This window comes from Bufo bufo, chromosome 6, assembly GCF_905171765.1.
Source record: "Bufo bufo chromosome 6, aBufBuf1.1, whole genome shotgun sequence".
Lineage (NCBI taxonomy): Eukaryota > Metazoa > Chordata > Amphibia > Anura > Bufonidae > Bufo > Bufo bufo.
In genome coordinates, this window is record NC_053394.1 from 296,895,761 (window position 1) to 296,967,849 (window position 72,089).

Genomic DNA, 72,089 nt, shown 5'->3' on the forward strand with positions numbered 1-72,089 from the left:
CCAGTTGCCCCCCAAAAAATCTGATTGAGGCAGGGGTGTGATATACCTAGAATATAATTTCTATATAGTGCATTTGTATTGTGCAGCATTTGTGTGCGGTTCTGCTGAGATACCGTAGCTATACAGAGGGACAAACGACATTGGAACATCTAATTTCAACTGGTGTGATATATCAGTTGCCCCCAAAAAATCTGATTGAGGCAGGGGTGTGACATACCTAGAATATAATTTCTATATAGTGCATTTGTATTGTGCAGCATTTGTGTGCGGTTCTGCTGAGATACCACAGCTATACAGAGGGACAAGCGCTATAGGAACAAATATTTGAAACTGGTGTGATATACCAGTTGCCCCCAAAAAAATCTGATTGAGGCAGGGGTGTGATATACCATAATATAATTTCTATATAGTGCATTTGTATTGTGCTGTATTTGTGTGCGGTTCTGCTGAGATACTGCAGCTATACAGAGGGACAAACGTCATTGGAACTAATTGCAACTGGTGTGATATAACAGTGTCCCCCCAAAAAATCTGATTGAGGCAGGGGTGTGATATACCTAGAATATAATTTCTATATAGTGCATTTGTATTGTGCAGCATTTGTGTGCAGTTCTGCTGAGATACCGCAGCTATACAGAGGGACAAATGCCATTGGAACAACTAATTGCAACTGGTGTGATATGCCAGTTGCCCCCCAAAAAAAACTAAATAAAAGGGTTCTAGACACCTTCTTCCACAAATACTGCTCTTCTATAGGGACTTAGGCACAGGGTCATTTTGAAAATGACAGGCAGAGGAAGAGGCAGGCCGTTCTGCAGGAGTAATAGGGGTCGGGCAGGTGCACCAAGCCGGAGACTAAGTGGGAAGTTGGAGTAGGTGCGTACGATTACATCGAAGGACGCACCAGAGTTGGTTTCCGCTTCTGCACCCTCCTCATCCTCTGTATCTGCACCCTCCTCACTCTCTGCTATGTGCACCCCCAAAGACACCACCTCCACCACCATAGCCCCTCAACTCGAGTCAGAGGAATTATTTTTCCATCAATTCCCAGACCTTACCGATGCGTAGCCGTTGTTGGCATCGGATGAGGAAGAGGAGGTAGCAACGGATGCCACCCAGCGGTCTGAGGACAGTACCTAGATCAACCCAAAGAGGGTGGTCCCCGCTGTTGCTGCCTACTCTGAGATCTCTAATGTCAGTGCTAGTGAAGGTGACGATGATGACGTGTTGATGGACGTTACGTGCGTGCCCACAAGAGAGGAAGAGGAGGGGAGTTCAGAGGGAGAGACGGAGCAGCAGATAAGGAGGAGAACCAGGTTCTGCTGTGTGGGCTTTTTTTAACTTGTCAGCTGCTGATAATAGTGTTGCTATCTGCAGCCTGTTCTGTCAACGCATATGTCACGGTAAGCCTAACACTCACCTAGGGACGACCGTCTTAAAAAGGCACCTGGCCTCCCATCAGTGAGACCAGTGGAAGCAATGCCGTCAGAACCCACAAAGTCACACTCCTAGTGCTCCACGTCCTGCCTTTTCTCCTTCTCCTGTCTCCTCCCATTTATCCTCCACTCCACCTTCCACCGTGCTGTCGTCGCATTCATCTGGAACAAGGCAGGCTTCCGTGGCCCAAATGTTCTAGCGTAAAAAATGATGACGCCGGATAATCCTCTTGCCCAACGGCTGACCGCTGGCTTGTCGGAACTGCTAGTTAGCCAACTACTGCCATATAAATTGGTGGACTCGGAGGCCTTTACAAAATTTGTGGCCATTGGCACACCGCAATAGAAGGTCCTCGGAAGGAAATATTTCTCTCAAAAGGGCATCACAGCGCGATATGGCCACGTTCAGCGGCAAGTGAATATATCTCTGGCACACAGTGTCGGTGCCAAGATACATATGACCACAGACACGTGGTCTAGCAAACGTGCAGGGAAGGTACATAACTTTTACTGCCCACTGGGTGAACCTTCTGATGGCCGTCAAGCATGTAACCCATGGCACCCTTGTGGCTTTAGTGTTACCGCCACGGATTGCATGCAGGCCTGCTTCTTCTCCTCCTCCTACTCCTAGGCAATAATTCTACTATAGAGTGAAAGAGCTGTCTCATTTTAAACCGTGTTTCTACTTAGACTGATAGCCTGTTCTGTTAGCCACAGATTCTACTAAGGTGGGAAAGAGCTGTCTAATTTCACTGTTTGTGGGGTGTCCACATTGATTGTTTGTTAACCTGTTCTGTTAGCCACTGATTCTACTAAAGTGCTTATTTTACACCATCTGGTGCTTCTACATAGATTGATAGTTAACCTAACCCATTCACAGAGTGGGGATGGTGTCAGCAGTAAGTTTGTGTTGACATCACTGTTCATTTTTCCCTTGTTCTAATCCATCAGAAGAACAACCCCCCAAAAAATTGATCCTGTCTTTTAAGCATCCACCTTCACACGGTCAGTATTTGGTCAGTAATTGATCAGTATTTGCAAGGCAAAAAAAGGAGAAGGTACAATACAGAGATGACATGTGAAGGAAGTATTTGCATGTCTATTGTGTTTTGGACCCACTCCTGCATTTGGTTTTGACCGTGTGATCAAGGCCTTATGGATGCACCAAAGAAAGGATCCATTGTGTTATTCATTTTTCAGTTCTTCTGATGGATCAGAAGAAAGGTAAAATAAACTGTGATTTCAAAAAGGCCAAACTGGGACACTAGCAGCCCCAGAACAGATTGGTGAGGGTGGCAACAGCATAAATAGTCAACATAGTATCTCATTCACAGAGTTTTGAGGGTGGCAACAGCATGAAGAGTCAACATAGTGGCCCAGTCACAGAGTAGGAAGGGTGGCAACAGTTTGAGGAGTCAACATAGTGACCCAGTCACAGAGTGGTGAGGGTGGCAAAAGAGCTAAGTCAACATAGTAACTAGTGTTGATCATGAATATTCGAATTGCGAATTTTTATCGCGAATATAGGTATTTAGAATATAGTGATATATATTCGTAAATTGTGAATATTCTATTTTTTTTATTGCAAATTTTCGTAATGCTAATTTTCGTAATGCAAATTTTTATCGCAAATTTTTCAATTGCCGAGAAAAACCATGATTCCTCCCTGCTTCTTGCTTGTGGGCCAATGACTCATTGGCCCACATGCAAGAAGCAGGGAGGAATCATGACTTTAATATATTAGTTTTTTCGAATATTCGTAATATTCTAAAACAAGAATATATAGCAATATAGCGAATATTCGAAAAAACAAAAAACAAATATAGAGCAATTTAGCTAATATAGTGCTATAATTTAATAATTTTCAATAGTTGAAATTTTTTTCCAATCTGGACTTCAGATGAGAAAAAAATTACAACTATTAGACAAAGAAGATTATAGCACTATATTAGCTAAATTGCTCTACATTAGTTTTTTTTTAAAATATTTGCTGTATTTCTATATATTCTTGTTTTAGAATATTATGAATATTTGAAAAAACTAATATATTCGATATAGTGCTATGGCTCATTGGCGCACAAGCAAGAAGCAGGGAGGAATCATGTTTTTGCTCGGCAATTGAAAAATTTGCGATAAAAATTTGCATTACGAAAATCTGCATTACAAAAATTTGCATATTACGCGATCATTACCTTGTCGATTTTTCGAGTAAAAAAATCGTATAATATAACGAATATTTAAATTTGCGAATATTCGCCGAATATTCTACAAAATATTTACGAAATATTGTGAATTTGAATATGACCCCTGCCGCTCATCACTAATAGTAACCCAGTCACAGAATGGGGAAGGAGTCAGCAGTGGCAGTAACAGCACAAGATGGTGGCAATAGGAGACGATGGTAGAAGGTGGGTGGCATCATCAGAATAGTGTCTGAAGCACATAGCTAGAAGTAACAGGCCATATTTCACAATGTTCTGGTGTGGCAGAACACTGCAGTCAGAACATTATTGCCAGAATGATCTAGTCTGTTGTATCAGGCACCGGTGTGTGGAAATCCTGACTGATCCACTCCAGATTTATCCTTATTAAGGTTAATCTCTCAACATTTTGTGTTGAAAGGCAAGTTCTCTTTGGGATAACTATGCCCCCCCACCGCATTAAACAACCGCTCTGATGCCACACTACAGGCCAGGCAGGAAAGCTTTTCTAGAGCAAACTTGGCCAGTTGCAGCCACAATTAAAGTTTGGCTGCCCAGTAGTCAAGAGGATCTTGGATCCACATGCCACCACATGCTGGTTCAGGTTCTGCTCCATGTCCAGCTTCTGCTGCTGGCTGGTTTCTTTAGTAGGCGGGTGAAGAAATATGCTCATCAGAAACTCAAGTTGCTGCTGATGAAGTTGGTGCTACTCCTCTGCCACACACACACTCCTCCTCCAGCAGCCATGGCGTTGGAGCTTGAGCACCAAGGGTACCCCCAGTCAGACCTTTGTGAGGATGGGCGATGTAGCACATAGGCAGCCACCAACTGACTACATAGGATGTCTCAATAGTAATTGAGTTTATCATACCTCTCAGAAGGTGGAAAAAAGGCCCACATTTTGGCCCAGTAGCAAGGGTCTATCATTGTATAGAGAAAGCAGTCATCCCTCTGCCGAATGTAGCAGCTGTCACTACACAACTCAGCATTCTTCTGGCTATTTGCGGAAGGGAATCAAAGGGATTCCCTGCCTCCATTTCCACTGCATACAGTCATAGTCTATCAGGGTCATCTGCCTGGCCTTCCTCATCAGCCTCCAGCTCCTCGTGCTCCTCCTGTTCCTCTCCTGTCGCTTAGGAGATAAACCACCTATTTCTGTATACAATTCCTGGGCGTTAAGATCCTTCTCCTTGTCCTCATCCTCCTTCGCCAGGTCACCCCCACAGGGCTCAGGTGGCTGGGAGATGTAGGCGCCACATCTCCTGTCCCCATGGCCTGCCAGATTTATAAACATCTGCTCCAGGATGTGAAGGACTGGAATGACATTATTCATCCCATAGTACTCCTGTCCACCTACATCATCAAGAAATTGTTCACGGACTTCCTTTACTCATATAGTTATTCCAACATGTGAATGGTGGAGTTCCAATTTTTAGAAATGAGGTGATGTTGGGGAGCACCATTCTGCCTTTGCATATCAAGGAGAGTGTGTTTTTTACAGTAAGAGTGGCTGAACCACTTTACAACCAGATTAAAGATGTGTATCATGCAGGGCACTTTGGTCAGCCCTCCTTGACGCAGCGCTGACAGAATGCTCTTCCCGTTATCAGTAACCATGGACGTGATCTCCATCTTGAAGGACGCAGAGCAGTTCCTCCCCAGTATGACTCCATTCGCCCAGGCTGGCCAGGTGCAGAATAGCGTGGTATGTTGGAGGAACACTCAGAACTGTGCCTACAAAGAAAGCTGAGGACAAGGTGGAGGATGAGGAGGCACAGGAGGACATTGGCTCTGGAATCACAGCATGAGAACAAGGAGGTGCAATTACCATCACCCGGCCAAGTTGCTGGTGTGCCTGGGCAGGAACCACATTTACCCAGTGGGCCGTAAAGGACATACAGTTGCAAGAAAAAGTATGTGAACCCTTTGGAATGATATGGATTTTTGCGCAAATTGGTCATAAAATGTGATCTGATCTTCATCTAAGTCACAACAATAGACAATCACAGTCTGCTTAAACTAATAACACACAAAGAATTAAATGTTACCATGTTTTTATTGAACACACCATGTAAACATTCACAGTGCAGGTGGAAAAAGTATGTGAACCCTTGGATTTAATAACTGGTTGAACCTCCTTTGTCAGCAATAACTTCAACCAAACGTTTCCTGTAGTTGCAGATCAGACGTGCACAACGGTCAGGAGTAATTCTTGACCATTCCTCTTTACAGAACTGTTTCAGTTCAGCAATATTCTTAGGATGTCTAGTGTGAATCGCTTTCTTGAGGTCATGCCACAGCATCTCAATCGGGTTGAGGTAAGGACTCTGACTGGGGCACTCCAGAAGGCGTATTTTCTTCTGTTTAAGCCATTCTGTTGTTGATTTACTTCTATGCTTTGGGTCTTTGTCCTGTTGCAGCACCCATCTTCTGTTGAGCTTCAGCTGGTGGACAGATGGCCTTAAGTTCTCCTGCAAAATGTCTTGATACACTTGGGAATTCATTTTTCCTTTGATGATAGCAATCCGTCCAGGCCCTGATGCAGCAAAGCAGCCCCAAACCATGATGCCACCACCACCATACTTCACAGTTGGGATGAGGTTTTGATGTTGGTGTGCTGTGCCTCTTTTTCTCCACACATAGTGTTGTGTGTTTCTTCCAAACAAATCAACTTTGGTTTCATCTGTCCACAGAATATTTTGCCAGTACTGCTGTGGAACATCCAGGTGCTCTTGTGCAAACTGTAAACATGCAGCAATGTTTTTTTGGACAGCAGTGGCTTCCTCTGTGGTATCCTCCCATAAAATCCATTCTTGTTTAGTGTTTTACGTATCGTAGATTCGCTAACAGGGATGTTAGCATATGCCAGATACTTTTGTAAGTCTTTAGCTGACACTCTAGGATTCTTCTTCACCTCATTGAGCAGTCTGCGCTGTGCTCTTGCAGTCATCTTTACAGGACGGCCACTCCTAGGGAGAGTAGCAGCAGTGCTGAACTTTCTCCATTTATAGACAATTTGTCTTATGGTGGACTGATGAACAACAAGGCTTTTAGAGAAACTTTTATAACCCTTTCCAGCTTTATGCAAGTCAACAATTCTTAATCGTAGGTCTTCTGAGAGCTCTTTTGTGCGAGGCATCATTCACATCAGGCAATGCTTCTTGTGAAAAGCAAACCCAGAACTGGTGTGTGTTTTTTATAGGGCAGGGCAGCTGTAACCAACACCTCCAATCTCATCTCATTGATTGGACTCCAGTTGGCTGACACCTCACTCCAATTAGCTCTTGGAGATGTCATTAGTCTAGGGGTTCACATACTTTTTCCACCTGCACTGTGAATGTTTACATGGTGTGTTCAATAAAAACATGGTAACATTTAATTCTTTGTGTGTTATTAGTTTAAGCAGACTGTGATTGTCTATTGTGACTTAGATGAAGATCAGATCACATTTTATGACCAATTTGCGCAGAAATCCATATCATTCCAAATGGTTCACATACTTTTTCTTGCAATTGTATGTTGTCCCTGACCATAGTTACACACATCGGCACTACCATGAACTGCACCAGATACCGAGAGGCTCAAGGACTGCCCCACCTTCTGCTGTATGTACGTATGCAGGGCTGATTCATATTTGGTACAGTGACTGCTTGGGACTCTCCCCCTTGGCTCTGCACAAGCCATCTATTCTCTGAAATGTGCAAAGTCAACCACATGGAAAGGAAAGGACTGTAGTATCAGCAACTTGGCGAGGAGCATGTTTATCTTCTGTGCCATTGGATGAGTGTGCATTTACTGTTGTTTCTTTGCAGTCGCCTCAGTGATCGATTGCTGGAGAAATGCGTAACAAGGAGCAGGAGAAGGAGGAGGAGCATCAGGACCAGTAGACAATGGGAAGGAAACACAGCACACTTCTGCTAAGGTGGTGGAGCCTTAGCAGAAGTGAGCTGGGAGATGAGTCGGGCTGTACCACTAGATTAGTGCCACAGTTTTCCCAGGCCACTTTATGGTTACGCTTCATTTGTTAACACAGGGCCATGATGCCAACATTGGTACCGTGGCTGCGCTTCACCTTCTGCCCACAGATCCTACATACAGCCACGCTGATGTCCTCAAGCGACTTGATGAGAAATTCCCACATCGGCAAATATAGCATTTTACCCACACTTCTCCATGCTGACTGCCTGCCGCTGCCTCTGTGAACCCGTGAACTACTAGTTGTTTCCGGACAGGTCGGCTCCTGAGTAGCAGACGGTCTACCACAGGCACGTTTGGCTGCAGATCTCACACTGCTGCCACCCTGCTGGCCTTAGCCATGTTCTGTCACCCTGCCCCTGTCTCACGGACAAGCTGCCACCCTCATCCCCTGATGATGATGATGATGATGATGAAGCCCACTCTTCACTTGGCTCCCCTGTGCCATCAGTTACATCATCCACTATGTAAAGGGGGAATATTAATCACCAATATTTATGCAAATATCAATAATTAGTATTCATAAATGGGAGGAGCCGTCTATTGGTGACTCCGCCCATTTATACCTTTATAAAATAATATTACAATACTTTCGCTATGATTTACACTAATCACTATGCTAGCTGCATGCGCCTTACTAACTCGCTACCGCTAACAAGTACACACTACACAAAGGGTATAAATATAACGGTATTTATTAAAACCTAATACACTAAGCACGCAATACACTAACAATACACAGCACTACAAATATACAATCCTAAACTACACTACACGTTCCCATTTCCACCCATAAACTAACTATACAGTTCACACATACAAGTATAAGCAGCCCACCCGCCTGGCTACTCACTGTCCCTACGGGGTACGACGAGGGTTAACGGTGGTCTTACAGGGGTGTAAGTAAACCACAAATACAATCAGGGGCACAGGATCAGGGAATCGGGGACAAGGGTACAGGATCAGGGGTACAAACAAGGATACCAATAAGGCCAGGGTTGATCAGGGCCCAGGGTGCACATCAGGGACACAAACAAGGGGCCCAAGGTGCACATCAGGGACACTAATCATACAAGGGGATTCAGCAATGCAGGGGGTTAATACCCTACAAGTGTACAGTGAGGCCCAGGGGTTATTCAGGGGAGTAGGGGTTTGGATAACCAGGGGGGGAAATAGGGGTTAACCAGGGGGGCGTCACTTACAACAATACAAGTCTAATTATACGCTATATCTATATATATTTATAGATCAATCGTTATAAATATATATATACATATAGACGCACACACCACAATACAAACCTCACTACACTAGACAATTCCCAATTCCACCCCACACTCTAGCTGTACAATACACATACATACATTCCTTAGCAGCACACACTCAGCTACTACTGGGGTATGCAGGCAGATTACAGGGCAGCTACAGGGGTATGAGTTGGTGGCAGGGAAGGGGTGAATCAGGGCAGGTGTATTAGGGGTCTGGAGGGAAAGGGTTACTCAGCCTTTCTCAGGGCCATGTGGCCTCTCTTCCTTCAGGGTGCAGCTCCCATGTGTCTCTCATTGCAGTCCAGGAATCCAAGAGAAAGCACCTCTGCCCTGCTTGGGGCTTTATAGCCCAAAACCAGCCCCACTCCTCCTTCCTCAGGGATGTGACATCATAGTGTCACTGTGACGTATGCCTGCCCTCAGAACAGCCAGTTGGCCCCCTGAGGCTAGCAGCACCACACGCCCAGCCATGTCCCAAACATAAGTAACTAGGCTGATAAAATCAACAAAAGGATCAATTGATTTCTTAGCCTTTGAAGTCACCAGCCATCTGGAGACATATCCACCCCACTGCAGGAACTGGCTAAACGCTGTCCCTATGGGGGGCATGTATATGTAAATAGATACTTGGGGCGCATCTATATACACATATATACTCATTATAAACCTGGGGCATACATGGGCAGTTATAGGCCCATATATATATATATATACCTGGGGGAGAGCCATGGCAGATAGACATATATAGATGTATGCACTGCATACACACATCCCTATATATATATATATATATATATATATATATCTACATGAGAGGGACAGGAAATATATACTAACTATAAGGGGACACATATAAGGGGGGCACAGATCAACCAGGGACCACACATTTCCCACAGGGCCCAACATGAGCCCCTGTGGGCCACTAAGGGCAGATGTGCGTAGATGCTGGACACATCCGCGCACATCATCCTATGAAGTGACCATTAATGCATGTATATATATCATACAGCATGCACGTGTTTGCATGCATATATGTATATATATGCATGCGTCTCAACCCTTCCTCAACACACTACTGTCTCCTCGTCACTTATGTTACCCTCACCAGTCTCATGGCCGCATCCCTGACCGCTGGCAACACCTGCTTCCATGCGATTGTCATTGTTGCTACTTGCATGTCTACAGGAGGAGGAGCAGACCTCTCCTCTAAATCTGGTCTGGCCAGTAGCTGCTGACTGTCCTCAATATTATCTTCCTTGCTGAAAAGCGGAGCAGAGCTGGCAGCATACATTACTTGCCTGGCAGAAGGAGCAGCAAAGTAAAGAGGCTGGTTTACAACAGGTGAGGGCACAGAGCTTGTTCCTGGGTCATACCAACTAAATGTGGTGTGAGAGAAATCCACAGACCCACAGTTGAGATGATGCTGAAGAACGAGTCAACCATTCCAGGACAGCTGGACTGGTCATCAAAACACAACCACTAGATGACACTGGCAGCTCTGGCCTGTTGCTGCGACTGCTGCTAACACTCCCTTCTTCTGCTGCTACTTCTGCCTGCTGCAGCAACATTTTTGCTACTAGCTGTTCCTTTGGAGAGCCCTGGCAACAGTATGCTGGACATACTGTACTGTAACACTTGAAGTACCGTATATGCCGGCGTATAAGACGACTTTCTAACACTAGAAATTATTTTCAAAAGTCGGGGGCCGTCTTATACGCCGGGTATACTGAGATCCGATGGTATATTCTAATCTAGACTATACAGGGCCCCGCCGCTCACAGTAGTACATTTATAAACTGTAATTCGTAACTTTAACTTTAATCATCGCTCATCTCTTTACTAGGGTACCTTACTCTCAGCTCCGGTAACAGCAGGCAGTGCGGGCGGCGCTCACTTACTGATGTCACGTGCCTGATCCTCCCACTAGGCGGCGCAGGCGCGTGACGTCAGTGAGTGAGCGCCGCCCACACTGCCTGTTACCGGAGCTGAGAGTAAGGTACCCTAGTAAAGAGATGAGCGATGATTAAAGTTACGGATTACAGTTTATAAATGTACTGTACTGTGAGCGTCGGGGAGGGGGTCTGTGGATGGCACTGTTTAAGGGGGGGGAATCTGTGGATGGCACTGTTTAAGGGGGGGGAATCTGTGGATGGCACTGTTTAGGGGGGGGATCTGTGGATGGCACTGTTTAGGGGAGGGGGATCTGTGGATGGCACTGTTTAGGGGGGGATATGTGGATGGCACTGTTTAGGGGGGGGATCTGTGGATGGCACATATAGCATAAGATGCTATATAGTGTCATCCACAGATCCCCCCCCCCCCTAAACAGTACCATCCACAGATCCCAGTCAGTTCCCTGGACTGGAGAAGATAGTCTTGAAGACAGGGAGGGCTGGGCATTTAGGGGTAGTCTTATACAGCGATTATAGCCCAAACCCTATATTTTAAATGGAAAAGTTGGGGGTCGTCTTATACGCCCAGTCGTCTTATACGCCGGCATATACGGTATATGTAAAATAAGTTATTCAATGTCAATGTGGTCTCCCCACTAATACTAGAACAAGACAAGTTATTCACCTTAATTTAAGAATCAAGGCCAAATTGAATTGCTTATCTATTAAACATGGTGGACACCCCAATAACAGTAAAATTAGAAAGCTTATTCAACGTTATTTGAAATTCAAGGCCAAATAGAATTGCTTATCTGTTTCACTTTCCCAGGCTTCTTACTTTCACTTTGTAACACATGTAGTTGCCATTTTAGGAAAATAAATATTTGTTACTACGAAGCGCAACGAAATTCAGATTCGTTTTTAATAGAGTTTTTCCTAAACTTCAGATTGAATTCCACTTCGGATGCTTCAGTTCATTCAACACTAGAGGACACCAGGACATGAACCAGGACATATCTCCTTCTTTACCGAGGCAGCACCTGTGATATTACATGCTCCCCTCTGATATTTCATGCTCCAATGCTCTCCCTTGCCAGGCTCTGAATGCCGTGGGGCAAGGGCTTTTTCTGGAGATCAGGCAACGTACCGGGCTCTCCAAGGGTAAGCTAGGCGAAGGCTTCCTATAAAACTGCTAGGGTAGCGCTAAAGCCCACCTATCAGTGTCGGTGACGTCACTGGGAACACTGTTAGGTGGAAACCTCCGCTTACACAGTGTAAATGTAAACAAAAAAGCCCTTGTCCTGCGCAATTTAGCACAGGGCAAAGGAGAGCATCTGAGCATGAAATGCTCCTATGCTCATATCAGAGGGGCTGCCTGACTGAAAAATGGGATATGTCTGGGTTCAGCTCTGAACCCGGGCAACCCATTCAACATTCAATTACGGTCAGACTGGCCTACCAGAATACCAGAGGATAGGCCCAAGCTCTAACACAATAAACCCTAGGGTCCTACAGAAGACAACCTCATTTGAAATTGGTTTTAAAGTTAATCACTTTTCACTAGGGTGCATTCATTATGAGTTGATAGGACATATCATCAATAAGTTCTGCTATTCTCTATGTGTGCAATGATAAAGTTTGAGTTGCAATTAAAAGTGGATGTGTACATGTTCTGTACAGATAGAGGATGTAGGATGGGACTCAGAATCACGTCCTCAATAATTTATTTTTCTTTCCGTTGGCACGGCACTTGAAAGAAACTCTATAGGTGTTCTGAAGCAAGACAAAAACTGTGTGTAACCAGTATTTTCATGACATGAAAATCAAGTGATAGCTACACGTGGATTTCATAAGTCTCGACAAACAAGCAGAGCATGATATTCCTCAAAGTTACAATGATATCACTGAAAAGAATATTCTCTTGTATGAATAATATTGTTCTGTATTTTTAAAATCAGTTAGTTGTCACGACCACCCCCGTTTAAATCAGACTTATGACCGCCAGGACGCCCCAGCGGAGAGAAAAGCCCAACTGAGGGTGGACCGTGACAGGGGGGAAAGACAGAATTACCAAGTCAATCCTGGACCCCCTTATTTTCTGCTGCCACCACGTTCATGAGTGAACGACTCTGTAATTGTAGGGATAGGGGGTCGGACCACTCACAGATCAGCCCCGGTACCACGCTACAAGCTAACACCAATCGTGTCATAAAACAGTTATGTCTCTAATACCAGTCGACTATAAAACAGGTAGGTCTCTTCAAGGCGTAAGTACTTTGTGGCTAAGAGCGATAAGAGAGAGACAATTTAAAAGAAATAAAAATATCTTTTACTTTAAAGGGACACTGACAGGCCCAATAAGCATATTTAGCTATATATATGACTGCACAGGTCTTCTAATGTGTATTAAAATCATATAAGTATACCCCCTGTCCGCCTTATAAATACAGTAAACTCATGTTTTATAACCTGATAGAATCGTCTTCTTTGTGCCCAAGTGGCGGCGTTTAAGCTTCACTTTGCGCCCGGCCAGCCACCCCCAACCGCCGTTTTGAAGCGCCGCCCAGCTCATCAATATTCACTTCGCTGGGCGGCTTCTGCTGTCCCTGACGTTCAGAGATCCCATAGCTTTCTACTGGGCATGCGCGGGATCTCTGGGTGTGGACGATTTCATGGGTGACACCACACCTCTCTCCCCTCTAGGTGACTAGTAACCCGTTTCCCAGTTTGGGAAGACCCCAGAGCTGCCAAGTTTGTACTCTCCCGGTTCCTCTGGGTGAGAGGTGCATTTTGAGTGTACCTACATTTTTGTGTCATAATTCCATATAGCCCAAATATGCTTTTTGGGGTTCTCAGAGCACGGTTCACATGTCTCTCCTTATGCGCTTCCCCCTCCCAGCTCTCTCTGCTTCTGATGTGTAAATTGACCAGGCTGCAGGGAAGGGGGCAACTAGCATGTGTTTAAAAGCGGCCAGGAGACACATGGTATGGGTTTGTCCTTTGAAGCTGTCCGAGGTGTGAGGTGATCTCAGCAGGGGGTGATTAGAGTAGATACAGGAACGGCCATATATGGAAGTCCTGTTCCCTGGCTAAGGTGGAACTCTACTGTGCCTAGAAGCGTTTCATTTTTTAAACTGACAGTCAACCGGATTCTACTCATAAAACATTTTTATGAATAAGATCCGGACGGAGACGTGACATTGCGTCACATTACTGTCCACATGAACATTTGCAGATGTGTTCTTCTTTGCCTTTACTTTTTTCCTTGAGATAGCTGGCAAAAGTTGACCAGATGTTTTTTTTTTATTTTGTGATAACACTCGAACCACACAAAATTTGTCATACTAAACTCTCCTATTATGTTTTGTTAATAAATGTAGGACATTGACTATTCTTCCACCAGACCTCCTTGAATTCTGACCCAGATTTAGTGTGTAATGTGTCTGCTCCAAAAATCTCTCTAAAAAAAGTGGCGCCAATTGGTGCATTTCTGGTGCATCTAGGCTTTTTGCTCTTTTTTCCGACAAGCTTGACAAGGAGGGTGGGGCTTTGTAGAATGTGGATGGAGCTTCATGGGAAGTGTGGAAGGGCCTAAAATGCGCCATTTTGTGACAACATTTCAGCACAATTCTGGTGTAAAAGTCGGTCTCAAAGTATACAAACCAATAGCTGGTATAGAGTCAATAAAAGTGGCTAGCTCTGCACCACATTGATCATCCAGCCTGAGCCCCTCTGATAAATCTGGTGCAGTGATAGACAGACTGTCTAAGCTTTCAGTAATAGTGAATCTGGGCCAAAAATTGTCTGTGTTCTTGTCACTACAATAATCAGAATCTCTGGGGTGAACTGTCATCATCTGTCATCATAAATATATTAATTTTAGTTCAGATTACATGATTTCTATGTCTAAATCCCCTAAAATTGAACCATTAGTGCCATCTGGTACACAAAATGTCGAAAAGTTTATTGGATGTAGTAACAGGGTGGTCTCTGACAATCCCTATTACACAGACTTACTGTTATTGGATATTGAAAAGTAACATTACTACCGTAGTTTGTATTATATGTATTGGCTGGGTTTAAGGTGGCTCCAACACTCTGCTGGATCCCTTGGACATGGTTGAGCTGTCACCACATTTTACTGCTCTGGAGGGTTTGGTAAGGCTTAATGAACCTAATGGGTTTGCAGTAAACAAGTGTGCTTTTTTACTGAGGTATTCAAGTGCAAAACAATAAACGCAATGTCATCGGGCATGTTATCCTCATCACAGTATCTTCTTCTGGCTACTCATGCAGTGTTCAAATTCTCTCCTACTAAATTGTGTTGAGCACGAATATTCGAATAGCAAATTTTTATCGTGAATATTGCCACTTCGAGAATTTGCTAATATTTTGAATATAGTGCTATATATTTGTTAAATGGAATATTCAGCATTTTTTTCCATCTGAACACATGATTCCATTCTGCTTCTTGCTTGTTGGCCAATGAGAAGGAAGCAATGTTAATCAAGTTCACAATAGTTAGTGCACCAATCAGTAGTCAGACCTGCTAAAATGTGAATATAAAAAATATTCTAATCACTGCTGATTAGCACAATCGCGAATATATTGGAGCACTTGAATCTATCTGCATATAAAGATATTCTAATGTTCTGCTGTGCCAACCATTTTCTCCAGTCTCAGAAAACTTAGACCAGCTTTAAAAATGTAGCCAAAGTGACCCATGCCTGTATTTTGCGTTACGAATTTGCATTACGCGATTTTTACATTGCCGATTGATTGCATTCAATAAAATAATCTCGAATTCTCGAAATTCACGAATATATGACGAATATTCTACAAAATATTCGTGAAATATTGCAAATTCTAATATAGCCCCTGCCGCTCATCACTACTACTAAATACTGGTTCCTATCTGCAGAACTCTAAGGGCTCTGACTGGTCCACTTTTATACAGTTTATAACTAATATAACTGAACCTTGTAGTGGAAGTGTCTCAATGTAAATTAATAGGAAAGACCAAACAGTTTCCAGACAGAAACAACTGTCTTAGAGAGCTAAACCTGATGGTCAAAAGTTCACTGTGTCTGTTTTTTCCCTGTAAAACTTAGCTATGCATAGTTCCTTATGGTAACTACAGAAAATTATAAGCTTCTCAGTGTACAGGCTGGAAAGTCCCAAAGTCTCTCAGAATTAGCTGGCTGTGCATTAATTCTTTCTACAGTACAATACAAATTACCAGGATATATTACCATAAACATATAAAATGTAGTTGTACAATATACAGTAAAATAGTATAAGTGTTACAATGGCATAAAGTGCAAGTTAACCATTCAAAATGCACTAACGTAGTAAGTAGTGATAAACAAATTATTGAAAGCTTTTATTCGGCTGCTTTGCCGAATTTTACAAAAAAATTGCCTCGGGACAAATTACTTCATCACAAAGTGCATTTCTTTGTAAGTAGAGGTGCAATGAGAGGGAACAGCAATAGCGCCGCTCCACATCATTGTACCCCTCAGATGTCATGTTCATACATAATCGCGGCATCTGATATACATAACAGAATGTAAAATAAAATAAAAATCCTACTTACCTGATCCATTTGCTCGCGACGGGCTGGCCACCGCCATCTTGCTTGAAGATCTGGTGTGAAATCTTGTGAGGTCCGTGATGCTGTCATCTCGCCAGCCGGCATGGTAACGTCATAGGTCACCATGCACGGGATTTTGGCAAAACAAAATTATCTTGAAATTCGGATCAAAGTCTAGAGATTCGCTCAACACTAGTAGTGAGTTGATGGTTTTGCAAAACAGCAATAGGGGCAAATGTTCACAAATGTCCATACTCCAAAGTACCCTTCCTCCAGGCACTACATGCATTTTATATGTTGATATTTCTTTTATTCGGCATGTATTCATATTCAGCATATCCAGTAGATCAGCAGTATTTTTGTTATATATCCATTTTATGAGATGTCAAATGAGAGTCATGTGCGCTAACTATTGTAAATAGATTACTTTGAAATGATCCCGGATGTGTGATTCCTACCTATAAACTGACTATGCTTTATGAAAAGGTAGGTGTCAATAGGGATTAAAGCTGTCAGGCCTATAGCATGGCACACAGAAACCATGTGTTAGTATATTAAAGACTAGCATTCAGTGAATCACAGCCAGGTCTTAAATCATAAAAATCATTCCTTTGTAGTATGATGTTTTTATATGCATAACATGCCTTGTTTACAGTTGTCAGGATCACAGACTCCGGATGTGAGCTTAAAGGGTCACCCAGATTTTAACGTCAACCTTCCACTCTGCTACTACTCTGCTACACTAAATCTTCCCGCTTAAGATATCTGACATGCACATCTAAGGGATATTAGCTGCCACCAAATATCATATTATACCACCTTAAAACTAGGTAACCCACTCAAACCCACTACTCTATCTAGCATTCCTAGGGTTAATACACCAATATACGTAACACTTCTTCTGAGGTCTTCAAATCATTTAAAACACTAGAAGGCTCTTATTAAGGTGAAGTTTTAATATCTAAAGGACAGTGTGTACAAAAGATACAGTTATCAAAAGGTACAAAGACCAGGACCTAGAAATAAAATGCAAAAAATAACAGTTGAAAAATAAAAGGGATAAAAGAAATGGAACTTAACACGTTACAAGACAGTAGAAATCCAGTTGCTTGGGAGTAGCAGGAAAGTCAGCCAGCTCACCAAACAAGTTGTCCCCCAAAGAAATGACAAGTTTGTACACTATGCTAATGGCCTTTTATGACCAAGTTTCATGAGGTCAGTTCATGGCTCAGAATCAGTCTACTAAGATAAATTTTCCTGTGGGCATCATAGCGACTTCATTAGTGTTGAGCGAGCACCAAAGTGCTCGTGTGCTTAGGTGCTCTGTGTTCTTCCGAGCACAATGGATGTCAATGGGAGAACCCCAGACACCCCCTGCTCAGAAAAGAAGAGGGAGTCTGGTTCATAAAAAAAGGTTAGAAATTGATGGAAACCCCATCAAAATGGTTTGGAAACAGCATTAAGAGGACAGCTGGATATGTCTTAGACTCCAATTATGTACGACATACAATAGACAACCACACAAAGGCTATATGCCAAAAGCCAGGTATGTGCAAGCCATCAATCTATCCATGAGACAGATAACAGCCAGCATACCTTACAATGGCAGCCTTGTGCACTATGAGATATTCCAAACCAGCTGTCATCTGACTGAGAACCAGTAAACCTCAAAGTTATTTTGCATCTGTTGGATGTCTTGGGTGGACCTGCACACATAGATCAATATCATTAGGGCAACAAAAAAGTTTTCTGATTGTCCTAACATAATATTCAATAACCTTTCTATACAGTTTTGTCATGTAAAAACTCATTTGCATAAACATGGACATATGGGAAAGACAAATCAGCAGAATTTGCCTTGTTTTTCAGCTGTCATAAGACTATGAAAACCATTAGATGGCACTATTGAGTTATGAACAGCGCCATCTATTGGTTTCACAGTCTTATAACAAGAGTAGACTAATAGTTTTGTCAGAAGACTATGAAAACAATAGATGGCGCTGTTCAAAACTCAATAGCGCCATCTATTGGTATCATAGTCTTCTGACAAGAATATTAGACTATGAGTCTTATGACATGCTTATTAGTGTAGCCTTTTGCATGGAAAATTTACAATAAAAATTTGTGATTAGAATATTTGCGATCTACACTGAGTTATTACCCAGCTTTCCTAGTATCAGATATAATCACTGAGTTATTACCCAGCTTTTCCAATGTCAGATATTATCACTGACTTACTACCCAGCTTTCACAGTGTCAGATATCATCACTGAATTATTACCCACTTTTTTCAGTGTCAGATATATTTACTGAGTTATTAATCAACTTTCCCAGTGTCAGATATCATTACTGAGTCATTACCTAGCTTTTCCAGTGTCAGATATCATCACTGAGTAATTACCCAGCTTTCCCAGTGTCAGATATCCTCCTAGTGTAGATCGCGAATATTCTAATCATGAATTTTTATTGTGAATTTTCCATGCAAAAGACTACACTAATAAGCTTGTCATAAGACTCATAGTCTAATATTCTTGTCAGAAGACTATGAAACCAATAGATGGTGCTATTGAGTCATGAACAGCGCCATCTATTGGTTTCATAGTCTTCTGACAAAACTATTAGTCTACTCTTGTCATAAGACTGTGAAACCAATAGATGGCGCTGCTCATATCTCAATAGCGCCATCTATTGGTTTTCATAGTCTTATCACAGCTGAAAAACAAGGCAGATTCTGCTCATTTGCTTTCCCATATGCCCATGTTTATGCAAATGAGTTTTTACATGACAAAACTGTATAGAAAGGTTATTGAATATTATGCTAGGACAATCAGAAAACTTTTTGTCGCCCTAATGATATTGATCTAGGTGTGCATGTCCACCCAAGCCATCTAACAGATTCAAAATAACTTTGAGGTTTACTGGTTCTCAGTCATATGAGAGCTGGGTTTGAATATCTCATAGTGCACAAGGCTGCTATTGTAAGGTATGCTGGCTGTTATCTGTCTCATGGATAGATTGATGGCTTGCACATACCTGGCTTTTGGCATATAGCCTTTGTGTGGTTGTCTATTGTATGTTGTACGTAATAGGAGTCTAAGATGCATCCAGCTATTCTCTTAATGTTGTTTCCATCAATTTCTAATCTTTTTTGTGAACCAGACACTCTTTTCTTTAGAGCAAGGGGTGCCTGGTTTGATGATCGGGTCTCCCATTGACTTTCATTGTATTAAATTGTACTCGAGCACCCGAAGTATTCGGCCGAGCACTCGGATCTGCCGAGTATAGCGATGCTCGAGCCGAACAGCAGTTTGGCCGAGCATGCTCACTCTACACTAGACTTCATACCATTTTGATCCAACCCATCATTATGTTCTACACACGTGCATATCAAACATGGAGGGGTTAGGGATAGTTCAGGGTGCATTCTTTAATTACCCCCTTTCACTGATTGAGCTGATGTTCATGCAGGTGATGCTGGTGGATGGCCTAATTGCAATTTTGAGAAGCACACGGCCAAGTTATAAAATAGGTACAGTATTTCTTTGATGGATCTTCATCTGTATGGTTTTTGATACATGACCCCTACTGCAGGTCATAGTATACCTGACCTTTTAAATGGCTCACCAGGTCTTGGGCTCTGAGGACATCTCAAATGCTACAATAGGGCTTATGAGGTGCAATATCCTGTCTGTGTGGAGTTTGTTTTGCTTCCTTGGTTGTGTTCATACAGACCTTGTGTTCTGGTTTTGAGAATAAGGCATCATCGATTTTATGGCCAGCCACAAGAATGTCATTTTTTTTTTCTCCTACTCTAATATCTACAAATTATTTTGCTATCTACTGTATATCACCACAACAGTCTTCTAAGCACTGCAAACATTGCCTATTCGGCCTTTATTGTACCTCATTACAGTCATCCCTTTTTTGCACCATTTATTTTACTCTGTACTTATATATACCTTATTAATAGCATTTAATGAACAGAGCACATTATGTGATCAATCATGCTATTAAATTGAATTGGAATTTGGCCACTGATTGGGGGCAAGTCTGTTGGGCACTGTTTGCATTAATTGTACATTTAATCTGGCACAACGTTGTGGCTTCTGTTATAATGGTCATGATATACATGTGCACAGAGCCTTCCTTCCAGCTCCTGTCCATATGATCGATGCATTCAGTTCTTTTGGACTAAAGCTGAGTAAAGTAGTATCTTTTTTCACCTCCTACAATATATCTGACACTACAGTTATTTAAACATTTGTAGAAATAATCAGGTGGCACTCTGGAAGAAGGTGGTGCTCATATCCTGGGTTGCAGGCCTATATATCCAAGTAGAAGAAGTGGATCAGCCCTCACTTTTTGATGCTAATAAATCACTACTTTATTGCCATAAACAAAATACAGGCAGATGTGACATGTTTCGCCTAAATATCCTTTTTCAAACAAGCATGCTACAGCTACAAAACATTACATCACACGAGAGTTTCAGATAGGGTTTCCAAATGTCAGTCTATTCCTAGACTGGTCTGTAAAAATAGGGCACTTTTTCTCAGTCCATGAAAAAAAATAGTTGTGTGTGTGAGGTTTTTAGGCTGATGGTACTTAAAAAGGTCATTGTGATTATCACTATCACTGTAAAATGGTGATGACTTTATATCAGTGTATTAAGCTATTCACATGTGTTACAAGTTTATCTTTCCCTTTGGTTGTCAAATTTATATGCATAAATAGTTGGAAGTTTGTGTTTTTTGGATAGATTGTCAAGAAAAAGATTCAAATAGGTTTCAGATAGGAATCATTCTTTGCCATCAGAAAGGTTTATCCCTCAAGTAAGCTTCTGTGACATAGCAACTCTTTTGGTTTATAAGTTTGGGGGAGATGAGCTGCCGTGACATCACAACTGTACATCTGTCAGGACAGGTAAACTGTTATGTCATCACAGGTGGTTTTTAGTGTGTTAAACAGCTGTTAGTTTCAGTGACATCATAGCTATGCTAAAGTGAAGTAAACAAATATGACATCAAAGGAGGTTTTAGACAGGTCAATTACTATGACATCACAACTAGAGTTTATCTTGTACGCTACTGTGATTAAAATTGTCTAAAGGTATTGTGACATCACACATGGGTTTCAGGTAATAGCTATGACATCACAAGACAGTTTCAGTTAGATATGCTACTATGATATAATAAGTGTTTATTGTGACATCACAAGTGGATTTCAGTCAGGAACCAGCTGTGACATCACAAGACAGTTTAAGACAGATAAGCTACTGCTATATCATAACAGTGTTTAATGCTATTGTGGATTTTAGGTAATAGCTTTGACATCACAAGACAGTTTCAGTCGTATAAGCGACTGTGATAGCACATGGGTGTATAGAGCTATTGTAACATCACAAGTGGGTTTCAATCAATTAAGCCCGCCAGATTATTTGTTTGATCAAATTAGTAGGTATATATCAAGGAGCTCATGTACTGTTCTTGTGCAGGTTCCTCTATTGCGAGTGCCCACTCCTGAGGAAGTTATAAAGTGGTATTTTATGCACAGCTTTAATAACTCTATTACTGGTTCTTGGAGAAGAGGAATTTATCATCATCATTTTGTTGCATTATTGAAGATGTTCAGAAATAGCATGATACTTCCATAGTTTCATTGTAAAGAATAACATAACAGGTTATTATATTACGAATTGGATTACTCATAATAGGCTAATCCAGTTTTACTAGGTAGTGAACTAATGCAGAAATCTCTAAAATACTAGTAGCTCCTCCGGGCCAACCATGAGCAATGGTAGAGCTATGCGTGAGGGACTCTGTCATCCTATGATTGCTTGTAATGTGCAGGATGATGTCAGGAGCTGGAATTCTTGCTGGAATTACACACACAGAACCTCACCTACCATGGAGTGCAAAGAGGTTTTACAAGGCACTCAATACAGAGACTGTCATAAGAGAGACTGCCATTTTTTGCAGAATAATAAGTATTTGATTGTATAGGAACATTTGTTGCTCTTATGGTTGGAATATGGTGAGTGACAATTTATATGCTTTTTTTCTCTTTACTGTAAACCAGACACACCAAATGTAAGGATTTAAATAGTCGTGAAAGAAAGGAGCAACATATACAGATCCAAACTTCAAAACATGCTCAGGATAATTGTCTTATTCTGAAACTGCCTCTAGAAGGGCCAGATTATAAGGAAGACAAAATGTACACATGCCCACTTAGAGGCATCCACATTCCAGTCAGATACCCATATATAGTTGAAGTAGGTTTCCATACACCTTAGCCCCATTTATTAAAACTCATTTCTTTACAGTTCCTGACATTTAATCCTAGAACACATTCCCTCTCTTGGGTCAGTTAGGATTACTACTATATTTCAAAAATGTGAATGTCAGAATAGAGACATTGTGGGAGATTTATCAAACTGGTGTATAGTAGAGCTGGCTTCCACAGGAGCTCTGAAAAATGAAAGGTGGAATCTGATTGGTTGCTATGGGCAACTAAGCCAGTTCTACTTTACACCAGTTTGATAATACTCCCATATAGTTTTCAGATTTTATTTCTATGATCACATTCTCAGTGGCTCAGAAGTTTACTTACACATGGTTAGTATTTGGTTGCTTAACTTGGGTTAAACGTTTTGGGCAGCATGACACAGGCTTCTAACAATAAGTTGCTGCAATGTTGGCAGATTCTTCCTAATAGAACTGGTGTAACTAAGCCAGGTGTCACGAGAAGGGGGTGGGGAAGGGTGCACAACTGACTCCACCCACACCTCTGTCCCTGCCTTATTGCACTTACCTATCCTAGGTAACGGAGCGCGACTGGGCGGCGGTCCCTAACCTGAGTAAGTGCGGGAGAGACAAACAAGACAGACAAACACAAGGCAGTCAAACAAGCAAAGTCTAAACCAGGAGGTCAAAGCGGTAACACGGAGAAAGCGAAAGCCAAGTCAGAACACTAAGGCCTCATGCACACGACTGTGGTGTGTTTTGGGGTACCCAAATTGCGGATCCGCAAAACACGGATGGCAATTTGCGGAACGGCACGGACTGCCTTTAATATAACTGCCTATTCTTGTCTGCAAAGCGCGGACAAGAATAGGACATGTTATATATTTTTTGCAGTCCACGGAAAAGAGCAACGGATGCGGACAGCACATTGAAGTGAATGCGTCCACATCCGAACCGCCAAAACTGCGGCTCGGATGTGGACCAAAACAACAGCCGTGTGCATGAGGCCTAACCAGGAGTCAATACCTGGAGAAGCGATTAGACACAGGGAGCAGGCGATGACAAGTCAAAAGCCAAGCAGGAGTCAATACCAGGAGATGCAACCGGACACAAGGAGCAGGCGAGGACGAAGATGAAAAACGAGCTCAGATTCAAATACCTAAACAGGAAATATCACTGAGGAGGATACACTGAGTGTAGGACCTTAATCACAGGCAACCTGTGGCCAGCAGGCTGCCGTTAAATAGAGGGGAGAAGGAGTCATGTGATGTGGCCAGCGTCACACAACTCGTTCCCCTGCATACAGCTGAGAGCCAAGTGCCCAGCTCGCCGCTCAGACTCCTCACCAATACCATGTGAGCGGAGGACGCCAGCCACGCTCCGATCTCACCGCAGGGCGCAGATGGCACTGAGGAGGAGGAGCACGAAGCCGGTGTCCCGTGACACCAGGTTTGTAGGCCTTCTTGTACATAGACGGTTTTTCATTTCTGAACATATTCTATAGCATTGAGGTCAAAGCTTTGTGATGGCAACGCTATTAACTTAACTTAGTTGTCCTTAAGCTATTTGCCACAATTTTGAAAATGTGCTTGGGGTTATTGACCATTTAGAAGAACCATCTGATCCCAAGCTTTTTACTTCCTGGCTGATGTCTTGAAATGTTACTTAAAGGGGTTTTCTCATCTCCGACAATGGGGGCATATCGCTAGGATATGTCCTCATCATCTGATAGGTGCGAGTCCCACTGCTGGAACCCGCACCTACACGAGAACAGAGCCCTGAAAGTGGTGGAGGGCACAGCCACTCTCCATTCACTTCTATGGGGCAGCTGAAAATAGCCTTGTACGTAAGTTGTCCCCACCAGAGTCCAGCCTGAGGTCAGGTAAGAAACGGAATCCATATAACTTTGTATAGCCCCACACTGAGTTTATATGTTCGGGGAGTATAAAGTGAAGGAGGGCTAGCACGTGGAGAGACGCCAGCTGCAAGGTGTCTGTGAACATTATATATACCTTTGGATATATTGCTGGAGAAATACTATATGGTATACATGATTTTTATATATTTTTTAAATGCAGATTAATCCTATTTACCTAATAATACTGTATGACTCAAAACTCAAATAATATCATATGGTCAACGATACTTCACGACTCATAAATCAATTAATTGTATTTGATTTGGAGTATTTACAAGAACTATAATCCAAGCACATTTGATATGGACTAATTATATGGATTATGTATAGGATCTACTTTTATTAATTATTATTAATACATTTTTATTTTATTTTACAAGACTTAATATTTTTCGGGTTGGATCAATCATGTATAGAGTGTAATGTTTTGATGAATTGCTACAATAGACATTAATTTCTTAAAGGGAACCTGTCACCCGTTTTATGGTGTCCTAACTAAGGGCAACATAAATAAGTGACTGATTCTCTTCAAAATGCTGGGTCACTTTCTTAAATTGACCCAGTCAATCTGCCAACATCTTGTATTGAAAAGTTCCAGCTGATAATGATGAGTCCTGAATATTCATGAGCTCCTGACTCTCCCCGCCCACCTGCTGCTGAATGACAGTTATTTTCCATATGAATCAGCAGCAGTTGGGCAGGGGAGTGGCTATAGCTCTGAATTAAATATACGCTGGACTCAATGACATCATGCTGGACTCCAATCAGCTCATTAGCATGCGGCATGTGGCATCTTTGTGTGTATATTATGAGGTAACCATCTGTCACACCAGTAAGTGAATACATCTAAGGCACTTTTTAGTAGTTAATGATTGTATATAATTAGTTAGATTATAATCAAATATCCACATGACAGGTTCCCTTTAAATACATCTATAGCAACTCATTAATACTTTGGAATATATATTTCTTGGGGCCCCATCAATTTGAAGCTTTTTCTCCTGTAATTATGAATTAATTAAGGATTAATCATGGAAGATTGATGATATACATAATATTTTGGAGTATTATTATTTTTGAATAAAATAAATTATTGTTTACACATTACACAGAAGGAGGAGTGCCTATCATATATATATGTATTATTATCTCTTCTGCACACTGGAATTGGGTATTTCAGTGGATAGCGAACCCTCCAATATCTAAAACTTGTATATGAGAGCCCCCTTATCTATAATCAGGCCTTAAAATACTGCCAAAGTTACACATCCAATTAACTAGTGAATTCAAATGGTGTCAGTTATCTTATTGGAAGCTTCTAATGCCATGAAATTGTTTTCTGGAATATTCAAAGCTATTTAAAGGCATGGTCAGCTTGGCATATGTAAACTTCTGAGCCACTTGGAATGGAAAGAAGTTAAAACTGAAATAAATAATTGTCTTTAGAATTATTCTAACATTTCACATTCTTGAAATATAGTAGTGATCCTAATTGACCTAAGAGAGGGAATGTGTACTAGGAATAAATGTCAGGAACAGAGCAGTAGGTGAGTATGGATCTCTATACAGGTATTTCAGGCTGAGGTGCACATTAAAAAAACAGTCAGCCATCAAATCTAGTGCCCTTTGTATTGGGATAAACAATAGAATCAGAAGGGATTAGGGGGCGTGGCCTGGACAGGCTGCCGTGGAGGACGCACACTGCTGAGCTCCCGAACCACGGGCCCTTTAATCTCACCCTTGGTCACTTCCACCCAGATTTCTGAACTCAAGGGAGGATGGTCAGACGCTCCAGTCGTCGGGGCTCCTCTTTTCTGGCTCTAGAACCCCATATCGCAAGGTACTTCAGCCAAACTCTGGCTCCTGCTCACCTGGCGGCGGAGTCCAAGATGGCACCGACTGGTGAGTGGGCAACCAGACCAACAGCGCAGCCAAGCCCCGTGCTCCACAGCAACTCCTTACCTCCAGAGCGGCTCCCAGCATCAGGTACACCGACGCCAGTGCGTGTCTCCCGCACGCCCCAAGAAGGTACAGTGATTGAGAACACAGCGGCCTCACTGGGCATGGTGAGTGATGCACCACCTGCGCACCTCTCAGACCCTCCTGTGCCCAAAACCCCCATACCATCGACCCCCATGGATAATGCTGGTGACATGACCTCACAGCCTGAGGATGGGTCGCCCATACAAATGGCCCAGCAGTGCACCCTCTCCCCTACTGCAAGGGACTTTGTTCCTGATACCTGCTGCAGGCCCCATTCTGTGTCCGACACCATTTTAGACCCCCCGTCTACCCCTGCAATCTTTCAGACCCCTAACTTGCTCTGATGACTCTGAGACCTCGTCCTCGGCCTCCTCCTTGGGCAGCAGATGATCCAAACGCCTGAAATTAAAGGATATCTGGACCCTCCTTAGTAACCTGCCTACTAAACAAGACATGGAAGCTATTATTTTACGGGTTGAATCTAAGCAAGACCAGGCCATTGTGGCCGTCAAGACAGACCTCAGCAATATTTCTACTCAATTATCTACACAAGTGCAGGTCACTTCTGCATTAGAATCTCATGCAGACACATACTTCTACAAGTAGATGATCAAGAAAACAGAGGTCGACGCTAGTGATGAGCGGCAGGAGTCATATTCGAATTCGCAATGTTTCACGAATATTTTGTAGAATTCATGAATTTGAATATTCGTTATATTCTACTTTTTTTTTTACTCAAAGGTCATGTTACCAGCATTATCCATGGGGGTCGATGGTATAGGGGTATTCTCATTATTCTGCTGCAAGAGATGTATACTCCAGGATAGACTTTTTCCTGATACGGCATTCAGCAGTATCTCTCCTTGCTTCCTCCTCGATTGATTCAATGACTTTCTCTGATCATGCTATGCTCCATGCCTCTCTGAGATTCCCCCTGCTATCACCCAAGTCCTGGCAATGGCGATTGAATGAGTCCCTGATCCAGGACTTTGTGATCTCTCAGGATATCCATAAGGTTCTCTCCTGTTACCTTGAGGAAAACCAGGTGGATAACGCATCTCCCCTTACAGTTTGGGCTGCTCACAAATGTGTGGTCAGGGGGGCGCTCATCAAGCATGGAGCCAGGCAAAAAAAAAGAGAGAGCAGAGGAAATTTCTCAACTTTTGGCGGAGGTCTCCCACTGTCACCGCCAGACATCTGAGAAGCTCTGACAGACGTTCTTCAGAACCTCCTGCTTGAGGTTCTTTTGTTTTGCTTTCGTTTTGTCATCTCGTTTCCCTCTCTCAGCTGTCATCTAGTTGCACTGATTGCATCCCTTTAAATCCCCTCCCATACTGCATCACTTTGCGGTTTATACAATTTCCTGGAGTGTGCTGATGCTAGAAGCTGTTACTGCTGCATCCACAAGATAAGTCTGTTTCTTTATTCCTGTTTTCCTGTGGGCTTGATCCTAGGTGACCCTGACTCCCTCCGTATTAAGTGTAGGGAGCCGGTGGTCGTCTCCCCTCACTATTATAGGGTGTTCAGGTGTTATACAGTCGAGGAACGAGGGTATGCAATTTTCTACCATTGAGATTTTTGCATAGGCTGAGCAGTAAGGGAGAGAGCTAGGGTTGTTACAGGGCTTACCCTTTTGTTCCTTAGTTTTGGATCAAGTCAGTCGGATCTTCATTTGTGTTTTCTAGTTTTCTGTAACACCATCCGTGACACCCGCCAAGAGCTTGCTCAAAAACAATCTCATGCTCAGACCTCTCGGGCTGCCTTGCTGATAGCTCGAGGGGAGCTTAAGGAAAAACTATATTTACACACCAAAATTCTACTAACCAGGGGGAGACGACATTTTTTCGAATATGGTAATAAATGTAGCAGGACTCTTACTCAGTCACTGATTGCCAATTCCAAGGGCCCCAACCTAAACAACCTAGATAAGATGACTGAAGCCTTTGCCCAATACTATAAATCCCTGTATAACCTCCCACGCCCTAACTCATCCAGCCCCTCTTTAACCCTAACTATGCGCAAGTACTTAACTCGGGTCTCCCAAAAATCCCACTAGAGGTTCTCACATACTTAGACAAGCCCATATCAGAAGAGGCACTCACGGAAGCCCTAAAATCTATGCAACCCAGTAAAGCCCCTGGCCCGGATGGACTACCGGCATCCTATTAAAAGAAATATCTACCCCTTCTACAGACCCCACTCACTAAGATTCTCTATGCAGTAGCAACAGGGACTCCTTTCCCTAGAGCAGGGATGGCCAACCTGCGGCTCTCCAGCTGTTGCAAAACTACAACTCCCAGCATGCCCAGACAGCCTACAGCTATTAGCCTACAGCAGGGCATGGTGGGAATTGTAGTTTTACAACAGCTGGAGAGTCGCAGGTTGGCCAGCCCTGCCCTAGAGATATGGCGCACACGCACATTACAGTCATACATAAAGAGGGAAAGTATCCAGCAGCCTTTGCAAGCTATCGCCCAATCTCATTATTTAACGTAGACCTTAAGTTGTTTTCCAAAAGCCTAGCCACGCGCCTAGTTCCTCTACTATCAAACTTGATTCATTTTGACCAAGTTGGTTTCATACCATCCAGAGACGCTTGAGACAACACTACCAAAGTGCTGAATCAAATTCATCAAGCTAAATTACAGCACACACCTTTCTGTCTTTTGCCAACAGATGCCGAAAAGGCATTTCATAGGGTGAACTGGCAGTGGTTATTTGAAGTCTTAAACCATGTAGGTATAGCTGGCTCAATGTTGACTTGGATCCATTCCCTTTATACCAGCCCCTCTGCTGTGACGAAAGTGAATGGGGTTTTATCGCCCACCTTTGAAATAAGAAACGGGACCCGACCGGGTTGTCCTCTCTCCCCCTTAATTTTCATACTCTCACTTGAACCTCTACTTTGAATGGTTCGGAATAACCCTAATATCATTGGTCTATCACTGGGGGGGGGCAGGAATATAAAATTGCGGCATATGCAGACGATCTGATGTTTACAATCACAAGGCCTCTGACCTCTTTCCAGAACCTGATCACTGAATTTAATATGTACCAGACTATGACCAATCTAAAAATTAACTTTCAAAAATCGGAGGCTTTAAATTTTTTGCTGACTAGCTCGTTGGAATCCAATCTAGCAACCTCTTTCCCATTCCGATGGACAGCTGGAGCAGTCAAATATTTGGGAACATGGATTCCAAGAGACCTGAGAGAAATCTACAGCCGGAATTACACCCCTCTGTTAGGTCGGATTCGGGGAGACCTTAATAAATGGGCAAAGGGCATGTATACATGGTTTGGCCGTTGCACTATTTTTAAGATGAATGTTCTCCCTCCTCTGCTATACCTTTTTCAGACACTCCTAATAAAACTACCCCCAGCTTCTTTGTTACGATACATCGAGACCTTTTTAAATTTGTATGGGCAGGTAGGACCCCGAGGCTGGCTCGCTCTCTGCTTCATATCCCAAAGGAGCGAGGGGGCCTAGGAATTCAGGATTTCTGAAAACACTATGCCGCTACCCTGCTTCAGCGTGTAATGGACTGGTGCTGTCACGCTCCTTTTAAGCAATGGGTGATCATTGAACAGCGGAGTTCCCAGACCCCTCTCGTGCTCATGACTTGGGCAGGGGTGAGGACTCCGACCGCACTCTCTGTCCACCCCACCATAGGCTCGACCCTACTCCAATTTCACAAATACACTGAGGGGGAATACATTATCGCCTGCACCTTCCCCATTATTTCCTGTCCTGGGTCACCCAGAATTCCTAGTCAGTTGCTCTTCCGGCCTCTTTATGCAATGGTGTTTGAGTGGTAAATGTCGGGCTCCCTTTCTTTAGGACTACAGGGAGATGGCTCACATACTCCGGACTACAGAATCTGTCGGATCCTTGCGCCCTAGAACCATGGAGGGCTAGACAAATATCACATTTCCTCTCCTCGATCCCTTCGTCCCCAGGCTTCGATAGGCCTCTTACTCCTTTCGAAAAGGTGTGCGTCACCTCAGATGTATACTGGCACTCTTTGTCCGAGTTTTATAAGACATTGGTAATACCCCATCTGGACTTCCGCCCCCCCCCCGACCCCCCCATATATTAACAAACGGAGCTCTGATCTTGGAGTTGACATTCTCCCCAAGCATTGGCCAAAATTATACCATTTCACACATAAATCATCCATCGCCAGTAAAGTCCAGAAAGCAAGCTACAAAATACTGTCTAGGTGGTACTATGTTCCGACTCGTCTCCAGAAAATGTTTCCCCCAGTATCTCTATTGTGTTGGAGATGTGAGTTGTCACAAGGCGCATTGATCCATACTTTTTGGCACTGTAGTAAACTCAGACACTTATGGGAGTCGGTACATAAGACCATAGCCTCAATCTTCTCCTTTCCTATACCAAATACCCCAGGCTTCTTTTTGTTACTCCTCTCGGACCTACCCAGCCGCTTGCTTAAACAATCAATCTTGCGTCATCTAGTTAACGCAGCGAAAGCCTGCATCCCAGCCAGATGGAAATCTCCTTCCCTACCCTCAATGGACCTGTGGATCAATAAGGTGGAGGATATCCGGAGAATGGAGGAACTGACTGCTCTTCTAAAATACTCCTATGAGGCATGTATTTCAGCATGGACCCCATGGCTTATGTTCCAGAACACACCGGAATGCCATGATCTTCTAGCCAAATGGGGACCCCTATTTTAGGGGGAAATTATATATATATATTTTTTTTCTCTTCTTTCCCTTGTATATACTTAATGGCATATTTATCTATTTATTTTCTTGTCCTTCCATATTCCTTCCTTCTTGTTACAGTCTGTCTCTCCCCTATTGATATCCTAAATTCCCTTTGTGTATGATAAGTGTTGCACTTAAAGTATATGTGATCTGATAATGTTTGTTCTTTTCTGGTCATGCATGAACATTCTTAGGATCTTCGTGCTTTGATTTCCTTTGAATTGCTCCACTTTATTGTGCTGACCTACACTGTCAGGCCTTGTCTTGTAGACCGATCATATTTGCGCTGTTTTTGATAGGCCAAAGAATGCTCTCCACATGTTTATGTGATTGACATGTTTTATTTGAATGATGAGACATTTGTACTTGCCTTTTCTATGCCCTCTTAAATAAAGAATTTATAAAAATAAAAATCAGAAAGGATTAATCCAACCTTTTTATTTTTTCAAAAACGAAGAGGAAGATGTCACAGTAGGCTGGTGGTGGTCACTGGTTAGCACCTTCACCTTGAAGCACTGGAGTCCTGGATTATATCCTGATCAAGGGCAACATCTGAACTTTGTATGTTCTCTCTGTATTTGATTGTTTCTGGTTTCCACTCACACACCAAAAACATACAGTACTGAAAGATTAATTGGTCCTAGTGCGTAAGGGAGGAAATTGAACTGTGAGACTGCTTGTGCAGAGAGTAATTATAATAAATCTACATATCTGTGCAGAATATGTTGACACTGCATTATAAAAGCAAGAGAAATATAATAAAAATGAAAAAAATATGACTAACACTTTCAAACATTGAGCCTATCTAAGTTTTATCTGTTCTGCAGGTACTCCGATTTCATCTCAATTTCAATTGATAGTTCAAGTAGCTTCCTTTAAACTTGGCTTTAGCATGTTTGTGAGATATGTAAATCAGATTATGAGAACTATTTATGCCAGAATTGATAAGAATGATGAGCACAGTGTTCCATAATACATTGACGTAAAAGGGACAATTAAGCAAAACCCGCAGGGAAACCACACCTTATCCCCTTTACTAGCGGCGACTAGTGTTGATCACGAATATTCGAATTTCGAATTTTTATTGCGAATATAGGTACTTCGAAAATTCACGAATATTTCGAATATAGTTATATATATTCATAATTTCAAATATTCTAATATATTTTTTCGATATATTTTTTTTTCGATTTTTTTTTTTTTAATCAGTACACATGATCCCTCACTGCTTCTAGCTTGTGGGCCAATAAGAAGGCTGCAATATACTTGACTTTAGGAGTAGTAGTGTTTGCGAATTTTGCTCTATATTTGTTTTTTTTGAATATTTCCTATATTGCTATATATTCTTATTTTAGAATATTACGAATATTCGAAAAAACTAAGTTATAGCAATATAGAGAATATTAAAAAAAAATCGAATATAGAGCAATTTAGCTAATATAGTGCTATAATCTTCGTCTAATAGTTGTAAGTTGAAAAATTTGCAATAAAGAATTTGAATCCGAAAATTCGAATTCCGAAAATTCGCATATTACACAATCATTACCTTTCCGATTTTTCAAGAAAAAAAAATCGTGAATTTTCGAATATTCAACGAATATTCTACGAAATATTCGCGAAATATCGCGAATTTGAATATGACCCCTGCCGCTCATCACTAGCGCGGCGACAAACATGATAGATATATGGAGACACCACACCACCCAATAGAGAGGGAATATACTCATTATTCGTACGTGCAACAATCCTGGTCCAGACTAGACTATTTGCTATTGTCCTCTGATCTGGTTTTGAGAGCCAGGAAGACAGACATAGCGGACTTGGTAATTTCGGACTATGCCCCTGTATGGGTGGAGATCACTGACAATACTCCAAGGGGCACAGCTTTTATATGGCGATTATCCAGCCACCTGACAATGGATGAGGATTTTATAGACAAACTTAGGGGATGGTGGTGGGAGTACTCTCAAGATAATGCAGCCCATGCACAAGACCCTGAACTGTTCTGGTAAACAGAAAAAGTAGTTATTAGGGGATGGATTATTGCCTATACGATAGGGGGAAAAAAGGAAATAAGTAAAAATTATGATAATGCCGTAAATAAGGTACGAGAAGCTTATACTAACTATATAAATGATCCAACAGAGGCCCTTAAAATATGTTCGGTGACAGCTAAGGATACCTTTGATTATTATCAAGAGGGTAAAGCTAACTGTTTTGCAGACCGCAAACAGGCAGAACTTGGAATATGGAAAAAAAGGGGGGCAAGATGCTAGCTAACCTTTCACAACCTTACCCCCGACAAACACAACTTTACCCCTTGAAAGATGAAACGGGAACATTACAAACTCACCCAAAAAAGGTAGTAGATATACTGGGCAAATTTTCATCCTTGTATGCACAGGATCCCTATGATAGCAGCCAGGAAAAAGATCTTTTACAAAAGATCAATCTTCCACGGCTATCAGAGGAGTCCTTAAATATTCTTAATGCAGACGTCTCAGATGACGAATTAAAATTCACGATAAAAAACGCTTAACGGGAAATCAGCCTGGCCAAAAGGAGTAATAAGCGAGCAGGTCACCTCCCACAGCATCCCTAATCCTCTTCCTGACTCCTCACCGTATGAGCGGACCCCGATGGTAGGACGACTCATACTCAGGATTCCTAGAGACCCTAAGTCGCCCTGGTAATCCCTCACCAAGGAGCAGGGAAGAGACGACCTGTTCATCCCAGTCATGAAGGAACAGGAGTCTCTATCTGAGGCCAGGCTGCAAGGAGAGGGGAACACATACAGCATTAGGAGATGGCAGGTAAGCAAAACCAATAACACACTTACCTGCCACAGACACACTGACTGGAACCCGTGCACAAGTGCTGCTGTCCACACCAACATAAAAGGACACAGCACACATCACAAACCACACAGGAACCCAAGACATCCATAGCTGCAATAAACATGAGACAGGGGAATGTCTAATAAACATGCTGGACACCAAACACCACCAGACATGTAACTCCAAACTAGACATACAAACACCCTGAACATAACCCACTCCATACGAATAAGGACAGGAAGGGAAGGAGACACCGGGATAACATTGATGACCACAAGGGTGGCCCTCACTGGACAGATGGAACACCCTGGACTGGAGCAGAGCTCCAGCACCAACTACAGCTGAAGTACAACTGACTCCAGCCAAGAAACCACAGAAGATATAAGCCAAGTGACCACACCCAGTCAGTGAGTTAACCCTTACAGCACCAGACAAAGGGAGGCTACAACTTAAAGGGGAAGTGCACACACAAGCATACCAAACACGTAGCCACCGGCAACAGCATGCGTGGCAACTATGTCACGGCAATCACCCAGAAGGCCGAGACACTGCCACTGCATGCTCTCACAGCAGCACATTGCCGCGGGCAACCGCAAGTGTGGCAACAGTGTCACAGCGCAAACCAAAGGCCGTAACAGAAAGATTTAACGTGCCCAGAGTCGTTCAGGCCAATCTCCCTCATTAATCAAGACACAAAGTTGTTGTCTAAGCTGCTGGCAAATAGACTTGCCACTTTCCTACCAGACTTGATAGGGAACCATCAAGTAGGATTTATAAAAGGACGCTCCGCGGTCACTAACATTAGGAAAGTCCTACTGGTCCAAGATGGTCAAAATGAGATGGGGCTGTCGGCTAATCCTGCACTTCTAGCAATCGACGCGGAAAAGGCCTTTGACAACATTAGCTGGCAATGGCTGGGAGAAGTATTGTACGCAATCGGACTAAAAGGGCCTTACGGCAACTATATATCTGCTGTATGCAGATCCACGTGCCAGGGCATTTGTCAAACATCATTCAACTAAAGAATGTCAACTTTGAGCCTCTTGCACAACTATTTATACAATATGATCTGTATGAGGGGATTGCAGTGGGTAAGAAGGAGATCAAATTAACATGTTTTGCCGACGATCTGTTAATGTATTTTAAGGCCCCGGAGCTCCATTTGAAAACGATCTTAGACACTTTCCAATACTATGGCTCAGTAATTGGTTACAAAGTAAACGTGACAAAAAGTCAGTTACTGTTTCTGCAAAACCAAGGGATGGCTCCTACTCCCAAAGACTACATGTTATATCTAGGGATTAAGATAGGAAGAACCCCAGTCTCACTATATGCCTTAAATTATTCCCCACTGATACAGAAAATTTAAACAGAACTAGGGAAATGGAGAGATTTACCACTGTCTCTGTGCGGGAGGGCCCATCTTTTAAAAATTCTACATTTTTCAAGCTTATTGTACCCCTTACAAACAATCCCACTGCTATTGAAACATGTTGATGTAATAAGGATCCAAGCGGCATTCACTTCTTTCCTTTGGAAAAAAAAAAGAGACCACGCATAGGGTATAAGAAACTTTGTATGTTACAATGGGAAGGAGGCTTGCAACTGTGAAAATAAGGCATTATAACCTTGCGGCCCTATTTAGGCATATAAAGGACTGGATTTGGGATACCACGTATTTTTCGGCAGGCCATTTGGAACAAGAACTAGCACATCCTTGGGATCTATCCGCCCTGCTGCATACTAGATGGAAGGATATTCCCTCCAAAATTAAAGGGTCTATACTGCTCAGGGACACGATTATCTCCTGGAAGACTGTAAGAAAGATATATAGACTTCCAATATACCTATCATCAAAGATGCCGCTATGGTCCCTACCTACTTACCCCCAGGGGCGACAAAACAAAATGTATGTAGAATTGAAAAGGAAGGGGATTAACAGGTTACAAGATGTGCTTGCTTCAGGCCATGAACTGATGGGCTGGGATGACTTTAGAACAAAATACCAATTAGCGACATCCCATTACCTGCCATTTCAACAGATCAAATCCTACTGTAAAAAACAGTCGGAATCTTTAGAGGACAGGGATAGGTTGACATGGTTTGATGCCCTAATGGGCAAAGATAAGTCTCCCTTTCGGAACTATACCATAAAATCCAGAATGTGTACTCCATGAACCTAGTTAAAGAGGCATTTGCCAATTGGGAAAGTGAGCTACAGTACAAGACACTGATCTGACACACAAAATGAGGGAAGGATTAGACTATATCAGACGAGCAGTATACAGTGAACAATGGTGTGAAACACAGTTAAGAATTATGCACAAGGCCACATATGCATTTGATCTTTCCTTCAAAGATGCACCCGCTCACTATCTTAGACAGTTTCCTAAATGTACTCTGCCGAAGGCAGATCTTATGCATGGACTGTGGTGCTGTAAACAATGTATATTACAATATACTCCAAGAAACCAAGATGAGGCCACAGGAATGACTGTAGCAAAGAAAGGCATTCAAGTGCTACTTATGGCAGTTAAAAAATGTATATTAAGACACTGGCTGCATACGTCAGTTCCAACTTGGGAGGAAGTGGTGAGTTTAGTAAAACAAGTGGTGTATATGGAGAGGTTGGAGGTGGAAAGAAATAAAGAGAAGGCAACAGCCAAATTCATAAAAAATGGAGAAAGTTTATTGACTTCGCCCTGTCCGTTGCGGAGATTCACGAATTAATCTCCCCCTTCATACATACCAAATAGTATTTGGAGGCCCAAGTGAGTGGGAGTCTGGGTAAATTAGAAATCTTCTCTATGTGGGGTCAACATCTCTCGAGATAGATTAAATTGTAAACAACCAGTAAGGAGCAAAAGTTTTTTTAAGGGGTGAGTTGGGTTAGGGTACGGGAGAGGGAGGGAAATATGGCTTTGAAGTATATGACACAAAATTGTACTTGGAAAAATAACTAAAGTCACAGGGTATATCCTACTGAATTCACAAAATTTGTCAATGTTACAAGAATTGGAATTATGCGCTTTTTGTTATTGAAAAAGAGAATAAAAAAAGGGACAATTAAAAAAAAAGTGCATATAGCCATATGTTTATGTATTTTATACAGTGTAGGGTTAAGTGTGTTTAGTTCACCCAATGTCCATGCCCCTCTGGTTCATATATGGTAGACATAACATTTGTAGAACCATTTTGATATCTAGAGGGATCAGAGTAACTGTGAAATGCTTGAAATGATAGGCATATCGAAGTCAAATTTAATATCATAAGTTAAACACAGGTTATGTATGCTCTGCAGCTTTATTACCAGAAAACAGGTATATGGCTCATTTCTTATTTAAAGGCTATGTACACCTTCAGGGCATTTTTATTATTGCATTTTACTCATTTTGTGCTAAAAATATTTTTTTGGTCTTTATTAAAAATGTTCAACTGTTTCTAAGATACAAGAGTTAAAAATCATTCTGTTTGCAAGCTGTCACTTTATGCCTTGTTTGAATCCTGTTAACTGATGACTTATGTGCTGTTCTTATCTCAGGTCTCCTAACCTCATAAACACTTATTCAAGCCATATTCTTATCGGTTTGATAAGAATTGTGCTATAGCTATCAGTTATGAGGTCAGAAGATAAGATATAAGATATACACTAACCTAAAGAATTATTAGGAACACCTGTTCTATTTCTCATTAATGCAATTATCTAGTCAACCAATCACATGGCAGTTGCTTCAATGCATTTAGGGGCGTGCTCCTGGTCAAGACAATCTCCTGAACTCAAAACTGAATGTCAGAATGGGAAAGAAAGGTGATTTAAGCAATTTTGAGCGTGGCATGGTTGTTGGTGCCAGACGGGCCTGTCTGAGTATTTCACAATCTGCTCAGTTACTGGGATTTTCACGCACAGCCATTTCTAGGGTTTACAAAAAATGGTGTGAAAAGGGAAAAACATCCAGTATGCGGCAGTCCTGTGGGCAAAAATGCCTTGTGGATGCTAGAGGTCAGAGGAGAATGGGCTGACTGATTCAAGCTGATAGAAGAGCAACGTTGACTGAAATAACCACTCGTTACAACCGAGGTATGCAGCAAAGCATTTGTGAAGCCACAACACGCACAACCTTGAGGTGGATGGGCTACAACAGCAGAAGACCCCACCGGGTACCACTCATCTCCACTACAAATAGGAAAAAGAGGCTACAATTTGCACGAGCTCACCAAAATTGGACTGTTAAAGACTGGAAAAATGTTGCCTGGTCTGATGAGTCTCGATTTCTGTTGAGACATTCAAATGGTATAGTCCGAATTTGGCGTAAACAGAATGAGAACATGTATCCATCCTCTGATGGCTACTTCCAGCAGGATAATGCACCATGTTACAAAGCTCGAATCATTTCAAATTGGTTTCTTGAACATGACAATGAGTTCACTGTACTAAAATGGCCTCCACAGTCACCAGATCTCAACCCAATAGAGCATCTTTGGGATGTGGTGGAACGGGAGCTTCGTGCCCTGGATGTGCATCCCTCAAACCTCCATCAACTGCAAGATGCTATCCTATCAATATGGGTTAACATTTCTAAAGAATGCTATCAGCACCTTGTTGAATCAATGCCACGTAGAATTAAGGCAGTTCTGAAGGCAAAAGGGGGTCCAACACCGTATTAGTATGGTGTTCCTAATAATTCTTTAGGTGAGTGTATAAGAATATAAGATATAAGAATTAAACATGAGTTGTCAGATGACAGGAGTCAAAGAAAACAAAGTGACAACTTGCAAACGCTGATTTTTAACTTTTGTATATCAGAAATGACTGAACATTTTTAACAAAGGACAATTATAAAAATGAGTTTAGCCCAAAATTTAAAAAATGCAATCTTTAAAAAAATTGCACTGAAGGTGTCCATAGCCTTAAAAGGCTGGCATGTGTGATTGTAGACTAGGAATTATGGGTTGCTTACACATTTCAGTAGAGGTAGGCTGATTGTGAGGTGAAAAGATGGTCATTTGAAGAGGTACACCTGTATTGCCAAAAGGCATATATTTAATTATTTAAAAAAAAAGACAAGAAGGCCAACAAGGGGGTTTTCCGGGATTGTAATATTGATGCAACCCTGCCGATCACCTGTTCAAGAGAAGGCCAGGCCCGAGCGAGTGCAGCTTTCCCTTCATTGTTTACCTGCTCTCCGTCGACATTGCAGTGGCGAGCAGGTGTAATTACAAGCTGCCCTATTCACTTGAATGGGACGGCTCTTTCCTTTTCACTGCCACACAATGATTACATGTACTAGCGGAAAATGAAAAAAAGAACACTTGCTAATGGTGCTTGGTCAATGATCACAACCAAGGTGGTGCACCTTTATTTTAGGTTCTGCACCAGAGTATATGTTGAGGCAGGGTCACATTAATACTGGGTGGCATCACCCCTTGCTGCGATACATACAGGGGATAGATTTCGCAATCGAGATGGCTAAGGGAGCAGCTGAATATCCTGAAGAGCATGTTGTGTAGTGCGGGTAGTGTGAGCATGAGCATTATCTTGTTGGAACGCCATCTCTCCTGAGTCAAAAAAGGCAGTAGGACTTGTTCCACAATATCCTGAATAGAGATGAGCAAATCGAAGTTGACGAAGTGGAATTCAATCAGAATTTCAGGAAAAAGTCGATTCTCACCAAAGCGAAATTTTCTCACGCTTCGTGGTAACGAATCGCATGTTTTCCTAAAATGGCTGCTACACATGTTAGGTAGCATTTAGTGTTAGGTTCCCGTCTTACAGAGATCGCCTTGACGTGTGGCAGATGGGCCCAAATAATTTTGTACAAAATGTATTTGCCAAGAATCTCAAATCTACAAAATAAGTGTAGCATTAGCACCCGAATTTTTTCTATTACTATGGCATTGTTGTACTTTATTTGGTTTGCAGTGATGGTGCATAGTTTTTTTTTCTTTGTGTTTTTAGCCATGGCAGCGCGCAATTGGGATGTGCTGACTGACACCCTTTCTCTTTGCTGCACATGTTAAGAAATGGAGCCAATCAGCAGCCAACCCCTGTGATGTCACAGCCCTATAAATAGCCTCAGCCATCTTGGATTCTGCCATTTTCCAGTGTACTTAGTACAGGGAGAGATGTGATAGGCACTAGGGACAGTGCTAGGAAAGACTTTATTGTGGTGAAAAAAATGATTTAGTTCAGGAAAAGAGTATTCATAGTGTAGGGAAAGGATAGGGAGGCATTATCTGCACTATAAAAAGAGAACAGTGTCCAAGAGGGGAGTGTACAACCTGGGTAATAGGAGCGATTCTATTACACCTTGCAGCACTAACTGGGGATCCAAATTGCACTAAATGATAGTTCAGTAACTCCAACAAACCTTGCTTGTTATTGGGGTGGAAGTGCTATGTGATACAGCTATTTACGGGGTGTATCAATCAGAAATATACGTACGTCCTATTAGCCGTTCTGCAGTGAATTTTGATTGTTATACTTTTTTGGGGGTGTATTAATAGGAAAAATAATACGTCTTAAAGGGGTTGTCAGGGTTCAGAGTTGAACCCGGACATACCCACAATTTCACCCAGGAAGCACCCCTCATGCTCCAATGTGCTCCCTTGCCCTGCGCTAGATCGAGCAGGGCAAGGGCTCTTTTGTTTACAATAACACACTACTGGGCGTAAGCTTCAGCCCGGCAGTGTGTTCGGTGACGTCACCAGCTCTGATGGGCATGCTTTAGCGCTGCTCTAGCAGTTTTACAGGCTAGGAGCGGCGCTAAAGTCTGCCCATCCGTGCCAGTGACGTCACCTGGCTTTCTGGCACCCTCATGGAGAACCCGGTACGTCACCGGAACTCCAGAAAATGCCTTTGCCCTGTGCGATTTATTGCAGGGCAAAGGAGAGCATCGGAGCATTAACTGCTACGATGCCCAAGTCAGGGGGGCTGCCTGGGTGAAAATGGAGGTATGTCCGGGTTCAGAGCCTTTAAATGCTGTTCTGCAGTGAAGTTACATTGTACTACAGCCATTTAGCTGTTCTGCAGTGAATTTTGATTGTTATACTTTTTTTTGGGGGGTGTATTAATAGTAAAAAGAATACATCTTAATTGCTGTTCTACCGTGAAGTTACATTGTACTACAGCTATTTACGGGCTGTATTACTAGGAAATATACGTACGTCCTATTTGCCGTTCTGCGGTAAATTTAGATTGTTGTACTTTTTTGTTGGGTGTATTAATAGGAAAAAGAATACATCTTAATTGCCGTTCTGCCGTTCTGAAGTTATATTGTACTACAGCCATTTACAGGGTGTATTAATAGGAAATATACGTATGTCCTTTTAGCTGTTCTGCAGTGAATTTAGAATGTTATACTTTTTTGTTGGGGGGGTGTATTAATAGGAAAAATAATAAGTCTTAATTGCCATTCTGCGGTAAAGTTACATTGTACATCAGCCATTTATGGGGTGTATTAATAGGAAATATACAAACGTCCTATTAGTCATTCTGCGGGGGGTTTAAATTGTTAGACTTTTTGGGGGGGTGTATTAATATGAAAAAGAATACATCTTAATTGGCGTTCTGCGGTGAAGATACATTGTGCTACAGGCTTTTTTTGGGGTGTATTATTTTAATTTAAATATTTTATTATATAGTATATCAGACAGACAAGTGACAGGCACTTCAAAGGGAATGGGCAGTGGCCAAAATGTTTCTGTCGCAGGCAGAAGTAGCAGCAGAAGAAGGGGGAGTGGAAGCAGGAGTTGCAGCGTGAGGCCTGAGCTCCCAGTGTCATCTAGTGGTTGTGTCGTGATCAGCAACCCAGCAGTGCTTGAATGGCTGGCTCGGTCTTCGACTTTGTCGCAAGTGACATCAGACACCCCCAGCCAAGCGTCAGTGGGTTCCTCTGACATGACGCTTAGTTGGTATGGCCCGGGAGCAGGCCCTGTGCCCCCAACTATCCTCAACCTGCCTCTGTAATTTTCTGTTCACTTAGCGCAAGAAGTACTATATGCCGTAGGCTAATCTCCACTTTTCATCAAGGACGAGCTACTACAGGACAGTCAGCAGCTACTGCCCAGCCAAGATCTGGGGAAGACGTCCGCTGCTTCCTCCGGTAGGCAGGCAACTAGTGATGATGAGAGTCGCGTGGGAGCAGGTGTTGCGAGCGGTCAGGCTCCTGGCCTTGAGACCGTAGAGGGGGACATCTTGATGTGCAGACAGTAGAGGATGATAATGATGTAGCCGATCGCACTTGAATAAAGGGCTTCATCATCATCAGTAGAAGAGGGTGGCAGCTTGCGCATGAGGCAGCGGCTGAGGCAGCAAGATGGTAGTGTGGCTGTGAGTCAGAAGGGTGGCAGTAGTGGGAGGTAGGGAGCCAAACATGCCCGGAGTAGACCACCCGCTATGAGGGAGCCTACCCTAAAGTAGCAGTTCAGGGGTTCACGGAGGCAGCAGTAGCTGGCAGTCAGTGTGGAGTGTTGGGGGTAAAATGGCATACTCTGCGGTGTGGCAGTTTTTTGTTAAGCCACCGGAGGAGGTGAACATGTCCATTTGCTGAATTTGTGGGCAGAAGGTGAAGCATGGCCAGGGTGCCAATGTTGGCACCACAGCCCTGCGTCAACACATGCAGCGTCACCATAAAGTGGCTGGCTCCAATTTGGTGGTCCAGCCTGCCGCAGCAGCCGCTGCATCACCCAGTGGCACGCACCCGGTTACATGCAGTCAAGGCTCCACTACCTCAGCCGAAGGGAGCTGTCTGTCCTTCCCATCATCTACTGGTCCTAATGCTCCTAGTCCTCCTACTCCTAATCAGTCATTTCGATCACTGAAGCGATTTCCAAGAGACAACAGTATATGTGCACTCATCCAACGTCGCAGAAGCTGAATGTGCCCCTGGAAAAGTTGTGGACTCTGCACCTTTCAGAGAACTGATGGCCTGTGCCAAGCCGAGGTGGAAAGTCCCAAGCCGTCATTTCTTTGGGAAAAAGGCAATACCAGCCCTGCACACATATGTAGAACAGAAGGTGGGCCAGTATTTGAGCCTGCTGGTGTCTGCCAAAGTGCACGGCAGCGCCGATGTGTGGAGCTGTAACTATGGTCAAGGAAAATATATGTCCTTTATGGCCCACTGGGTAAATGTGGTTCCTGCCCAGCCACACCAGCAACTTGGCCAGATGATGCCGCTTCCACCTTCACGTTCTCACGCCATTGGTCCTGCTACAATGTCCGCCTCTGCCTTGTCATCCTCCACTGTGTCCTCAGCCTCCACTGCAGGGACAATTCACAGTGCTCCTCCAGCATACCAGATGTGCAGGGTACAGCATTTTCATGCTGTTCTGCACCTAGTTTGCCTGGGCAAAGGCAGTCACGCAGGGGAGGAACTGCTCCGCGTCCTTCATCATGAAATCAAATCCTGGCTTTCTCCTCGACAACTCAAAATCGGAACAATGGTGACCAAGAACGGGAAGAATGGTGTCGGCGCTGCGTCAAGGAGAGCTGAGCCATGTGCCCTGCATGGCGCATGTGTTAAATCTGGTTGCAAAACGGTTACTGAAGTCTTCACCCCATCGGCAAGACATCCTGAAAATGGTCAGGAAACTTTGCATGCACTTCAGCCTAGTGATGGACGAACATCGGCCGGGAGGTTCGCATAACCCCGTGTTCGCGGCGGGCCCCATTGACTTTAATGGCAGGCGAACCTGAAATATCTTCAGGTCATATTTGCAGCCACCAACTACTTACTAGAAGTGCATAAATAGTCCCACAACATGGACAGCGACATACCTGAGGGGGACCATTGGCAACAATTCCCACAAAAAATATGTATTTTAATAAGGGGCTATTTTTATTCTTCTTAAAGTGAAACTCTCAAAAATGTGCCCTGCTGAAGCCTAGAATTTTTTTTTTTTAGGCCACGGGAGTACAGGCCCCAAAAATTAGGCATTCACCTGACAGAAAAGAACTTGTGATTATGTGGCTGGAGGAACATTAGGCGGTCACTGGATACTAATTTTACTGTAGGCCAGTACAGGCCCAAAAATTACTCATTCACCTGACAGAAAAGAACTTGCGATGATGTGGCTGGAGGTACATTAGGCGGTCACTGGATACAAATTTAACTGTAGGCCACTGGAGTACAGGCCCCACAAATTAGGCATTCACATGGCAGAAAAGAACTTGTGATTACGTGGCTGGAGGTACATAAGGCGGTCAGTGGATAAAAATTTTACTGCCAGCCAGTAAAGGCCCCCAAAAATTCGCGAATATTTAGAATATAGTGCTATATATTAGTTTTTCGAATATCCGTCTTTTTTTTTTTACTCGAAAAATCTGCAATGTAATGATCGCATAATATGCGAATATTAACCAATCAATACAGGCGTGGTTCGAAAAAGGAATATATAGCACTATATTGAATATAGTGCTATATATTGTTTTTTTTTAATATTTGTCATTTTTTTCCATCTGAAGTTATGTTTCCTCCCTGCTTAAGTTGCTTGTCAAGCAATTTAAACAGGGAGGAATCATGACTTCAGATGGAAAAAAATGACGAATATTCTAAAAAATTAATATATAGCACTATTGTCACGACGGCTATCCCAGCAGCAGTCGTGTCGCACCAGACGGAGGGGAAGGGGGACCCCTATCTACAGATGGGGAATAGAATGGCCACCCCTGACTAACCCTAAGCTGGCACCTGTCTGCCCTGATACCCTAGACGGGGTGTGAACCCGTGTGGCGAGCAGGATGCCTAAACCCTCAGTCACCCTAACAAGACTAGACTGGGGAAAGGCAGATGGGAGCACTAGTCACCATCACTCGTGTCTAGGAGAACAACAGGGGAAGACAGCAACAAACAAACAATCTCCAGCAGAGATAGACTTATCCAGTCACGAGCAGAGAAGGTGATCCCAATGACTACAGTCCACGCCAGACAAGAGCTCCACAGCAATACCGTCCAACGATCTCCTTCAAAGGTCAGAATAGCACTGGAAGTAAGGACTATATCTGGCAATGACTGCAAGTGAAACTGAAACTAATATAGTAGCTGGGAGTGGCAGACAGGACTCACCTGAGAAGGATGCCTACAAACTCCCAGTCAGGACAAAAAGGTTCACAAGGCAAAACCCCGATGACATACCCTGAACCACTGAGCAAACTCACAAGCTATCGCGAGTAGCAAGTCGCTGCGACCTTCTCCTCCCAGACCTGTCTGGATCAGTCACAGTCGTGACAACTATATTCAATAGAGTGCTATAGTCATTTTTTTTAATATTCGGCAATGACAAATATTCTAAAAAACGAATATATAGCACTATATTCTATAGTGCTATATATTCCTTTTTGACCCACGCCTGTACTGATCGTGTAATATTCGCATATTACGCAATCATTACATTACCGATTTTTCGAGTAAAAAGAAAAGTTGAATATAACGAATATTCGAATTAGCGAATATTAGACGAATATTCTACAAAATATTCTCAAAATATCGCAAATTCGAATATGACCCCTGCTGCTTATCACTATTGGCCAGTACAGGCTCCAAAAATTAGGCATTCACCTGACAGAAAAGAACTTGTGATTATGTGGCTGGAGTTACATTAGGCGGTCATTGGCTAAAAATTGTACTGTCTGCCAGTACGGTCCCCAAAAATTAGGCATTCACCTGACAGAAATGGCTTTTTATGGTTCTGTATATAAATAAGACAAGGACCATTCTTTGTTCTGGGTGGTGGCGGATATGTGTGGGCTGGCATGAGGAAATTCAATTACACGTGGTCATCACAAGTGTTGAATTCCTCCGAGATCCATGCCTCATTAATTTTTAGAAATGTGAGGTAGTCCAAAATGTTGTGAGCTAGGCTGCGCTGAGCAACCTTTCAGACAGGACACTCGACGAGGGGCAAGCCGAGAGTTCCATGGCAAATTGTGCCAGCTCTGGCCACAGGTCAAGCCTGCACATCCAGCAGTCATGGGGTTCCTCGCTTCTCAGAGCGTCCACATCGGCCGTTAACCCGATATACAGTTGCAAGAAAAAGTATGTGAACCCTTTGGAATGATACGGATTTCTGCACAAATTGGTCATAAAATGTGATCTGATCTTCATCTAAGTCACAACAATAGACAATCACAGTCTGCTTAAACTAATAACACACAAAGAATTAAATGTTACCATGTTTTTATTGAACACACCATGTAAACATTCACAGTGCAGGTGGAAAAAGTATGTGAACCCTTGGATTTAATAACTGGTTGAACCTCCTTTGGCAGCAATAACTTCAACCAAACGTTTTCTGTAGTTGCAGATCAGACGTGCACAACGGTCAGGAGTAATTCTTGACCATTCCTCTTTACAGAACTGTTTCAGTTCAGCAATATTCTTGGGGTGTGAATCGCTTTCTTGAGGTCATGCCACAGCATCTCAATCGGGTTGAGGTCAGGACTCTGACTGGGCCACTCCAGAAGGCGTATTTTCTTCTGTTTAAGCCATTCTGTTGTTGATTTACTTCTATGCTTTGGGTCATTGTCCTGTTGCAACACCCATCTTCTGTTGAGTTTCAGCTGGTGGACAGATGGCCTTAAGTTCTCCTGCAAAATGTCTTGATAAACTTGGGAATTAATTTTTCCTTCGATGATAGAAATCCGTCCAGGCCCTGATGCAGCAAAGCAGCCCCAAACCATGAGGCCCCCACCACCATACTTCACAGTTGGGATGAGGTTTTGATGTTGGTGTGCTGTGCCTCTTTTTCTCCACACATAGTGTTGTGTGTTTCTTCCAAACAACTCAACATTTGTTTCATCTGTCCACAGAATATTTTGCCAGTACTGCTGTGGAACATCCAGGTGCTCTTGTGCAAACAGTAAACATGCAGCAATGTTTTTTTTGGACAGCAGTGGTTTCCTCTGTAGTATCCTCCCATGAAATCCATTCTTGTTTAGTGTTTTACGTATCGTAGATTCGCTAACAGTGATGTTAGCATATGCCAGAGACTTTTGTAAGTCTTTAGCTGACACTTTAGGATTCTTCTTCGCCTCATTGAGCAGTCTGCGCTGTGCTCTTGCAGTCATCTTTACAGGAAAGCCACTCCTAGGGAGAGTAGCAGCAGTGCTGAACTTTCTCCATTTATAGACAATTTGTCTTACCATGGACTGATGAACAGCAAGTCTTTTGGAGATACTTTTATAACCCTTTCCAGCTTTATGCAAGTCAACAATTCTTAATCATAGGTCTTCGGAGAGCTCTTTTGTGCAAGGCATCATTCACATAAGGCAATGCTTCTTGTGAAAAGCAAACCCAGAACTGGTGTGTGTTTTTTATAGGGTAGGTTAGCTGTAACCAACACCTCCAATCTCATCTCATTGATTGGACTCCAGTTGGCTGACACCTCACTCCAATTAGCTCTTGGAGATGTCATTAGTCTAGGGATTCACATACTTTTTCCACCTGCACTGTGAATGTTTACATGGTGTGTTCAATAAAAACATGGTAACATAAATTTTTTTGTGTGTTATTAGTTTAAGCAGACTGTGATTGTCTATTGTTGTGACTTAGATGAAGATCAGATCACATTTTATGACCAATTTGTGCAGAAATCCATATAATTCCAAAGGGTTCACATACTTTTTCTTGCAACTGTAGTTGGACACCTGTCGGTCTAGGCGTTCCCTGAGGCTGAATCCGGAGGGCGGCTTTCGATGGGTTGGCTGCAAGAATGATCTTATATCCGAAGTGACCAACACATCTTCAAACCGCCCTCTTCTTGCAGGCGCGGTAGGATTGGAACCCGCACCTGTTTAGCTGTGGGTGGAAGAATGCAGCATCTCTCGCAGCAAGGCCTGAAAATGCTGCATTCTGCCAGCTCTCTGTGATGCTGGTAACATGTCCGACATTTTCTGTTTGTACCAGGGGTCTAAGTATGTTGCCACCCATTACTGGTCCTTGCCATTTATGCTTTTTATATCGGGGTCCCTCTTCAAACACTTGAGCATGAAGGCCCCCATTTTCACTAAATTGGAAGCGGTGAAGCGCCCTGGTTCCTGCTCATCGCCCAGGAGTATGTTGTCCTCAGTCTCCTCCCCCCAGCCACAGACAACACCAGGGATCCCCAAAAGTTTAAAGTCCCCCTCAAAGCCTTCTCTTCTTGCTCCTCCTCCCCCCAGCCACCATCCTCTGACTCCTATTCAGACTCCTGCTGACTTGTCTCAGATGGAGTAGCCCCCCCTGAGAATTCATTCAGCATTGCGACTTCCTCATCTTCCTGCTCCTTCTCCTGCTCCTCAACGGCTTGATCAATGACACGACACAATGCATGCTCCAGAAAGAAGGCGTAAGGTACGGTGTCACTCATGACGCCCTGGCTGCGACTGACCAGTTTGGTGATCTCATCAAATGGCCGCAGATGTATGCATGCATCGCGCATGAGCAGCCACTGGCGCGGTGAAAAGAAACCAAGCTCCCCAGAACCTGTCCTGCTGCAGAGTTCGTACAGGTAGTCGTTAACGGCACGTTGCTGCTGGAGCAGCCTATCAAGCATATACAAGGTGGAGTTCCAGCACGTCGGGCTGTCACAAATCAGACGTCTGACGGTCAAGTGGTGTCACCGTTGAACGTCAGCAAGGCGAGCCTACGGCTGTGTAAGATCTTCCAAAATGGCCAGAGATTTTCCTGACCTGCCACAAGATGTCCTGGAAAAATAGACAAGGTAATGATCGAGTAATATGCAAATTTTTGTAATGCAAATTTTTATTGTGAATTTTTTAATTGCCGAGCAAAAACATGATTCCTCCCTGCTTCTTGCTTGTGGGCCAATGAGTCATAGAATATTCGTAATATTCTAAAACAAGAATATATAGCAATATAGCGAATATAAAAATAAAAAATAAACGAATATAGAGCAATTTAGCTAATATAGTGCTATAATCTTTTTTTCAATAGCTGCATTTTTTTTCCAATCTGAACTTCAGATGAGAAAAAAATTACAACTATTAGACAAAGAATATTTTAGCACTATATTAGCTAAATTGCTCTACATTCGTTTTTTTTTCGAATATTCGCTATATTGCTATATATTCTTGTTTTATAATATTAAGAATATTCGAAAAAACAAATATATTCGATCTAGTGCTATATATTTGTTTTTTAGAATATTCATAATTTTTCCCATTTAAAGTCATGATTCATCCCTGCCTCTTGCTTGTGGGCCAATGAGTAATTGGCCCACAAGCAAGAAGCAGGGAGGAATCATGTTTTTACTCGGCAATTGAAAAATTTGCGATAAAAATTAGCATTACGAAAATTCGCATTCCGAAAATACTCAATAAAAAAATTCAAATATTCGAAATTACAAATATATATCACTAAATATTGGCGAATTTTCGAAGTACCTATATTCGCGCTAAAAATTCGCAATTCGAATATTCGTGATCAACACTAGTCAGACGTAGCTTGGAACCGACACTGTGTTCCAGAGATATATTCACTTGCCGCTGAACGTGGCCATATAGCTCTGGGATGCCCTTCTGGGAGAAATATTTCCTTCCGGGGACCTTCCATTGCGGTGTGCAATGGCCACAAATTTTCTAAAGGACTCCGAGTCCACCAGTTTATATGGCAGTAGTTGGCGGGCTAGCAGTTCCGACAAGCCAGCGGTCAGCCATTGGGCAAGAGGGTTATCCGGCTTCATCAACTTTTAACGCTCGAACATTTGAACGCGACGACGGCACAGTGGCAGGTGGAGGACAAATGGGAGGAGAGAAGAGAAGGAGAAGAGGCAGGACATGGAGAGTGGCTTTGTTGGTTCTGACGGCATTGCTCCCACTGGGCTCTGTGATGGGAGGCCAGGTGCCGATTTCAAGAATTGCTGCGCATTGGTAAGGTCTGGGAATGGATGAGAAATTCCTCTGACTCGATTGGAGGGGCTATGGTGGTGGTGATGGTGTCTTTGGGGGGTGCACACAGCAGAGAATGAGGAGTGCGCAGATACAGAGGTTGAGGAGGGTGCAGAAGTGGAAGGCTGAATGAGCCACTCAGCCAACTCTGGTGCATCCTTAGAAGTAATTTACGCGCCTACTCCAACTTCCCACTTATGCTCCGGCCTGGTGCACCTGCCTCTTCCTCTTCCTCTCATTTTCAAAATTACCTTGTGCCTAAGTCTCTATAGAAGAGCAGTATTTGTGGAAGCAGGTATATCGCAGGCCTCAATCAATATTTGGTGGAAACAGGTATATCGAACCCCTTAATCAGTATTTTGTGGAAGCAGGTATATCAAACCCCTTAAAGGGAATCTGTCACCTATTTTGATCATATAAAACCGTTAACATAGCAATGTGCAATAAAGTACCTTCTTACCTACATGTGTCTTCTTTCTTTTATTCAACTTTTCATTCTTATTAAAAAGCAATTTTTCTGATATGCAAATGAGGTCTCAAGGTGCCCAGAGGGGCGTTATTACTCTGCTCTAGAGCCCAGTAACACCCCCCTGCAGTGCCCAGCCCGCCTTTCTTCCAAGCCCAGCACGCCTCCTCATAAATAAATGTCCTCCCCACTACGTCATTTAATTTATTCACTGATTCGTCTGTGCTCCCTCCTCTCTTTGCCTACGGCGCCGCCCCCTCCCCACTACGTCATTTAGTTTATTCACTGCACGCATCGGCCCTTGCTTCCTCCTCTAGAATCTCTAAGAGGCAACAGCGCTCTGATTACGTCACTCTGGAGCAGGAGTATCATGCAAGCGCAGGCACTCAGCGATACTGCGCCTGCGCTGGATTTCGGAGGACAAGAGAGGAGGAAGCAAGCAATTAAATGACGTAGTGGGGAGGGGGCGGCGCTGTAGGCAAAGAGAGGAGGGAGCACAGACGAATCAGTGAATAAATTAAATGACGTAGTGGGGAGGGGGCGGCGCCGTTCGGCAACTATGTGGGAGGACATTTATTTATGAGGAGGCGTGCTGGGCCTGGAAGAAAGGCGGGCTGGGCACTGCAGGGGGGCGTTACTGGGCACTAGAGCAGAGTAATAACGCCCCTCTGGGCATCATTTGCATATCAGAAAAATCGCTTTTTAATAAGAATGAAAAGTTGAATAAAAGAAAGAAGACACATGTAGGTAAGATGGTACTTTATTGCACATTGCTATGTTAACGGTTTTATATGGTCAAAATAGGTGACAGATTCCCTTTAATCATTTTTTTGTGGAAGCAGGTATCTCGCAGGCCTCAATCAATATTTTGTGGAAACAGGTATATCAAACCCCTTAATCAGTATTTTGTGGAAGCAGGTATATCGCAACCCTCAATCAGTATTTTGTGGAAGCAGGTATATCGCAGCCCTCTATCCGAATTTTGTGGAAGCAGGTATATCAAACCTCTTAATCAGTATTTTGTGGAAGCAGGTATATCGTACCCCTCAATAAATATTTGGTGGAGGCAGGTATATCGAACACCTTAATCAGTATTTTGTGGAAGCAGGTATATCACACCCCTCAATAATTTTTTTTACCACAACTGTTATATCACACCACCCTGTTTATTGGGAGCAACAGGTATATCGCAGCCCTCTATCAGTATTTTGTGGAAGAAGGTATATCACACCTCTGAATCAGTTTTTTTGGGGGCAACAGGTATATCACACCCGTTGCAAATAGTTGTTCCAATAGCGCTTGTCCCTCTATATAGCTGCGGTAGCGCACACACAACTGCTGCACAATACAAATGCACTATAATATACTTACTATGTTAGAAAGTATATTATAAGTATATCACACCCCTCAGTATATCACATCTATCGATAGAACACCTATACCAGTCCTTAAAAGGACTTTTGTGGCCATATTAGCTAGCGTTTGTTGTCCCTAACAGCCTGTCCCTGCTCCACAAAGCAACCTCTGGCAAAACACAGAATGTAAAATGGCTGCCAGATCGGGTTCTGTGATAGGGTGGGGATGTGTCCATGTGCTAACACTTCTTAATTGGCTGTCCTGTCCCACCTGATGGATGTGTCATGAGTCGAAGTTCGGCGCAATGCAAAAGAATATGGAGCCAGTGGACATCGCCATAAGTTTACATGTTCAGCGAATCACAAATGCGCTAAGTTCGCTGCGAAACGAGCACCGGGCAAACTGTAAGGCCATCTCTATTTCAGCCACTCATACACCTCAAAGCACACCCTCCTTCAGCTGCCGCGTCAGAACAGCGTCCCCCAACATAGGCTGATATGCAACGTTTCCACCTGTTGGAATTCTACCCTCCATATGTTGGACCAATTATATGAACAGAGAAAGGCTATAAACGATTTTTTGATGATACAAGCAGACAGAGGTACTCCTGTGTGTAACTTCGATGTAGCAAGTGGCAGCTCATGCGTGACATCTGCCGTTTGCTCGGGCCCTTTGAGGAGGCCACTTTATTTGTCAGTCGCCAAGACTACGGGATGAACAACGTAATTCCACTGATCCATGTCCTGGAACAGATGCTGCCCTGTGGCGGCTGAACTAGAGGAGGAGAAGGAGGACATTTGAGCATAAGCAATGCATAGAGAAATGGCAGTTTTTTTTACACAGGGGACAGGAGAGGAGGAGCAGGAGGAGCCGTAAGAGCTACAGAGCGATGTGGAAGATGAGGCGGATGACCAAGACACAGCGTAGCAGTATGTAGTGGAGATAGAGGCAGGGAGTCTCTCTAAGTCACTTGTGCAAATGGCCAGATGCATGCTCAGTTGCTTGCGTAGTGACAGCCAAATTGTCACCATTCGGCAGAGGGATGAATCCTGTCTCTCCACCATGTTAGACCCTAGCTACCAGTCCAAAATGGGGGGCTTTTTTACACCCGCTGAGAGAGAGGACAAACTGAACTACTATAGAGACATCATATGTAGTCAGTTGGCCGCTGCCTATCTGCACCATCGTCCATCCACTCGCAGGTCTGACCGGGGGGGCCCTCTGCGCTCACGTTCCTCTGCCATGGCTGCTGTGGCAGGGTGGTGGCCGGTGGGTAGGAGCAGTTCCAGCTTCATTAGCAGCAACTTGAGTCTAGAGTTGCTCATGAGCAGCTTTCTTCACCCGCCTAGTGAAGAAACTACTCACCAGCAGCAGCTACACCTGGAGCAGGACCTGAACCAGCAGGTGGTGGCATACTTGGACAGGACCCTGCCACACCACATTGAAGATCCGCTGGACTAGTGGGCAGCCAAACTGGATTTGTGGCCGCAACTGTCAGAGTTTGCCCTGGAAAAGCTGTCCTGCCCGGCCAGTAGTGTGGCATCAGAGCGGGTGTTTAGTGTGGCTGGTGCCATAGTTACCACAAAAAGAACTCGCCTGTCCACCCAAAATGTAGAGAGACTGACCTTTGTCAAGATGAATCGGGCGTGGATCAGCCAGGATTTCCACCCACCAATGCCTGATGCATCAGACTAGATTATGCATGGTGCCACACCAACACTTTGACAAAAGAGACCTGTGTCTTCTGGCTACCTGCCTCAGCTACTATTCTGATGCTGCCACCCGCCTGATGCCACACATCTGATGCAAAGTGTTCCTTTTTTCACTCACCATCTTCAGCTGGTACTGGTATTGCCACCCACCTCCCCACTCTGTCAATGGTTCACTCTGTGGTCTGCTGATGCTGCTGCCACCTCACCAATCAGGTCTTCTTATGCTGCTGCCACCTTCCCACTGTCATTGTGGCACCCTGTGGCCTCCTCCTGATCATTCTGCTGCTGCCACCTCTACACTCTGTCATTGTGCCCCTGTGTGGCCTACTGATGCTGCTGCCACCTCCACACTGTCATTGTGCCACCCCGTGGCCTCCTCCTGATGCTGCTGATGCTGCCACCTCCACACTGTCATTGGGCCACTCTGTGGTCTCCTCATGCTGCTTTAACTTCACCACTATGTCATAGGGCCACTCCGTGGACTTCTCATGCTGTTCCCACCCTCCCCACTTTAGGACTCGGCCACTATTTTGCCTTTCGGCCTGGCTGACATCATCATTTAATTGACCCTTCTTCTGATTTGACAGAAGGAAGGAAAAATTAGATGCACAACAGATCCTGTCTATTTAACAGCTGTAAGGCCTGCATGACATGGTCCCTATTTTGCATCAGAATTGGCTTATGATTTGGTAGCCAAAAGCAGGAGTGGGTACAAAACACAGAAGACATGCAAATATTTAATTCACGTGTCATTTCTGTTTTGGATCCACTCCTGGTTTTTTTGGGCTTTACCAATACTGATGGATTACTAACCAAATGCTGACTGAGTGAAGGTGGATGCTCCACAGACAGGATACTTTTTTGGGGGGTTATTGTTCTGACGGATCAGAGGAAGGGCAAAATAATCAGTGGCATCAACACAAACTTACTGCTGACACCCTCTCCACTCTGTCGGGGGGCTCTACTTGTATAAGAGTTTAATAGAACAGGTTCTATAGAAATCTATGTGGAATCAGTGAATTGGTGTAAAAGGAGTCCGCTCTTTCACGTTATAGTAGGATCTTGGGCCTCTGCAAGGTTCTTTATACCTGGCTCTAACATTGACCTGTAAGGCTGAGTTCCCAGTATTGTTTCACTACCACAGCAGACTTCCCATGCGTGTTACTGAAAGGCACAGTGTTCTACACCACTATAAAGGCTCTCTGCAGCCAGGAAATAGCCGTTTTTTAATGCGATTCACCACAAATAAATTTGGATCAAACAAAAAAAATTCAGAGAATTTGGCGAACCGGATGAATCAAATTTTTTTTTTATTCGCTTATCTCTAATAGGGAGCCTTATTACCTCTAGGGGCACTATATAGGGCTAGGGGCTCAATGGAGACATTATTATTACTAGGGATACTATAGGGTCATTATTATTATTATTGAGCACAATGTGGAGGGCAGTTCTTCTCCTAGAGGCACTCCTGGGGGGCATTATCACTACTGGTGGCACTGTAGGGATATTGTTAGTAATGAGGGCACTCTAGGAGGGAATTACTATTGGCTGGACTTTGGTGATTACTGCTGAAAAAGGTGGCAGCAATCTACCTGTGTGTATTAAGGGGAAATTGAGCATCAAGTCTCAATCGTCCATTTACGTATATTCATTTTCCACACGGTTGCAACTGAAATTTTTTGGGGTGAGTTCAATTTAATTAAGCTGTATATATATATATATATATATATATATGTGTGTGTGAATACTGCATCAATACTGACATTTTCCTCTTCCGGCTGATTCCGATGAATAGACCTTGACTCGCTGGTAGTGCCCCAACTTGCCACTGTTGCTGTCTGTCTGCCTACCATCATGTTCTGGTCAGCTGCATGCTGAGGCCTGCATCATGCCATTAATGCCTACCTCGTCCATTTATGTGTATTCAGTTTCAACACGGATGAAATATAAAAAGATTTTGGTGGGGTTCAGTTTTATTAAGCAGAATATGTACGTGATTATTGTATCAATACCCACATTTTCTCACTCCTCAGGCAGATTCTGATGAATAGACCTCGCCTTCTTGGTGGTGCCCCATCTTGCCACTGTTGCTGTCTGTCTGCCTACCATTTGTATGGCTGCTGCTGCATGCATAATGCCACTTATGCCACTTTCCAACCAACACATTCTGTACAGCTGCTGCTGCCGCCACATCTTCTGTAATGCTGCTGCTGCCTCCATCATGCTGCTGCTTGCTACAGCCGCCACTGCCTTGGCTGCTGCTGCTCCTTACTGTTAATCCCCCACTGCCACCACCATTAACGCAAAGCATCTGCTGCCACTATCACTACTAATACTACTACTATTGTCACTACTACCAATAGAAAGCCTTGTATGTTTCAGCCTTATACTGCTCCTGCTGCTGCCACTATTAGGACTGCATGCCACTATACCCATACAGTACCCTGTCCATATCCACACTGTACTGCTGCTGCTCCTAATTAGAAGGGAGAATTTTTTATGCTTGTTCACAACAAGCCACTTTTCATTCTGACAGTCAGCACTTGTGCATGTCTTATCAGCAGGCATTCTGACTCTGTCAAGGCATACATTTTGGATACTTCGTAGGGATGAGCGGAGCCGTGGATGTTCGGGTTCGATGGGTTCAGCCGCACTTTAGTTCAAAGTTTGGTTCAGGTACCCGAACTTAACCCAAACTCGAACCCGAACCCCATAGAAGTCAATGGGGACCCGAACTTTGGTGCTGTAAAATGCCTGTAAAATAGTCTTAGTAAGGGCTAGAGGGCTTCAAAAGGAAGCAAAATGGGGGTAAGGGGACAATTGCCTTGCAATCAAATGTGGATAGGGAAATGACATAAAATAACATAGAAAATAAACAAATTAAAAATAATAATCTTGAACCAGTAGGCGGAGGTCCAAGTAGAGTAGGAGGTAGGGATGAGCGAACTGTTTTTCAAGTTCGGGTGTTTGTGCAATTCTGTGATAATAGAATCCATAACGGAATTGCACAAATACCTGAATGCCGAACCCGATCTTGAAAAACACAAGTTCGCTCATCCCTAGCAGTAGATTCAGGAGGCAGTGGACATGACGGTGTAGATGTAATAGACGGAGGAGGAGGTAGCTAACATCGATCCATGCCCAGTTCCTTTAATAAACGTGAGCTTGTCCACGATAGCAGTGGACAGGTGGATGTGCCTGTCCGGGATCACACCTCCTGCTGTGCTAAACACACGTTCAGACAATACACTTGCTGCAGGGCAGGCCAGCACCTCCAAGGCATAAAGGGCAAGCTCAGGCCATGTCCCCAATTGGGAGACCCAGAAGTTAAATGGGGCAGACCAATCGGTCAGTATGTGCAGACACGTACTCTTCCACCATGTTGCTGAAATGCTGCCTCCTGCTAATATGGTCCGTATCAGATGGTGGTGCTGGATGTTGTGGTGTGCTGACAAAGGTTGTCCACATTTTGGCAATGCTAACCCTCCCTTCTGAGGTGGTGGTGAGGTGCCTGTGCCCAGCAGCATTGGCGACTTTCTTCTCCTCCTTCACCTCGTGCTTCCACTGAACCCCTGCTGTCAGGTGGGAACACCATCAGTAGTGTATTCGCGCATCTTCTGATCACACTCCAGTGACGGAAGTAAAGACCGCAGGCTGGCCACCCAGTAATTGGTCGTTGCTTGGCACTGCAGCATGTACTCGCTCATGTGTGCTAGGCTGCCCAGAGGCAAGGATAAGCTGTCCTCGGTGGGAAGTGTATTGTCTATGTCTTCTGTATCCCCCCAGCCATGCTCCAGGAATGACTGTGAACTGCTTTGGGTGCCACCCTGCTGTGAACACGGTTCCTCCTCATTATCATCATCCTCATCCTCTAAAACTGTGCCGTGGCTGGACAGTTGGGTACCTGGCCGCTTTTGGTGCAGGAACCCACCCTCCAAGCCACGTGTGGATGACTGACAGTGTGAATGATCCCTGTTCCTCCTCCTCTTCCTCCTGTTCCACCACCTCATCCATCATCACCTAAAAACCTTTTTTCAAGGAGGCATAGAAGTGGGATAGTAACACTAATAACAGCGTCATTAGAGCTGGCCATGTTAATGGAGTACTCGAAACAGCGCAACACGGCACACAGGTCCGGCATAGAGGACCACACATTGTTGGTGAAGTGGTGCTGTTCCGCAGAAAGACTCACAAGTGCGTGCTTCAGCTGAAACTCCACTATCGTCTGCTGCTGTTCGCACAGTCTATCCAGAATGTACCTTGTGGGTACGTCGTATATGAGGCGGTGAGCGCAGATGGGCGAACAGCATCAGGATGAAAACTCTGAAAGTGCTCACAGATGGCCAGCACTTTCTGCAGCAGCTCTGACATCTCGGTGTAATTTGTCAGGAACCTCTGCACCACCCAATTCCGCACATGCGCCAGGCAAGGGATGTGCGTCAAACTGGCTAGGCCCAGAGCTGGTACCAGATTTCACCCGTTATGGCACACCATCAGGCCAGACTTAAGGCTCAGCAGCACCAACCACTCATCAAATGAAATAAAATGAGTCACTAGGTTTCTCGCCCCTGACGAAGCTTTATGTGAAACCTGGGTCAGGCTGTGCGGAAAGAATACTATCATATTGATATGCTGAATAACCTTTTTACTTCTGTGAGTATAATAAAACAGAAAGTTTTAACTGTGCCGGAGGTACTCTCACTATTGTGTGATTTATGACATCTTGCAGAAAAGCCTTTAACGATCCAGCATAGATTTGCTGAGCTTCAATCTGGGTTGAAGCACACTACTATCCAACTGAAGGGTGTCTGTCTTGAGCCAGAGAAAGTGATTACCTGCATTCCTGGAAAAACGCCTTGGGTGAACAAGGAGCAGCGCGGTCCCACTATATTAACACCAACCACTCATCAGTCTGTTCTTCTATGCCCATCCACAACTCCTGTGTGGTGTGGGTTTTTTCCCCAAAACAGATGAGTTTCAGAACAGCCTGCTGTCCCCCCTGGCTGTGCTGAAGTTGGTGGTACAGGTGTTACGCTGACTGGATGAGAAGGTGGTAGAGGAGGAAGCGAAGTAGGTAGAGGAGGCAACAGGAAGCAACGTTAAATGTCCAGCAATTGTCACACCGGTGACAGTTTTGAGAAGGTCTGAAAGATTATCTGCTCATTAGTGATCTGACAGCATCTTTTGGTTTCACTTTGTCTGTGTGTTGCTTGTATGTCCACACCTCCTGTTCAGGTGTGGATCATGTGACCTTTACCTCCCCCTATTTAGTTTGACTTCACCCATCACTCCTTGCTCTGGATAGCTTCATTTGGTGTTGGAAGAGCTGGAGTGTGGTTCTAGTTGAAGTCCTGATCATCCATTATCCATCATCCTTAGAAGTTAAGTGTTCCGCTTGTTGAGTTTTGTATCCCCCCCCCCCTTACTAGGCCTCAGTGAGACACTGGTTCCTTCACCAGGGAAGGAGCGGGTTGTCTCTGCCCTGTCATTAAGTCTACGGCATCTGAGGGCCACCAGGGTTTTCTAGGTTCCTGTGTATGGGCATCTCTACCATCGAGAGGTGCACATACGGATAGGAGTTAGGGCCAGGAGCAGGGTTTCATAGGTGGTGACCCTTTTCCTTCCCTAGCGGTGAGGCCTAGTGTCTTTTCCCTTCCGTCTTGTTGTCTTTTGGTGTTCTCCCCTACTACATCTGTGACAGCAATCCTCGGTAGCTATAAGACATGCGCCAAAACGCTTTCCACCTCAGGCCCAGCCGCCACATCATTTACCCAGTGGGCAGTTAGGGAGATTTAATGTCCCTGCCTGTGCTTACTGGTCCACGTATCGGGGGTTATGTGGACCTTGCCACTGATGGCGTTGTGCAGCGCTCACTTGTTATTGTAGGACAGGGATGGCCTGCCTGGAAAATTAGTGGCGGCTGGGAACCACGTACTGTGGGACAGTCACTGCCATAAGGTTTTGTAAAAGTGTCCGTCTCCACCAGACTGAATAGCAGCATTTGAAAGGGCCAGGGCTTGAGGGTGGGTATGGGCGTACTTCCTCTTTCTCTCCAGTGTTTGGGGGATGGACAGCTGAAGGCTTCCATGGGACGGTGTGGAGATGCATCTTGGTGTGGAGATGTATCTTGTCATCAGCACATTGTCTTGTCATCCACTGGGCTGGTTTTGGTGTGCTCAGTCCCTCTGCGCGGTGGGCGGTAGCTGGTGTACTGGCTACGGGCCAGCCGTTGTGCTTTTGCACTCTGCTCCCTCTTTTGCTGTACTTTTGGCACTGCATGACCACCACCTCTTCCTCTGAACTGCACACATCACTCGGATGACCTTGATTCCATGTGGCGTCTAGGACCTCATAATCCGACACATCATCTTCAACCCACTCCTCACCCCTGCCCTCCTTGCCAGTCTACACACTGCAGAAAGCTACAGCAGTTGGCACCGGTGTTTCATCATCATCATCAGAGACGTGCTGCAGTGGTCCTCCCACATCCTCATCCTCAAACATAATCTCTTCCAGGCAGGGCTAGGTGGATGGCCTATAGGTGGAAGGCCCATGGAACCCCATCATCAAAAAGCATAACAGACTGCTGCATGACTTTGGGCTCAGACTGCTTGACTGATTTGCAAGTGGGTGAGGTGGAAGGCAGATGCCCATGGGCCGCAGGTGCCAACTCTGCACTTTTAGCAGGGGACCGGGTGGAAGAAAATGTGAAGGAATTGGAGGCACTCTCAGTCATCCAATCTAATACCGCCTCCACTTGTTCTGGCCTCATCATTCATATAGCAGTACTCGTGCCTGCAAAATGACGCAGAACGTCCAGTTGCCTGCATGTACCAGAGGAAGCTGTTTCATATGGGTGCTTAGCTGGCACAGATCAACCACGTCCTCTCCCTGCAGAAGGAGCTCCACCACCACCAACACCAACAGCCCCACGACTATGGTCACGACCCTTATTTGACGCTCTCCTCATTCTTTTAGGTCGTCCACAAAATTGACAGACAGACGAACAATTTTATTCCTGTGACACAGGTTTCAAAGGAGGTGTATCTCACACCCATAAAATGGGTTTATGTCACTCACAGATTACCTATTGTATTTCCATGCCACGGATGCAATGGAGGTGCATCTCACCCCAAAAATGGTTTTATGTTACACACAGAATTAACCGACAGATAAACTATTGTTTTTTTGTGTCACGATCACGAATGCAAAGAAGGTGTATTTCACCCCAAAAACCGGGTTTATGTCACACACAGAATTAAAAGACAGATTAACTATTGTATTTCTGGGTGCAAAGGAGGTGTATCTCACCCGAATAAATGGGTTTATGTCACCCACAGATTAAACAGACAGATTAACAATTTGTATTTCTGTGTCACGGATGCACCCCAAAAAATGGCTGTAGGTCGCACACAGAAATAACAGCCAGATGAACTATTGTATTTCTGTGTTACGGATGCAAAAGAGGTGTATTTCATCCCCAAAAATGGCTATAGGTCAGACACAAAATTAACAGCCATATGAAAAATAATATTTCTGTGTCACAGGTGCAGAGCCTTATTTTAGGCTGCACCCAGAGCCTTATTGCAGACTACACACACAGCGTTTTTGCAGACTGTACCCAGAGTCTTATTGCACACTGTCCCTACAAAGAGTTTTTTGCAGACTTTCCCTACACAGTGGTTTCCAGATTGCACCAAGAACCTTATTGAAGTGCAGCGTTCTGTCCCTACAGTAGTTAGAGTAGAATGGCGGCTCCATTAGTTATCTGGCATTTATACATTTGCTGCGCCGGCCAATCACAGCCATGCCAATACTAGGCATTACTGTGACGGCTTCGAAGTGCCTACAGCTAAAATGCTTGTTGATTGGCTGCTCTGCATTATTCAGCAACCGAACACCAAACCCGAACACAGACTTCAGGTGACAAAGTCCATGTTCGGGTTCGGATGCCTGAACCCGAACTTTACACTTTGGGCTCGCTCATCGCTAATGCTTGGTCCATCAAGCCACCTTTTTATTTTATTTTTATCCCATAACACTGTGTGTGTTTAAATATCTGGCCCTGATAAGGGACAATTTTTGGAAGCTTTGGAATATGAAAAAGTAGTGTGTTTTTAAACATGCTGTATGTTAACACCGTCAAAACTGTGCTTACCCTCCTCAGATGGCAATAGACTTACCAATACGCCGGCCATAGCAAAGGAGTTTTGTAAGTTTTATGGATCCATAAATAACTTGAAGGACACTGGTCCTTGCCCTGATATAGCCTTGCAGATTAAGGAATTTCTACGCTCCATAAAGATTCCATCAGTTTCGGAAGCAAATAGACTTGAGTTACTGAAGCCTTTCACTGCAGAGGAGGTGGCATGAGTTCTAGATACCATACCGTCTGGGAGGTCCCCGGGTCCGGATGGGTTCCCCATTGCTTATTATAAAACGTTTAGAGAGATCCTTATCCCTTACTTTGTCCGCTTGTGCAACTCATTGCTCAGAGGAGGGACTCTGCCCCCACAGGCTCAGGCAGTGCATATAACAGTGATACATAAGGAGGGGAAAGACCAAGAAGCATGTGGAAGCTACAGGCCTATTTCCCTGCTTAACACTGATCTGAAATGGTGGGCGAAATTGCTTGGTGCTAGGATTTCTAAACTTCTGCCTGGGCTTGTGGGGGAGGAGCAAGTGGGGTTCGTCCCGGGACGGGAAGGGAGACACAATGTTAGTAGGGTAGTCCATGCTGTTTGCCACGCTAATAAGAATAGAGTCCCAATGGTACTCTTAGGTACAGATGCGGAGAAGGCGTTCGACAGAGTCAGCTGGCTGTACATGCGTAGTACATTGGAGGCATTTGGTTTTCCAGAACAGTTTATTGATGCCATATTTTCACTATACTCGTCGCCATCAGCACGCGTCATGGTGAATGGGACTCTGTCGGACGCCTTCTTGATACGCAATGGCACGCGGCAGGGATGCCCCCTATCCCCCACACTCTTTATACTCACCTTAGAGACCTTACTTCTGAAATTTAGACAAAATCCTGCTATAAAGGGACTGCGCTTAGGCACATACACCCACAAAATGGCGGCGTTTGCCGATGACTTACTCCTTATGCTGACTTACCCTGTGAATGCTATGAGCGAGGTTTTGACAATTTTCCAGCAGTTCGGAAAACTGTCCAACTTTAAGATCAACCTGGATAAGTCCGAAGCATTAGGTATATCCCTCTCCTCTGCGCAACAACTTAGACTTAAGAGAATGACACCCTTTAAGTGGCCACCAACCTCCATTAAATACCTAGGAATTAATATAGCTAATGATCCGGGACTGCTGTTCAGACTGAATTTCCCTCCTCTACTAAGTAAGATTGAAACTTTCCTTACAAAAAGCTCTCTGCCATTCCTTTCTTGGCTAGGGAGGAAAAATGTGATTACGGCTTACATATTGCCTCAGCTGTTATACACCCTAAGATCTCTTCCATTGCACTTACCTGCCAATTACTTAACTAAGATTAGACGGATAATAGGGAGATACAGCTGGGCGAGCAAAAAAGCTAGACTTCCATTTAGAATACTTACTAGGAGAAGGAAACAGGGAGGCATATCACTCCCTGATGTAGAGCAATATGTACAAGCTATACATCTGGAGAGATGGATTGCCTTGGTGGGACTCACACCACCACCATTGCATGTGGAGATGGAACGTGCCCTAATGGGAAACTCGGCAGACTATATGCTGTGGTTCCCTTTCAAAAAAACGGATAAAGATTCCCTGATTAGCGTCATCACGAAAAGCACCGTTATTGCATGCAGTAGAACAGGAGCGCTTAACATGGGGAGGGGAAAACTGTCACCTCTGACACCACTTAGAATGTTGCCCCAGATACTAAATAAATCATATGTAGAATCTGGCCCCATCTGGAACTCTCTGCCGGGGAAAGTATTAGGGGACCTAGCGAGAACCACACATCAGAATGATTTTTATTTGTCCTTTGATGGAGGAAATGGTACTAAGTGGGATTTTCTACAAGTAAGGGATTTTGAGATAACATGTGCCAAGTTCAAAAAGTCTAAGCTTGTCCCACTTGCGGATCCCACTTGGTTAGAAACGTATACTCTGCTTCCCAAAACCCCTCCGAAATGCATCTCACTTATCTACACGCAATTGTTGAAGGACAAGAATAACGACATACCCTCTCATATTATCGCCTGGGAGAGAGAGTTGAACTGCATATTGGATGACAGAGATAAGGGCTTTATTTTGACCCATTCACATGGGTTCTCCAAGTGCATACTAGTAACATAGTAACATAGTACATAAGGCCGAAAAAAGACATTTGTCCATCCAGTTCGGCCTGTTATCCTGCAAGTTGATCCAGAGGAAGGCAAAAAACCCTGTGAGGTAGAAGCCAATTTTCTCCACTTTAGGGGAATAAAAAATTCCTTCCCGACTCCAATCATGCAATCAGAATAACTCCCTGGATCAACGACCCCTCTCTAGTAGCTATAGCCTGTAATATTATTAAGCTCCAGAAATACGTCCAGGCCCCTCTTGAATTCCTTTATTGTACTCACCATCACCACCTCCTCAGGCAGAGAGTTCCATAGTCTCACTGCTCTTACCGTAAAGAATCCTCTTCTATGTTTGTGTACAAACCTTCTTTCCTCCAGACGCAGAGGATGTCCCCTCGTCACAGTCACAGTCCTGGGGATAAATAGCTGATGGGATAGATCTCTGTACTGACCCCTGATATATTTATACATATTAATTAGATCTCCCCTCAGTCGTCTTTTTTCTAAAGTGAATAACCCTAATTTTGATAATCTTTCAGGGTACTGTAGTTGCCCCATTCCAGTTATTACTTTAGTTGCCCTCCTCTGAACCCTCTCCAGCTCTGCTATGTCTGCCTTGTTTACAGGAGCCCAGAACTTACCTCCTCATAGAAACTGATTAAATTAGTTTGACATGACCGATCCCTCACGAAGCCATGCTGATATGGTGTTATTTGCTTATTTCCGTTGAGATGCTCTAATATAGCATCTCTCAGAAAACCTTCAAACAGTTTACCCACAACAGATGTTAAACTTACCGGCCTATAGTTTCCAGGCTCTGTTTTTGGACCCTTTTTGAATATTGGCACCACATATGCCACGCGCCAATCCTGTGGGACATTCCCTGTCAGTATAGAGTCTGCAAATATCAGAAATGAGGGTCTGGCTATGACATTACTTAATTCCTTTAGGATACGGGGGTATATGCCATCCGGTCCTGGCGATTTGTCTATTTTAATCTTTTTAAGTCGCTGATGTACTTCTTCCTGGGTCAGACAGGACACTTTTAATGGGGAATTTATTTTTGCATTCTGCATGTCATCTGACAATTTATTTTCCTCAGTGAATACATTGGAGAAAAAAATATTTAACAGCTTTGCTTTCTCCTCGTCGCTCTCTGCGACTCCCCCCTCATTACTCTTTAAAGGGCCAACACCTTCAGATTTATACTTTTTAACATTTATATAATTGAAGAACATTTTAGGGTTAGTTTTACTCTCTTTGGCAATTAATCTCTCGGTCTCTAGTTTGGCCGCTTTTATTTGTTTTTTACATGTTCTATTTTTTTCCTTATAGTTTTTCAGTGCTTCCGTGCTACCCTCCTGTTTTAGTGTTTTATATGCTTTCTTTTTGTCATTTATTGCTTTCTTTACAGTTCTATTTATCCACATTGGTTTCTTTTTGTTCCTTAACCTTTTATTACCATACGCTATGTACCTCTCACAATGAGTTTTTAGGATGTTTTTAAAGATATCCCATTTTGTGTCTGTATTTGTGAGGACTTTGTCCCAGTTAGTTTGGCCTATGGCCTCTCTTAGTTGGCTAAATTTAGCTTTTTTGAAGTTTGGTATTTTTGTTCCTCCCTGTAGAAACGCTCTTTTGAATGATAATTGGAAGGTTATTACTTTATGGTCACTATTTCCCAGGTGTCCCCCGACCTGCACGTCTGTTGTTCTGTCAGGTCTATTGGTTAATACTAAGTCCAGTATGGCCATCCCTCTAGTCGGGTCCTGAACCAGTTGGGAGAGGTAATTGTCTTTGGTTATTGCCACGAACCTGTTTCCCTTATGAGATATACAAGTTTCAGTTTCCCAGTCTATATCTGGGTAGTTGAAGTCCCCCATAATAACCACCTCATTATGATTTGCCACCTCGTCTATCTCGTTTAGTAGTAGATTTTCTGTGGACTCTGGTATATTAGGTGGTTTATAGTAAACTCCTATTAGTAATTTATTGTTGTTTTTAGCTCCATGTATCTCTACCCATAGTGACTCCACATGTTCATGTCCCTCACTTATATCTTCTCGGACTGTGGGCTTTAGACAGGACTTTATATAAAGGCAGACCCCTCCCCCTCTCCGGTTTTGACGATCCTTTCTAAACAGACTGTAACCTTGTACATTAACTGCCCAGTCATAGCTATCATCCAGCCATGTCTCAGTTATTCCCACTATGTCATAGTCCTCCTCACACATCACTAATTCCAGTTCACCAGTTTTATTAGTCAGGCTTCTGGCATTAGTATACATACATTTGAGAGGTTTATGTATATTTTTTACCCTACACCTTTCCTTCTGAACTGTTCTAGTCCCTCCTTCCATTCCTCCCCCATTCTTATTACCTTGCCCCCGGTCTCTATCTGCACCATCTTCCCCTCCTATAACGTAATTACCCTCCCCCCAGTCCCTAGTTTAAACACTCCTCCAACCTTCTAGCCATCTTTCTCCCCAGCACAGCTGCCCCTTCCCCATTGAGGTGCAGCCCGTCCCTACGATAGAGCCTGTAGCCGATAGAAAAATCGGCCCAGTTCTCCAGGAACCCAAACCCCTCCTTCCTACACCAGTTCTTGAGCCACTTGTTAATCTCCCATTGCCTTTCTTGTGTGGCTCGTGGTACAGGCAGTATTTTGGAAAATACTACCTTTGAGGTCCTTGCCCTCAGCTTTTGACCTAAATCCCTGAAATCATTTTTAAGGACTCTCCACCTACCTCTAACTTTGTCATTGGTTCCGATATGGACCATGACCGCTGGATCGTCTCCAGCCCCTCCCAGTAATCTGTCAACCCGATCCGCGATGTGTCGAACTCTAGCGCCAGGAAGACAGCACACTGTTCGGCGATCACGGTCTTTGTGACAGATTTCCCTATCTGTTCCCCTAATAATGGAGTCTCCCACTACCAGCACCTGTCTGGCCTGCCCTGCTCTCCTGGTTCCCTGCTTACTGGAGCTGACATTCCCCTGACTGGCAGAGGAAGTGTCTGGCTGCAGCAGTGCCGTTCCCGGACTGACATCCCCCTCATCTGCCAAACGTGCAAACTTGTTGGGGTGTGTCAGATCAGGGCTAGCCTCCCTGGCACTCTTCCCTCTACCCCGCTTTCTAACTTTTACCCAGCTAGCTACCTCACTTTCCTCAGCCTCCTCTCTGTCACCCTCCCCCTCATCTACCCCAAAGAGTGCTTTCTCGGTGAGAAGCAAACTCTTTTGCAAATTATCAATGCCTCTCAGTGTTGCAACTTGCCCATTTAGAGACTCGATCTGCGATTCCAAACGGGTAATTTGCTCACATCTAGAACAAAGATATACACCCTTGAACGCCTGTTCCAGGACTGCATACATCATGCAAGATGTGCACTGGACTGCGTTGTAAATTGTGCAACACATACTAAATGGGGATTACAACAGTAAAAAACTAAAACAGTATAAATGATTTAGATTTAGACCCTGTCTGCTGTAGTCGAAGGACCACGTAAAATTAAGCCAACAACACTTAAGGAAATTATATCCAACCTTAGTTTCCAAACTCCTTTTCATAAACTCTTCCAAACTCCTTTTCTTAAACTCAAGAAAATTCCCTAAAGATCCTTACTAGATGGTACAGAACTCCTGAGCTGTTATTCAAAATGGGACTAGCGCCGAATGATCTATGTTGGAGATGTGGGGAGGATAAAGGATCTCTATCACATATATGGTGGTTCTGTCCGAGTCTGAAGGAGTTCTGGGAAGGTATTGAAAAACTGATTTCCCAAATTTGCTCTATTGACCTGAAGCTCACCCCAGAGCTAATCCTATTGTGGTTACCCCCTGCTGGCTTTAGACCGAACAGAATGAACCTACCCACACATATGATAGCGGCTGCTAAGTTGTTAGTTCCTATGAAATGGAAAGATGAAGATCCACCATCCCTTAAGATGTGGCATGAGAAAATGAGCGACATGTGCAGAATGGAAGAATTAGTGGGGTGGACTTACAATACTAGGGATAAATATCTACAGGTCTGGGAACCGTGGATCAAATATACTAAGAAGAGGGATACAGAGGAGATCATTAAGGGTTAAATTGCTGGGAGAATAAGCCTTACCTATAGATTCACTCCAACCGCCCTGAGTAGGTTGAGATTGGGGAGAGTACACAGAGTGGACGCCTGTTTAGACTCTGACCGTACCTTTTAAATACGTCTTCAGGAATAGCCATGGATCCCAACTCCTGGATTGTATTAGACTACATTAGGTAGCTTTGGATGATAGGACTACTGTGTTTTCTGTGTCTGTATGTCCTTGTATCGTGTCCCGTTTATGTACTTTTGTTCACATATGTTTATGCCAAATAGCTTCATACACTCATTTGGTGGTATCAGGAAATCTAGATACGTTTGTGTGTCCTCACCTGCCTGTATTGTCGGGATAATCCCCTGAAAGCCTAAGTCACACTGAACTGTGTTAATGTGATGATATACAATAGATATTTTGCAATGTAGTAAATTGGTGAGACTGTTATCACTGTATATACAATATGTGCTTTCATTATTCAATAAAAACAGATTTGGCTAAAACTGTGCTTACCCATAGCTATGTACAGTATGTCAAAGTCACTCAGCCATCATTTACTATTGTGGTCATTGCGTTCCAGAGCTTGGGAAGAGAGGATGGGGAGGGGAAAAAATAAAATTAAAATGAAAGAAAAGAGATTACAAGTTTTACTAAAAATTTCTAGAGTCCTAGGAGGCTCAACGGAGTTATATACCAACGTTCAGTGCAATTGGGGCAACTTCGGTTGGTCCGAACCGATACGGGTCTGAACCGAACTTTTTCCAAAATTCGGCTAACTGGACCTGAAATTAATCTTGTGTAGTTCACTCATCTCTAATTAATAGTACTGCTTTTAGCTCCCCTCCAAACAGTGCTTTGTTTAGACTCCCACCAAGCAATAATTCTTGAGGATGCAGATACAGTTGAAAGTAGAACTCACTCGGAGATCCAGGGCCAAAAATGCTGGGCAAGTTCCATGTATGCCTGGTTCTAGAGATGTCCCTGAACTAAGAAGAATTGCACACTGTTTAACAAGGCCTGATGGAATAGACCATGACACAGGCATTCAGTAGATACCAAAGAAAATATCTGAGTCATTATCTGCCTCTTTAACCTGGCACTGAGCTTCACAAATAGGCCCAGATTAATTAATCCTAAACATGGTGTACGTTTAGACAGGCAGTCTACACTTGCACTACTAGATTTATCACATGCTGGATAATAAATCTGGTGCAGGGATAAATACTTCTCTCTGACCCTATATCAAACATTGACAAATTTTGTACCCCAGAATTGTGGCTCAATTTTGATGCGCAATGGTACATGTTATACCCTGCCCCCTTTCTCACAAAGCTCTGCCACTTTTTGCTAAGCCACACTTCCTTGTCAAGCATGTCAAGTATAGAAACCTTAGATGTGCCAAATTGCCCCAGATTTTAGACAGATTTTTTGCGCAGACAGATTAGTAAATCTGAACCATTGTATAAGTTTTGCCTGATTGTTTAGAGGTGTAGTCCAATTTTATAAACTGGTGACACTCTCCATCTTTGGCCTTTTGGGCACAGGTGTCCATGCGAGTTTTCCTGTTTCTGTTAATGATCCTGCAATAGAGCCTCGTATAGTTTCTTGTCTTAGAGACTTAGACCTATTAGGTCTACCATAATTAGTAGAAGGAAGTAAAGCAACTAGCTTATTATGTCAAACATTTTTTTTGTTTCCCTGTTGTTTAATGAAAGAATTGTTAGATAAGTTGTTTCATACGAAAGAATAAGGTCAGGGCTGGGACAAGGCCATTTGGTGCCCAGGGCGAAGATGGCAAACTGCGCCCCCCCCCCCCCCCCCCCCCCCCCCGTTTTTAAGAGAGAATCAATGTTGTTTCAAAACAAGAATATACTTAAAGCAATAGAACAAAGGACTGTCGGACTTTGAAAGTCACAGACACTGTGATGTGTAAAGAAGCAATAATTTATTACATAGAAAATGTCAAGTGACAAAAGCTAGCCTACAAATATTAACAAACATACACCATCCATAGTGGTATACATATAAACAACAAAGCAAACAAAAACTGTACAACAAAACATATATAACTGCAATGACACTGTAAACTTGCTGAAAACAGTTGCAAAAATGTCAAGTATACTCCTATGGGCATAGTGGCGACAATTGATGGCACAGTGGCTACGGTTGGTGGGCACAGAGTGGCTGCATGTGATGGCACAGTGAAGCTGCAATTAATGTTTTTGTTTTTTTTACAGAAAAGGCAAGCTTAAAATAACACAAAATCATTTCTTTAAACTGCTTTTTTTTATTAAAAAAATTATGATCATCTCAGTCCAATCCCCCCCCCCCCCCCCGGGGGGGGGGGATTGGACTGAGATGACCATAATTTTTTTAATAAAAAAATTAGTTTGTTATTTGTATTACATTATTTTCTTACTTTTTACAGTCTGTGTGTGAGTAGCAGCTAGTGAAGGCAGGCTCCTCGTGGCTTGTTCTTCACGCGCCGACACAGCTCCCTGTAGGCTGCGCGAGTCCTCCCTCTCTCACCTCACACCTCGCCTCCGGCGTGAGCCGCGTGACGTCACACGGCGCACGCCGGTGGTATCAACCAAATGAATCCTCCATGGGGGGGGGGGCGAGGAAACGCAGAGGAGGAAAGGGAGCCCGAGCCAGGAGCGCAGTCGGCACAAAATTCATAGGGGGAGAGAAGGAGCAGCGCTGACATGGCTGGTGTGGACGGTGTAGGCGGGTGCAGGAGCGCACTCAGCACAGCAAGCACAGCAAGTGGCGCTTGGCTAATGTGGTACAGTGAAGCTGTACACTGCTGGCACTTCACCTGCGCCCCCCTCCTGTCCGCAGATGGTAGCGCCCAGGGCACCCGCTCCTTCGGCCCCTGCCTTGTACCGGCCCTGAATAAGGTTATTAAAACATCATATCTAGTTTTCATGTCTTGATTAACATCTTGACATGTAGCAGTATCATTCACAGATAAGATGCCTAAAATGTTTACCTAAGCCAAATGTTCCGACTTTTGGGAAGTCATGAGCTACTTTCAAATAAAACATTGCACAAGTCACAATTAGGGATGAGCGAACCCGAACTGCAAAGTTCGTGTTCTAACCAATTGTTGTGAATTCGAGTACCCTGACATGAACCCAGACATTTTCACTGAAGTCTAGGTTCGGGCGATATATGAATTACTTAATTATTTTCCAATATAACATGGTTATATAGGAAAATAACTTAATTCTTAAGACAGAGTGCAAAAGGGAAACCTTTAGAGGCATTCCATTGTGCATTCCTTCATAATAGAAGTCTATGGGAGCATAATGGATCCGTTATGCTGCCCATAGACTTCTATTATGAGTCTGACCTGAAGTTCGGCCGAACCAGGCAAACCCGAACTTCCATGGGGTCGCTCATCACAAGTCACAATGAGTTTTAGCTGTTAATATAACTCTTTCCCCCAGATACTGTAAAGGAAAGCCTAACAAAGCAGGTACCTTCGGCAAGGGGGCCAAGAACCACTGAATAGGGAACACTGCTGTAATCTTTGATTGGTTTTCAGGGTACTTTGCTTAAGAATTTATCATAACGGATAGATTAGAGGAGAGTTATTTGTTTATGATTGTTATAATTGGTGGTGCTGCACCTAGTAGAGACCCATCCAAAAGAAGTCAACTTAACCCAGTGAATTGGTCTATGATCAAAACATATACAAAGTGTCTTGCGTGTATGGTTATAAATTGTGCTTAACACCAATAGATCAGTACATAGCATGTGTATATGCAATTCTATATTTTTCTCTACAGTTTGTTATTTACGATATAAAGAGATAAAGTTGGCAATTGGATTTTCAATCATAGAAAAACTGTGTACATGAAAACATAGAAATGTTTGCGATATTATCTATGCAATATATATTTCATAATTTTGAGAATAAAGAAGCTCAGATCAAGTTCCTTTTGCTCAGTCTTCAACTTCAGCCTAACAGTACGTCCTGTTTTCTCTTCGAATCTTGGCCTGAAGGTAAATTCTTTACGTGTTCTCTTAACTGACAAGCATCCTGTGTAGGGTCTTGTATCCAGCAATACACACTGTATTTTTTCTATAGTCTTTATCTTACATATATAACCTATTGAATAATGCATGATATTGAGCATGTTCATTTAAGTGGGTCCCCATTCAATAATAGCTTCTTATTTAATGAGCAAAGTAAATAAATTTTCTT